At 38.2% G+C, this 72,089-nt stretch overlaps 2 protein-coding genes across 2 annotated transcripts; both read right to left on the reverse strand.

The window, feature by feature from the left end:
- Positions 1-1,866: 1,866 nt before the first annotated feature.
- On the reverse strand, positions 1,867-8,910 carry LOC139711328 (deoxyribonuclease-1-like). The gene is made up of 8 exons (XM_071623225.1): positions 8,758-8,910; positions 7,228-7,316; positions 6,570-6,653; positions 5,958-6,067; positions 5,337-5,449; positions 4,079-4,233; positions 3,718-3,808; positions 1,867-1,914 (listed from the first exon to the last, which is right to left on the reverse strand). Exons 1-8 carry the CDS (start codon positions 8,908-8,910, stop codon positions 1,867-1,869), a joined length of 843 nt encoding a protein of 280 aa, XP_071479326.1.
- Positions 8,911-20,319: 11,409 nt separating this feature from the next.
- On the reverse strand, positions 20,320-42,850 carry LOC139711329 (deoxyribonuclease-1-like). The gene is made up of 8 exons (XM_071623226.1): positions 42,707-42,850; positions 41,891-41,979; positions 40,821-40,904; positions 39,767-39,867; positions 23,238-23,350; positions 22,515-22,672; positions 21,744-21,834; positions 20,320-20,367 (listed from the first exon to the last, which is right to left on the reverse strand). The coding sequence occupies exons 1-8, from the start codon at positions 42,848-42,850 to the stop codon at positions 20,320-20,322; spliced, it is 828 nt and encodes a 275-aa protein (XP_071479327.1).
- Between the last annotated feature and the right edge of the window lie 29,239 nt (positions 42,851-72,089).

Genomic DNA, 72,089 nt, shown 5'->3' on the forward strand with positions numbered 1-72,089 from the left:
CAAAATCTGTGTGTAAGTCCCAGACAAATTAAAAAAAATTGTAAATTAGCAACAGATTTTACCGCGTAACTATGTCGACTCTTGGTTCATATCCAGCTCAGAGTTAACTATCTTGTTAACTCAGTCTGGCGCCTTTACAGCTTATAGGCATTTAAGACAACATCAAAATGTCGTTAAACAAGGACCAACGACTACAGTCAACGTAAAAGCAACATCAACAGATTTAAGCGGAGTGAAAACTGTGGCCTTGTCAAGTTCTCAAATTTATTTCATCTGACAGATCATTGGATTATTCGTGTTTTGACCCTCTGTGCGTCACATTATTTCTTGTTCATATTATTTGTGTGAACTTTGAGTACGTTGGTCTCTTTTGCACACAAAGGGTTGATAGATGGGAAACAAGAACATGAAGAAAACAAATGAGGCATGAATCCTTAAGATGATTCCATCTTTGTCAGCCAGGAGTTATTGCACCTTGTAGAGTACACTAGGAGAATGTTAAAAGGGATATTCACCATGGCCTATAATGTACTTTTAACACAGAAAGCATACTGCAATCAGCATTTCATTCACAGTTACATTAACAATTATCATATATCATCACAAATAGCGTGAGTACTTGCGCAGCTTCAAGTAATCATTACAACCAATAATTCCTTTGACTTTTCTCCCCATGGTAATCCACTATTGCCATCAGAGGAGACTTTGAATAAGAGAGAATACGCAGGCATTAATCATCAGTTGTGATCTTCATGCTTGAGTGACGACAAATCTGAAGTGAAACAAAAGGAAGAGCACTGAATGATAAAAACGTGAAGACACAAGAGATTAAGTGAAGGAGAGTTGAAAATGAGCAAAAGGTTCATCTAGGAAATTCTATCTTAGACAAACGTAATTGTAGGATTATTAAACCATGTGAATAATACAAACATAAACATACACACTGCATAATTATTTTTGTATGCGATGGAAGTATATCTTATAATAGGAAAATATTCATGCTATCAAAATGATCTGAAAATTTTCGTAGATGAATCTAGATTTCTCCATATTCTTTGAAAAAAATGACTTATCAGCAAGTAGCATCCTGGAAAATAATTCTAGATGTATACTTTTTGTGGCATTAGTAGCTCTTGCATTTTTTTCCAATATACTTATAGCTAACCTTGTCGATCTTGGTCTAGACAAGAACATTAGATTTGCACAGCTGTATGTCTTCGAAACATTATCATGATCGTTACAATCACGACTGGCACTGCAATGAAGTGGTTTTGAAGCTGTATTTTCATTTGGAGTTTTTGCTGTAAGCCCAAAAGATTTCAAACATTTTATAAACCAGCCATTCCACGAGCACCAAGATTAATTGCTGATATGGTATCGTCACACACACACACACACACACACACACACACATACACACACAAAGCAAGGATTTCTTCGTTTCAGTTGCCCTTAAAGATATTGTTCATCACTGGATAGTGATTTATAAAACGTTCGAGTAACCACATTTGATGCATATGTGTGAGTCAGTTGTATCACAAATTATATCTTACCATATAAGAATTTTGCAATAAAGCCTGAAAATAAGGAGTTATCACTATTTTTCTCAATAAACAATAACTATAGACGGTTTATTCTGGAACAAATTTTATTATAACTACTGTTCACATTTTTTTTTATTTAACAATACTTAACATTGATTATACTGATTAAAATTGTCACGTTGGTTGTTTCTATCCCTAACTCACATTTTAGAACTGTTTTGAAGCACTAATTTCATCCGCAAATGGTGAATGCATTTAATGTTTAATTTGCTTCAAAACGGCTAGTTCTTACCTTCTGACAGGTCACCCGTGTGTGGTAAAGTTACTTCAACTTGAAGTAGACAGGGTAGTGATCGCTGACATCTTCTGCCTGTATTGGAAATCGAACAATCCAATCCAACGAGAAAATGGTTAATTGTTAATATGATATAATTTTCATTGTAACTACTGTTACTTTTATTGGTATCATTATTATTGTCATCTTGTTGTTATCACCACCATTATTAGTCATCATTTTTATTATAATTCTTCTTCTTATCATTGTTAGTGCTCTCATTATTCAGGAACCTATTTCCCCTACTTTTAGTTTTGAAATAAAAGAAAAAAAAAGCAATGGATTTTTAAAGGAAAAAATACATCAAAAACACATGTCAAGCTTTCTTACAAATGCCATATTTCATGTGAAGTGAAAGGTCATAAAATGAAAGCTCAAATATGGAATTAAAGGTTCGGAAAAGCAGATACAGCGTATATACGTGTAAGGGAAACATTTGACGAACATGAAATAACTCTTACATTCAGGTTCGGTTACAAGTGATAGGCGGTATCAAACTGTGAATGTAGAGCACTGAGATTTCGACAATTTCGAATGCCGCACACATAATGCTCATGCCTAAAATTGTTGCCACGTGAGTTAGTGTCAATCACCTGATAAAAGAGGCAAACCTTTAAGGATGTGTCACATTATACAGTAGGATTTCCGTAGTTACCTGGCTTTAAAGTCGGCCTACGAAATGTCGAGCATTGTGCGAGTTAAACTCATCATTATTCTAAGTCACATAGAAATAGTCTCCTGAACGGAAAGAAATGATAACGACCGCCAAAGGATTTTATCTACATCCAGGTATTTAAGATGATGAGCGTTGTAAATGGTGCAAAAACATGTAAAATTAGTTCCTATACATCTGCACTCTTGTAATCGGTATGACCATGGTGAGCACTGGCACCGTTTGGGGGGGGGGGGGGAAGGGCCGTAAATTTGGCTTCGTATGTGTTTATTTTCAATCGGAGCTTTGTTAACCTAATCATATTTTTTCGCTTAATTTGATTTCATACAGATCGTTTATACGGCACTTGTTTTGCGCGGTCACAGGGAGGCAGAAATTGACAAATAATGTAAATCAGGGTATAAGTGTTTTGAGATAGTTGTTGTTGTCTTAATTTTGTTGGAGCGCTGCCAAGTGGGCGATTTGCTCCAGAAATACAGTTAATGATTACTTCAATAACGCAGGTTAACAAAACCTACAAATATCTTATCTATTAACTCACTTTTAGTTATGTTTTGAGTTTAATGTTTAAAAACCGAGTGATTACAGAAGTAAAGTGGATAGGTTTAAGGGAAAACAGGTGTAACTTGCTTACTCCTGTACCGGAGTACAGGGTTACGCCGTTTCCGTCGGCGGGCGGATTGAGGACCCTCCCGTCGACGCCATTGAAGTTTTGGTCTTTCCGGGGGACGGGCGCCTATAAGATCTTATTGGCCGAGAGTTAGTACTAGCCTAGTAGGCAGGGACATCATCGAGTCGAGAGGGTGATAAGAAGAGTAGCGGCAAGGCTGAAGACAGTAAAGGAGGGCAGGCAGCTAGGTTTTGAGAGTTTACTTGTCTACTATACTTGGATGCCAAACTTTGAATGAAAACGCTCATGCTATACTTTAGAGATATATCTATGTCAGGACTTGATAATAAAACAGATGTTGTTGCGAATGACACAGACGCATTATATTATTGATGAAATAAGCGATTTTGTCACACACTTGCTGCTTTTACTATGTGATGTCGTATATGACAAGCATGGCATGCAGTCTCTGCAAAGTGTCTTAACGTTGGGTATTTAGTATATTTCTTTGTCGCACAAAATCGAGAGTAAAAAGGTACATGACCCTCTAACTTACCAGATCGTCGCTGAGCCCGTACGCTGTTTGATAATCGAAGACACCGCCTCCATAGCCAGCAGACTTCATAGCACTACCAGCAAGCACGATCCTGTGGCAAGCAAAACATTTTAACAGCGTGGATAATCTAGCTCTATAATGGTAACAGAGGAAGTGTGTCATCATTCACTAGATTCAAAAGCTCCATTGCTAGGCAAGCCGACTAATTTTTCACAATACTTTATCTATTCGGATTAAAATGGAAAGATGGAATCGGCATCACTTTAAAAAGAAGTCTTCGGCGAGGTTTTACCTAACGGAGAACCAATCTGAGCCAAGATTATTCTATTCGCTTTGGAACAGAAAGACCAAGCAGAATCACCTATCGTAGGCACAGTCGGTGGATTTTACTGTGGTGTCAGCATAGTCGGAAATGAGCCACTCAAAGCTTGAGTCCGTCCTGATGCTGATGCTTGACCAGTCACTGGACCTCACGTAGTTGCAATCGGCGTTAAAGTCCCCCATCAGTATGGAGTTCTGTGTGGAGAAGGTAAGGACCAAAAAGAGAGTGCGCAGATGGGGAAGAGAGTAAAACAGAAGAGTTCCCAGTCGTAAATTTGGTAAGAGAAATAGAAATCATAAGAAGCTTCGGTGTTCCCTTAGATTTCCCCTTTATTGACGTAATCTTAGCAAGAACTTATAGTGTAACATAACAAATGTAGCCTGCCTGTCAATAACCACGAAAAAAAGAAAGAAAATGCTGTTAGAAACTGTCAACTTTTAGGACATTGTTATACATGTATTCTTAATATGCATGAGGATACATGATTAATGGAGAGAGAAATAGTACGTGAGCATGCTTGTTCACATGACTTTGTCGTTGCCTTGATCTTTGAGACTGTCACATTAAAAAAAAAGATGTTAAATGAATTGTCTTGATACTTCTAGAAACAGGCTTCGTTCTCGTAGACTTAAGGATTACACGAGACTATAGTCAAAAAGAGAAAATTTGGTATCGTTTCTCCCGAATACGTTTTTACGTTATAACAATCTTGGTCCTACGAGTAACTTCCAGTCGAGCCTCTATCACTTCTGAGAAGAAATTGGACGAATTATCATTATATAGTTGACCTAATCGTTTGCATTGATCTGTATAATATTGAATGTCAACCTGTTTTTTTTTCAGTATATTAATTTGTAGGTTTTTGTTTGTGTTTTTTTTTTGGTAACATGATTCCCTTTGTTTTGTTGTTGTGTGTTCGTTCGTTCGTTTGTTTGTTTGTTTGTTTTTTTTTTCTCGTTTCATATACATAGCAGGGTAATAACCCCCGGCTAAATACTGGTTAAGGATAAGGCTAGAGTAAAGATTAGGGCTAATGTTAGGTTTAGGGTTAGAGTTGGGGTTACGGTTGGGATAAGTTCCGTATTAGGATTAGAATTAGGGTCAGGGGAAAAGTCTGGGGTAATCGACCCGGGGGTAATTGCCCTAGACACTTCCTATTCTATGTAATAATGTATAATTTTTAATCTCACAGAAGAACAGCCATTCGCTGCAGTGGGTGAACCGTGATGAAATGAAATAAACTCAAACTCAAACTCAATTGGAAAGTGGACTTCAATCTATTTTTTTTTTAACGCACCTCGTTGCCGAATTTGGACTTGGCAGCCTCATATACGTTCATCATCTCGTCGAGCTCGTTGACGGCATCGTCAGGTTTTGAGTGAAGACCGATCACGGAAAAGTCATCAACTCCTGAAGACAGATATTTTAGTTAAAACGTGGAGCTGTACATAATTATGTATAACGTAGATCTCCTATCTTTACAAAATCGTGAGTAACGTTAGATCACCATGGCGCTGAGTAGCCATCTCAGCTCTGCTTGAACGGCGAATAAAAATGAGGAGTTTATGGGTGATAATGATGGAATTGATGATGATAAGATTATATAACTAGCTAATTACATTGTTTTAAATAACACATGCAAGAAGTATCATCATCGCGGCATTAAGTTATTCTTATAAATGGTTAGGAAATTTATTGTTTGAAGTCAACAGAATGTTATTTTTTGTCATCGCTATTGAAGCAGGACTCAAATTGATAAAGAATTAAAAAAAAAAGAAAGAATGATCCTTATGCACACTATTTCATTCATTGCAAGTCTAGGCTTGCAGAATAGGTAAAGATGGCGTTTAGTAATTGTTACAATGTCTGAACTATACTGCATTCTGTGACTTTGGTCTCTTCTGCCCTTTTCACGCACCTGTGACAGCCGATGTCTTGATACCGAAATGCACGACGTATGGCTCTCTCTCGAAGAGATCTCCCGGGTCTGAGTAGGTGAATGAATCCTTTACCCAGAACATGTCCGTTCTATCGGAATGAAGACAAGACGCATAAGAAATACAGCTTGTCATGATTTCCCATGCAAGTCTATAAAATATGTTTGCTATATATTTCACCATCCGACGAGACAGTAGCAAGATGGAAAAGCTCGTAGGCTGAAAAGGTAATTTCTGCAGATTCTTAACAACCGTTGAAAAGGGAAGCAAGTGCCGTATCTGTCTGTCTATCTGTCTATCTATCTATCTATTTTCTCTATCTATCTATCTAATCTATCTATCTATCTATCTATCTATCTCTCTTTCTATCTATCTATCTTTATCTATATATCTATCTTTATCTATCTATCTATCTATCTATCTATCTATACATAGAAAAACATATGGACATATGCATGATGATTACACATACTTTGAGCTTCATGTTATGTGTTGCAGTCATTCACTTGGTAGCTATGGAGGAAGAGTGCAAAGAGATGGAGAGAGCCAAATTCAAAGTTGAAAATTAAACCAAATGTATCGAAAATGCTCACCTGTAGAAATAAGCATACTGCTCTTTGCTCGATGTTCGCCCAACCCGGGGGCCGATGTCCATTGCGTAAGTATTACTTGAGTGGCTGTCGGTTTTCAGTGCACAGGAGAGTGGTCAAAGTATAACTCAAACATAACTGAGGAACAATGATTATTATTTTACAATAACATTTTGTCTTTTTTGCATAAAAAGGTAACAGAACGTATGTACCTGAACGTGTTCTACGCAACAAATGCGAAATAGTCATATTGACCACATGATATGGGGGGGGGGGGGGGGGTTGCTAGGCCCGCATTAAAAGCAAAGATTGTATTAGACCCCCGAAAATGCAACTCATAACAAAGTTTATAACACATTGGCTCGAATGAATATAACTAAAGCTGAATCTCATTTTAAACAGAATATTTTTGTAATCATTAATTCTTCATGAAAAGAATTGTGCAGCGTTTTTTTTTTAGTTATTTGAGAGTAGCATTAAAAGTAATAAGGGAATAATAACCCAACATAGCTGAATAAGCTATTTTTTCTCTTTCCCCCTCTCTCACACACATGACTACACATTTATACATTTGCTATATATGTAATTTTTCTTAATGTCTTTTCTTTCATTTTATGGCATCTTTCTTGATGTGATTTAGTATAATATTGGATAAACTTACTCATTTACTTTATCCAGTAGTTCTACAATGGCGGTTCCCGCACTGTCGCGAATCTCTTGAATCAAAACCAGATCATATCTTGAAATAATCTGGTTAAAAAAAGAAGATGACAAATGCCAGTGTTAAGTGCAAAATGTCGCGAAAAATTCGTCAACAGAATACGTTTGTTGAGAAAAAAAAGTACTTCTTATGTAATCACGAAAGTACTGTGAACCATCGTTTTGAAAAGGGTAAAATAAGATGCGATAAGTGCTAATTATGGTCTGATTCAACTTAATCCAAAAGAAGAAACACAACCCTAAATGTCTTTTAATTATTTCTCTACTCTGTCAACGTGTGTCTATGTATTGCTGATGTAAAAGGCATGATGAAATGAAATGATGGATATGATATACGTACGAGCACTTTTTGTGTCTGATTGTACTTAATACAGTTTAATAAGTTAAAACATTTGTATATAAAGAGTACCATATTGGTTGATTGATCTACTGTACGTGGCAAAGTAACGTTTAAAAAAGTAATCATTAATCTATTGATCTACTGCCCCCTCTTTTCATCGCCTTGTCTTGATACACTTCCATATCAATTGAATATGCATTTATGTAGAATTTCACTTAATTTCAGTTCATTTGTTTCATTTTCAAGGACAAAAGTGCAATGCAGTAGGCTTTTTGAATATAATAATGGCAGGGCCCTCTGGTAGAGCAGTAGCAACACTGAAGAGGCTACCCTGGATGAATAAGACATTATCATTATCATTGTTATTATTATCCTTACTTACACAAAATCAATACGACTTTGTAACGGGAGGAATTCAAATGAACGATAAAAACGTATATCAAAATTGTACTTCAGTTTATTGTAATTTTTCTCATTACATATTAAACACTGCAAAAAGTCCGGTGTTAAATAGTGAACACCGAGCTGGTGTTAAATTTTCGGTGCTCATTTATGGTGTTAAATCAACACCTCCGGGTGTCATTTCCAAATTTTAAACTGTTTTTTGAAGAGTTTCTTAGTAACTGCACTTCTTGTTGATTTTTTATTTAAACAAGACGATCAAGAATTTTACATCAAAATACTAGATATTTGAAAAAATGTGAAAATAAATTTACACCAAAGTAACACCAGCTGGTGTGGTCTCTTATTGAAGCTGGACGGGTGTTAAACCATCGATATTAACACCAACAAATATCAAATCAACACCATGTGGTGTCATTTTTTAATTAACACCAGTACAGTGTCAAAATAACACCAGGTACGGTGTCAAATTAACACCACGAAGTGTCAGGTGAACACTTTTCAACACCATCACAATGCATTTTTAACACCTGTGGGTGTGGTCCTCTATTGAAGTTTGGTCGGTGTTAGATTTAACACCCGTGGTGTTAAATCTAACACCGATGTTTTTACAGTGATTGATTTTGTGTAATTAAGTATATTTAGATATCTGTATTTTTGTATGTTGGAATTGAAATGAATGAAATGAAATGAAGGTGTCTTTGTAAATCATCTCAACCAATATCGAACCTTTTCCAGCTCGTCAACGACGTCGGGCTTGCCGATTTTGCTCTGGCCGAAGACCTGGATGTTGAAGGCCGCAATGTTAGCCACACCAAAGACAGACGACACCATTCCCAGAGTAACGAGAAATGCGAGAAGTACGGAGTGCCCCGTTGCCATGACGACGTGTCGAGGAAGTTCGGACTGTAACTGACTATAATGAGCACAGAAAGAGAATATTTCAGTTGAGATGAAAGGTAGTCTAGTGATATATGATTATCACTACTCTTGGTTTTTTTTTTCTAAAGATCAAATCAATTCAAAATCACCATGGAGTTTTAGTTGTGCATTTTCGTTTATTGTTTGAGGACTACCACCCCTAATAAATGTTTTTAGATTAGATACATGTATGTATACAAACAAAATATAAAGCAAACATCTCCTCTAAGAATGCTTATCATGAATATACATGATATTAATTTGTAAATGCGTAAATGCCTAATTGTTCACCAGATACATTTTGAGTTAACACTGTGATGGTCGAAAATGATAGATATGCGCGCCTGGCAGGATCCAAACACACAGGCTCTTCTGTTTAAACCCTTTCAATGCCAAGAATTTGGACGGTGTGTTCAAGGCTATGGGGTTTTCTGTGCCAATCGTCACTCAAGCACACAAAGGGGTAAGCGTCTAGACAGTCCTCGTCTACTATCTGAACAAAGCTGCACTGAGTAAACTTTTCACCAAAACATGGAATTGTTTTTCTCTTTTCAAAAGTCAATAACGCAGTGCTTTTTTAAGCCGAGTGTGCCATGAGGAAAAATTTGTATTGGTAATGTCAAGGTAAGGGGGAGTGGGTGAAGTGCAAGTTTAATTGTTGCGTCAGTAATAGTGTTACATTCAAAATATTTTTCCCCAACTTAACAGCTTATCCAACATATGAATAAGCTCATAAAGAATTTTGCATGCACTATACCGGAAAATTGATATGATGGAATAGCTGGTCATTATCCAGAAAGAACATATCTGTCAGTACAACGAACTAATGCCCATCAGCCAGCAAAATCATCTTGAGTTATTGTCGGAAAATAGTGACAGAGCGGATAGTATCAACCAGATCGATAAGGGATAGCATCAGGTGCTTAGTTAAACTAATTCGGACTTTGATATATGCTAACGGTTGCGAATACACCGATGATTTTCTGATTGTTGTCAGATGGTGATATTGTTTATAACCCACCCACCTCCCTCACCTCAACCCCAAATAAATAAAATGAATAATGCTGATTATTAGACATATTTTGGTTTTCTTTTGAGTGTTAATTTTGTCTTGAATTGTAGATCAGTGAATTAGTATTCTGATTTCAACATCTAATCCATGCTGAACAATAATTTTCGATACACTGCATAAACGCATATTATATGTGAATTTATTCCCTCCAAGAAATGCTGTTATTTCGAAGACCAAGGGATGTTCTTAAAAGCTAAGTGTTTCGTTATTGCTTTGTATTCGAAAAAAAAAATCTTCAGAGTACAGCACTTATCTTTAAGGACTATTGTCTTCTAGCGATCCACAGGTTCCCATGAATACCCTATCATCTGCAAAACTTGCTCCCCCTCCAAAAAGAGAAAACAGCTAATATAAGCAATTAGAAGTATCAGCGAGCATTGATTGAAAGTGACGCGTGACGTTTCCTGAGTTGGTAATATTAAAGATACCTTTTGGTATCTTTCTGCTAGGACTAGTAATGTTTTCAAAATAAACTCATGTATGACACAGCCACACTGGCTAACAAAAGCTTAAGGGTCTTGCATACTTCGATATATAATCTTGGGATTGCAAAGTATATACGCGTATAATCTGTTTATGTCTGATGAAGAAGAATACAAACGTTGTTACCATCCTGCTCTATACGAACTGCCTTTAACCTCACCATTTCATCACTTATATATTTCAGAGAGATTTGATTTGCTTACCATATAGAGGCGAGTTAGACACTAATGTCAGTATTCATGAAAGACAATAACACAATGAACAATATCAATAGTGCAGTTATAGAAACAAATCTAAGGAAGATGTTGACATACTGCACGTCGCGAACAGTAACTCTGTTTTAAAACTGAACAAAATTAGACCAGGGGGTTTAACGCTTACTTGAGTTCGGCAAGTTCACCTTTCACACAATTCTTGTCCACTAATAACTAGGATGAACATAAACAGCAAGGAGGGGGGTCATGGTCCCCATTCGAACAAATATGTATTCTATCATCCTACGCCATAAATGCCTGTCAAGTACGGTAAAAATGTAACTTTATGCGTTTTTCCAGAAGATAAAAATGGAAAAATATGGCTCTAATTTGCCACACCCGTTCCCTAGGTGCACTCTAAATTTACAATGAACAAACCTGAAACTACAGTCACCTATCTATGCTTACTTATAACATTAACTCTATTACGTCTGGTTCTAGAGAAGAAGATTCTGAAAAGTTCCATCATTCGGTGACTTAGGGTCCCCGGCGGTCATTTGAATAGATTAAGACCTTATCATCCTAGGGATGCTATGACCGTCAGGTTTAGTGAAAATTTGACCGTGCATTTTTAAGAGGCAGATGAAAATGTGATAATTAGGCCTTATTATTTGGTTTCCCAGAGAGCTCATCAGGACGGGGGTGGGGGGTATCCCCAGATCTGCCATGAACAAACTTGAAACTACAGTAACCGAACTTCTTACTCATAACATCATATTTAGATCTCTCACTTCTGTTTCTAGAGATGAAAATTTGCAGAGATTCCCTAATTTGCAACTTTGGCTCCCCCTCCCCTACTGAATGGTCGCAGTAGCTCACTTGGGTCTTTGGCTCAGGTGTCCTAGAAACAAAGAAAGGAAAAGCTAAGCCCTGATTTAGGGAGTAATCATACTCACCAAGAGCTGTAGAAGAGGAGACAGCTTCGTTCAATTGAAACGACAGGATCTGACGTCTGCAACGTGTCACAAACACTTTTGATAGCTCGTCTACATAGCTATATCTCTGAATATAGTTTATTGATTAACCAAGGCATTTGATAGCAGACAGGGCACTCACCCTGAGCAAAGTCTGTTGGCTTAACTCCTTCCTCCTCAATATTATTCTCACATGACCATACAATCTATTATTGCTAAATCATAAACTGCATCCTGGAGAAACCTTAACTGTATGGACTGCCTCTTTCATTGGACAACAATGACCAATTTTTGAAAACAAAAACAAACAGAAACAAAAACAAAATCTGATAGGTTTACTACATTTCTGATTGGAAGAGGTCAGTTCAAGGTAACACGCGAGATAGCTTTGGATATGGACTTATTGTGTAATGCTGGGAAAGACATTTTTAAAATAAGTTTGAGTCAGAATTAAGAGATGTTTATACATCCTGCACATGGATACCTGGTAACGTATCGAAAGAGAACAAATATGTATATATATATATATATATATATATATATATATATACGTATATATGCAAACATAATCATCTGCGTGAGCAACGCAAGCTAAAGATTGTGGTACTTATGGAGGAAAAGTGTAAAGTACTTATAGCAGTTTTAGTGTGGGTTTTTTTTTTTTGTCCTTTCACTGACGGAAATGCCGAAAGAGAATTAAGTCATGGTATATGGACAAAGATTCGCTGTTGCAACCGATTGACCAATTAAAGAGCAACACTGAATGATCGGTGCTTACTTACGTCGCTGAAAGGTAATTTGTCAATCAGTTGCAATAAAAACAACTCGACGCAGTAATTCATGAATTTGAATAAGATCCTATGTCTCTACACGAATACATTAACACCGAGGACCCATCGAAATTCAGCGATTTACTTATCTTTTTGTATGTTTGTCGATACTCTTGTTGCTAAAAGTAACCGTAACCCTTTAAGGTCATCGTGAATTCCAGTCTTCGTTTCATTAGGACTGAAATAAACTGTGAAATGATATGGAACCTGCATGAATCGAACGTAACTGATCGTTGAAGTGTGTAGGAAATGAAACTTATGGCTATGAAGAAACCACGACAAACAGGAAGAAATCACGTGCACTGCTGTACACTCCACCTCTCTCTCTTTCTCTCTCTCTATACCCATCTCCTCTCCATCTATATATCTTTCTAACACTCTATATCTCTTTCTATGATTATATGTAATATTATATATGTATATATATCACCAATTCTCTCAGAATAGGAAATGTAATCTTGAGTTATGTTTGCATGATTGATGATGATAATGATGATAATGGCTTCTTGTATACGGGAGGTATATCTGCCTTTGAAGGGCGTTCATGGCGCTTGATCTAAAATATCTCAACTTAATAAGAATGAAACAATACCAATCTACACGTTCTGATATATATATATATATATATATACGTCTATATGTGCAAGATTTGCTGTCAATAGATTCACTGTCCTTGCACCGCCCCGCCATGTTGTGTTTAAGTCCTTTGATGTCAGTATATATATATATATATATTTAACATCAATGGAATCTATACAAATATGTAGCTACTTTTTAATGGTAACGCTGATTAATATTGGCAACATTAAGACGGACTTTAGAAAGTAAAATGAAATCATGCAGGCATTTTGCAGAATTGACTACTGGTATTAAGTCCATCTAAATCCGACTAAATCCATCAAATATCCTGGACAAACTCTTTGTTATTGTGTTCGTCATGTGACAAAGCATGCTGAACACATGGGAAAAGCTTCTCTTTTCATCCTGCTCATTGGCAAAGAAAATAAGTTGGCAAGGTTGATCACGCACTGAAGGAGCTGATACCCCGACATTGTATTATTGATATTTTTTTTTCAACTTGCATCGAAAGAACACCTGTTTCAAACATCAACATTTCTCATAGTATGCTCTTCTCATAGTTTTAGATATAGGCCTCTGATAATAGGTGGCAATGATAGCGCTATATCCATATCTGGTTAAGTACCACTATTTGTCCTTGATTGCGATCGTACTAGCACGGGCTGGCATCAGCCTAGTTAAGTCGTATCTGCTCCCGTCACATGCGCGGCTAACACTGCATCACATGTCCCGCCACAGCATCTTACCCCATGCAACCTGACAGGACTTAACTTGTAAAAAAAAAGTTTGAATAATGCACCTCCTTTTGTATACTTAATATATCCTTGTGTGAGTTGCGTTGTTTTTGATGAATCATCGCTGGATATTTCGTGGATGCTTGCATATGATTTCTTAGTTTCACCTTTGAAAAGTATTTTGTTTCTGGGTCACAGTAAAATGTGTTCTGTTACATTACGTTCATTGATAGTAATATGGTAAATTATTATACATACAAGCCACTTTTTCGATATAATAAAACCATGTATCAATATTCCTGCAAGGGGTTTGCTTAGTGACATGCAATATTGTTAGCATAATACATGTCCTATGCATTTTACATTACCCACATCAATGGAGAAAAAGAGTACAATATTGTTTCCAATATTGTACTCTGCTGTCAATAACGCACTCAAATGTTTCTTTATATGCATGCGCAGTATCGCTTGCAAAGAAAGCAAAGTGCAGTGGCATTGCGCGATGAGGTTGAGAAATGTGCGATGAGGTTGAGGAATGCACGATGAGGTTGAGAAATGTCATAGGAGTACACGTAAATCGTCTGTGCGGCCCGGTCTGCGGCAGTCGCTCGCTGATAAGCTGTACCGTACTGTATTATACAACACCTCAGAATGATGTCGAATTGTGATTGGCCAAGAACATGTCACATGACATTCAATAGAAAATACCTATCAAACTCATTGAGAGTGACAGCCATGCAATAGGCCCCTGGCATGGGCCTATTGCACGGCTCGAAGGTACTATAGCACGGCTTCGCAGGGGGCTACTATTGCACGGCCGCTCACTGTAGAGTTCTGTGGCTCACACTAGCAAAGCTCCAGCAAACTACGTGCTGGCCGGCTGCGCTGCGCTGCCGGTAAGTCTCACAGACCAGGCGCGGCGCCGGCGGAGTACTGCAACGTTAACGTGTACGCGCAGCTACCTAGTACCTTCTACCTAGCTAGTTGCATGTATTGCGGCCTTACCTACTGCTGTGTTTTTACTTTTGACTCTGATCTGCTACGTGGACCACAGTGATCCCAAAATCAAGACTTCATTTCAAGTTAAGAAACCGTAATTTGATTATTTTTCTGTGTTTTTATACAAAATCATTTTCGGTAATAGACAAAGTCTAGACCTACTTCTAGATCTACCGACATCTCAGATCGGCCTAACAGTCAGGCCTAACTCGATCTAACGTTAGTGTAGAATGGGTATAGACCCTGCAGAGTTTGTGATTCCTGTGACTGTGTGGTCGAATCATGACGAGTGTTTGAAAGCAGTACACAGGGTGGTTTACAATTCTCGGCCTAATTGTTACATTTATTTTTGGGCCTTCATGAGTTGGCGGTCACTAATTTAGTACTGTGATTGTGGACAAGGTGTTGCATAAAACGAATAATTTATGATTTTGTTCGTGCATTGGGGCACGTAATATCGCACTCGGCGCAAGATTCGCCACTGGTCTATTCAACGCGGCGCTACGCGCCTTGTTGAATAGACCAGTGGCTTATCTCGCGCCTCGTGCGATATTCGTGCCCTGATGCACTCACAACTCATAAATTATTCGTATACTGTACCTCCGTATACAAGTTGAAAGGTTAGATTTTGTAAACAACAATGGCGCCCTCCACGGTTCGCGACTCTAGTCTCTGACGAATTCGAAAACATTCTGAAAGAAAAAGACGCGTTGAACCCACGAAAGGCAACAAAAAGTGCTCTAGATGTTTTTAGAGCATATTTAACAGAGAAGGAATTGACGTGGACGTTTTGATCACTTTCATGTCGAATGTGAGTGAAACCCTTTTTCATTTTTTTTTTTTGAAATTGAATGTGGTGTTGTCGTGGAAAGTGGTTTGTATGTATAATAATAATAATATTGGATTTCTTTCGTGGTGTATCAGATATATTGCATTCATCAACATGAATATTGCACTCGTCTTCGACTCGTGCAATATTCATGTTGATGAATGCAATATATCTGATATACCACTCAAGTGCATCCAATATTATATAAATATACATATAATATATTGTGCATATATATACAAGTGGAAGCTATAGGTAGATTTCACTGTATATAAATGTATAATATACATGTATTGTCGATATAGGCTAAGTATGATATGCATATATATATATATATATATATATATATATGGATATATATATGTGAGTGTCTATGTGTGTGTGTGCGTGTGCAATGTCTACCTAGTGTATCAAGCATATATCGATATATACATTATTATGTGTAATGATAGATAAATACACAGATAGATGGAATAAAATGTCTGTTTATCTATACTTTACATTTACTATAATTCACTATCACACTTGAGTCTTACGCATACTCGTACTGTATACGTTGCATTGTTATATGAGTATCTAATTTTTATTTCAAATCTCAAATGGCATGACAATTTCCAGCCTGAAGCAATCGTCATTATCACCCCTATTCCACAGAAACATTTAACAAGGTACATGAGTGAAAAGACTAACCATATACCTCTTTTCTTTGCCTTTTTATTATTACGGTTATGAATGACTTCACTGTATTATCAGAAAGGATGATATTAAGATCTGTGTTAAATAACTGTCTGTATAAATTGATGGCCAGAAAATTGTCAGCTAAAGGGTGAAAATCTTCTACAAAATTTATATCATTCTGCCCGTTCCTCTCCTCCTCTACAGCATTGAATAGTTTGTATCCCAAGTATAATAAAGCAGAATGTATTTCAAGTCAAAATTATTATAACAACAGGTGTATATCACGTGAACTTGGAATAGCCACATCTTGAGCTTAACGAAAGAAAACAATATCTCTGTCTGACTAGATTCTGCTGGATTCTCATGTTCAAAGGGTCTTACTTACTATCTAATCATTGTTAGGTCAAGGCCACTTCTTATTAATTACTACAATAAATTTCCTCTACCGAGGTATTAGTGCTATTTGCTTCTTACCCTCCCCCCCCCCCCATGAAAGACAAGAATATTGCGAGATGATACAGATTAAGTTTATGGCACCTCTGCCTAATGACTGATCCTTCTTTAGAAAGAACTGTCAGCCAATATTCGTTGAGTATGGAGTAGCACTACACCGTAATAAAAAAAAAAATGAATTCCGTTGGATTTCGAAAAAAGTCAATATCATTAATTGTCGACTGTCGAGACTTAAAACCAAGTTTTAGGGGGATTTCCTAGCAATGCAACGTTCACTGCAACTCCTCCAGCAAAAGATGGCGAAGCTGATTTACATTTTACATTTGCATCAAGAAGCCCCATCTCTTCATGACAATCATGAATCATGTAATCATTATTATTAAGAATAGTATCATTATGATCATCCTTCTTATGCTTTACGTATTTGACATAATTTATATTATGACCACATTTTGCTGTTAGGAGGTATGGTGTGAAAAAAAGCATGTCGACCACACGGCCAAGATTATCGCTTTGATCACTTTTCTTTGTAGTCGGGTGTCAGGTTGTGTCTCTCTGGTATTGAAAAGGTGTGTCTTTTTAACTTTTGCATGTTTCATCACATTTGACAGAAGATCAAAGGTCTGCATTATCCGTGCCGCCTGAGAGCATGGATAATGTAACGAGTTAGGTTTGAAACTATATGTATACATGCTTTTAATTCGTTAATTATCTTTATTTTTTCATCGTACAGTCGACTTTTGTGTACCAAAGAGCATTTGTAATTTTCATTTTTTTTTGTATACTAGTAATATGTTATAATTTTCTGTGGAAGAAAAAAGTGGAAGAAATTGATTAAACCCAGACAGTCAGGTTTCGAGACTTCAACAATGTAAGGTAACGTGTCTGAAGGATTATAACGCCTATATTACAATTCGAACGATGTTAGGTTACTAGTTCTAATTTTAGATATATTTTGCTCTATAACTATATTTACGACATCTATACGTATGGCATTTCATCGTCACATTTGTGTTCATATTTTTTCGAGGAAAAAAAGGGCAACCCCCCCCCAAAAAAAAAAAAAAAAACAAACAACCAACCAAACAAACAAACAAACAAACAAATCTGTCTGTGTCAGTGAAAGTGACGATGAATTAGAAAGGAGAACGGTCTTCCGTGCAAAGGTGCACGGGTTAAAGGGATGATATAGATTTGGTCGTGATGGGGATTCAGCTTTGAACTAAGATAATAAGAAACCACGTATAATAGTAAAGAGCATACGATTAAAGATAATATAAAGTTTTGGTACCTCAAAAGTTTCCCTGAGTTTCCTTGTCTTAGTTTGTGTTTCAGGTTAAAGCACCTTTCATATAACTAACACTGTGAGAATTACTCGCCCCAAAGTGCTCTCATGTCTTAGTAATCATGCAATAATGGTTTCGTACCAGAGCAGAGCGGGCTCTGAAAAATTCGAACGAGCCGTTAGTTTGACACGACGCGGTACCGCGACAATCAATATACACGTATTGTACGAAACCATTATTGCATGATTACTAGGACATGAGAGCACTTTGGGGCGAGTAAGTCTCACAGTGTTAGTTATATGAAAGGTACTTTAACCTGAAACACAAACTAAGACAAGGTAACTCAGGGAAACTTTTGAGGTACCAAAACTTTATATTATCTTTAAGAGGAACTCAAAGTTTATTTGATGAACACTGTTTTGAAGTGGCTCAGATACCAGCAAATCAAAACGATCCTAATGCCTTTTTTAAGGACCTCTTTGTTTTTGGCTATATCAGCCATCTCAAAACCGATTTTCATCAAATAAACTTTGAATTCCTCTTAGTATCGTATGCTCATTAATATGTCATACACGTGGTTTCTAATTATCTCGCAAAAAGTTAAAACCTGCATCCCAATCACAACCAAAATTACATCCCTTTAACTCCTGTGCGTGAATATTCCTCTTTTCAAGTTTCAAATTTCTCCATCCAAGGTATATAAGGATATAGAAGTGTTCATTTCTCCGTCACAGAACAACTCCTTAAGTTCTGATGAGATCCTTCACGAACACTAAAACTGGAGTTCCATTGGAAGAAAGCCAGATATCCATGATATTCATGAATGAACGGACGCCTTGTACCGCCGTAATGAAGTCATATTACCTGCGTGGTCTTGGTTGTGTAAGACAACTATGCAGATTATTAATGTGAAGTGGGTGCTAAAATTGTCAAGAGTTCGCCTGAGATTATCAAACTGCGATGCGGACTCATCTGAAATACAGGACAAAGTATATTATCATCTTTAAATAGGGCCTATACGGTACTATGCAATCATAACTATATGAAATTATAGCATCATATCGCCTTGCCAATGTCTTTAAATTCATTATTGAGTGTTAATTGATTGAGGGAATGATATTCATCGATTTAAGTATTTGTTAATTCATCAATTGATTTGGTTGTTTAGAAAAAAAAAGTACAAACCAAAGTGTGTATTATCTTTTCAACATTGGCTTGTATCGTGTTGATAGTGACATTTCATTCTGCATGAGTGATTTATCGTTAGTCTCGAAGTTGATTCAAACCAATATAACAGAACTCTGACACTCGGTATTGGTTCTCTTTATAATAAACATACACCAATACACTTACTCTGTCGGGAGGTCTGCGCTTACATGTTACTAGCACACACGGCAGCACAGACAAAATCACATACAAACTGGCATACATTCCAAAACACCAACGTAAAATGTTCATTGAATAACAGCAGCCAAATTACTGATTCGACAATTTATGCGTTTATTCAAAACGGGAAGCAATTGGCATGAAAAGACTCCTATTCTTTAAACAGACTTTTATTTTATGTTCCATTGTAGAATTATTTCATCAAAATGTCATACTGTAATGAAGCCGTCACACTTTGCCATTAGTCAGTATTATTTGTTTCGTCCGTTTCAAACTACCAAGACATAGTGTTTGTATAGGCAAGGAGGTGAGAAGATTTTTGTCTCACCTCCCTGGTATAAGGGAGCAGTTTAACTGTCTATATTTGTCTTATATTTCATTCAGCATGATAGGACATTGTGATCGCAAATCCCTCTCAAGATTTTGTCATGGCAGATTTTGTGTGCGTCATTATATAACAGTCAATATAGTCAATTTCTTGATATTTTCTTGACGCTACCAGTAAACACCATTTGAAACTCATGGTGAAAATAGCAAGATGTCAATCTACATTGGCCGTAGAAACGGAGTCTATAACCAGCTAGCAGAGTTCAAGCCGGTATAGCTGAGGACTGATTTCATATCAAGAATGCACATACAGTTCACTGCTTATGCTTGGCTTTGAACCGATGCTTTCTCGATTTTGTAGGTAGCTTTACTGAGTATGCAATCGTATGGACTGCACCTATTTAACGTATCTGCTGATTTCTAACGGCGATAGTTTGATATATTAGGTGTGATTCAGTTAGTCCCTTTAAATCGACTAATGCATTTATTCACCTACTGATTTACTGATTGATTCATTTTTGTTCACAATACTTCCCGTAGATATCTTTAATCTAGGTTCAATTCCACTGGATAGTGGTCGCTTACATCCTTTGCCTGTAATAAAAAAGAAAAGAAAATATGGGTCACAGAGACAAATCATAATGACAAACAAAATACGGATTAAGGACAACTAAGCGTGTTGATTAGCGAAAGTGCCCATTTCTCTGTCTCTGACAGCTAGTTAGCCGGGTGTGATTCACTTACTACACGTCATGCCTCCTTGAATGAGGTATACCATTCTCCTATGAAAAATGAGCAAGATGCGCTTCGTCTTGCTAAATGAAAAGTGGCTGTTACATGTGAAGAAGTATAGAGACTTCGCCTCGGACTCAAGGTACCAAAAAAAAGTTTTCAATCAAGAAAGATAATGTACATCGATTTTATCCCTAACGCTACACACTGCGTCTGCAAGATGTATGACTTTACAAGTTTGAACTCACAATAATTTCAATTATTCATTATTTTCAATTTCGTCTTTAGTTCATTGATATTGATATGAACGTAATAATGTGATATGTAATGTGTGTCATATGCAACAAGAACAACACCATAAGAAAACATACCTTACTTGCCATAACTTTTTAATCGACAGAAAAAGCCTTGTCATTTTAGACGTAGCGCCATAAAAAATACTAAACTTGATATAACTCAGTGAAAGAGAGGGTGGTTGAAACGTATTTTCGCCCCTGCGTATTCTTTACGAAACTGGACAATAAAAGAAGGGGTCAGACTGCGGAGTTATATGTTTTCGCTAACCTTAGTAAAATATGTACAGAGCCAATGATTCCTTTCTACAGATCACAACCAGTTCGGTTTGCTGTAAGAGAACTGCTTATATAGCTCAAAACAATAAGCCAATTCGGGGTTCCACTTTGAGCATGAGCAGAAAAAGGTATCAGCAGATCATGGCGGTATTCAAATTCACTGAGATAAGCATATTATGTGATGTAATGATAATTCAAGTGATCCTTCTCTTTCAAGTGGTGCTTGCCAGCACATCCACCTGACAATATCAATAGAAAGAGATTATTATTACATTCAATGCAAAATAATGAAATGGATGCTTTCCAAATGCCAATGGAAGGATCATTCTGGTCACCTGGTCTGCGCAAGTTTATCCTTTGTTTCAACATGACTGATGAATTCCATAAATCGTTAGGTTGGGCAAGCTTATGCCTTCTGTCGCTTGAAACTAGTGGAGTTCCTAATCAACTGAGAAAGAAGAAAGGCCACTTGTACTCATGTGCCCATGAGCTAACCCCGAACTGGCTTATTGAGCAGACATGAAGAAAAGAAAATTCAAACATCTAAGCTTCCAAGATTAAATGTTCCCAAATTGAATGCAGGAGAACAGGAGAGAATGACAAGCAACAGCCGATTAGAGTAGTGGACACTCATTCGTGTTATCAGTCAAAGGACAAAGAACTCACCGCGTAGTAGTCAAGATTATAGAAGTCGTCGAACTTGAAGACGGCGGGTTGGGAATAGGAGTTACAAAGTTGGGTTCCCGCTAACACGAACCTGGTGCATGAACAACAACAACAAAAAATGATAGTAATAACTTTCGATATACACGGGGACAAAGGCAGGCGTGCTAGAAATTCAATCGATCAAGACGAACAAATTCAAATGGGGGGAGGGAGATAGAGATAGAAAGGAAGTGCAGAAGAACAGCTAGCAAAGTAATCACTAACAGCAATGAAATAAACATATCAGTTCATTAAGAATTAATGACCGGTTACTGCAAACTGTGTCATGTGATATAAGTCGGCGCACTGCTTGTTAATGAGAATAAAAGATAGATTGATAAAGAGAGGCAGAGAGAGAGAGAGAGAGAAAGAGAGAGAGAGAGAGAATCTCTGTTATAGTTACGACTGAACGAGTTAGTATATGTCACCCTGCGTGAAATGTAATACTGCGAGAGTGAATCAGTGTTTATTCTACAGATATATGTCCACGCGGTTATACAAATCGGCTCCTATTGAACACCCCCCCCAAAAAAAAAAAAAATAAATAAATAAAAAAATAAATAAATAAATGAAAAAAAAAACACCAATAAACCCCCACAAAAAAATAAAAATAAAAACACCCCGAAATGCATAATAAAATGTAAAGCAAGAATAAAGATACATATTACATAACGTGCCTTAACGTCAAAAGGCAGCATGTACATGGAAGACAAGAAAGAGTGCACAACTGACCTGTCATACGCACAGTCGGTGTTCCCAGAGACTGTGGTATCAGCGTCGTCCGGTATAACCCACTCAAAGCGACTCTCGCTTCGCAATCGGATGTTTGTCCAGTCTTCGTCTCTGACGTAATCGCAATCAGCGTTCAGGTCTCCCATAATGACAACATCCTGAAAAAAAAAAGTCAAACGAACACAAACAAAGCAAATGACACAAGGTTGATATGAAGTTCAGTTACCTTTTCCCATCCCTAGTTATAGAATTTGGTGATATAAGCCTTCTTTCAGTCGTCCTGTGAATTTTAACAGTCTGTAACACAAACCGGCCAGTCATGAGGGTAACGTTATGGGTGAAATGATTTAGTCCTACTTACAGGGTCGGGCGAGTGAGCCTTTAATCACAAAAATACAAAACCAGATACTTTTAGTTGTCAACAGGTGAGAACTCAATATTCGGAACCTGAAGTTATATTGGAGACTATTTTCAGCGTATAAGGTCTATTATAGAACACCCCTTGTTCTCTTGTGTACACAATGTTCCCAGACACAAACAAAGTGTTCCAAGGGTGACAACATTACCTTAAGAATTTTAGCGAAAAATAAATAGATGAGAAATGATATTTAGTAGAATATTGACAATGGCGAGTAAAAAAAGTAAGGAAAGCCAAGTTCCATTGAAAAGGAGTGAAACACGAATCGCACGAAATCATAGGAATACATAGATTCAGAATCTTACGTTTATACCCCACTGACTGACAGTGTAGTCGTACACGTCAGTGGTTAAGTCGATTTCAGCCACGGCGTCATCTGGTTTTGCGTGCAGAGCCATCGCTGCGAACTGTCCAACGGCTGGGAAAGACACAAATTTAACATGATAGGGTGAAAGTCAGCAAGCATGAAATAAGTGAAAGTGAGCGAAAATGACAGGTGTAGATTTCACTAAAAACTTAAAAAGCCAACAGCTTGCATATACGTTTGTTATAGATTGAACATCAAATTGATATGTGAAAAACTGTTTCCCCAGCAGACCTTGTGCTCGACTGGCACTTACTAACCAAAGAAGGCGGGTAATATTTGTTGTTGTTATTTTGTATTGTTCTACGTTTTTTTATTGTTTTTTTATTATAGTCATATTTATGTATTGAATAAGACGCACAATACGTCTGGTATAGGTGTCTGTTATAAAATGCTTATCATTGCTTGCAGTATACATGGACTTTTATATACTGGCGATAACAACCGTGTGCAAAAAGTTGTTGAGAAACTGGTGTGTATCTGTCACCAAAACCATGGTTGTTTACATTACAGCGTACATTAATATGTCATTTCAAATGAAATTAAAACGAGACATGAAAACTCGTCACATTGAGGACGAGTTAGGTGATACGCTTGTGGTCATCAGATGACAGTCATCTGTGATCGACAAAGAAAAGAATGTGATATAGGCACCTTGAAGTTATATTGAGCGTGCATGCGAAACCGTTTCTGTAACCACTCGGCCACGGGTCATCCACGGAAATGGTAAGACAGAAAAACAACAACAATGTATAGATATAACGGGGGGAAAGTCAATGCCCACTCAACTAACGCGGCCGTGTGAACATCTATTGCATTGCTAGACGGAAAAGCGGCCTTGTAACGACTGAGGTCGCTATACCATTTCTGGCAACTTGGGAAAAATACGTCCCGCAGACATAAAACCTATAATCGGCTGGTTTTGATACCTTGCCTTTAATCACAATTTTCAGTGTAATGACGTCATCAAATTACAAAACAATGACATGGTCTTGAAAGAAAATTGTTCAAAGTACAACACCTCAGTCGTCGTCATTACATACTATGATCGGTTTGACAAAGTCAACCTGCAAAATTTTGCTGCAGTCGAAGCAATGTGGTCTCCAACACACAAAAAAGAGGGATATGGCGTGTGTGTGTGTCTGTGTGTGTGTATAGGTGCGTTTATATACGAACGTGATTTCTACATGGACGAATATGTAATACAAAATTGAAGAAAAAAAAACAGTAAAGTAGCTAAGTATTTTGTTTCGTGATCTTGTGAGGTTCGAACCCGCAACCTCACGTCTCTGAGACGTCGCCTTTAACCACTCGGCGACACGTCTCGACGGGAAAATATGGGGAACGTTATGGACTTGAAAGACAGTTGTTCAATATATAACACATTCATCATACGTTGTCAGTTTGCTATTGACATGACGATCTATCACATGAATATGAGGGAGGCATTAGTACCTGTATGAAATTATTATAGGCATGGTTATCAAATTGCCCTAAAATATCCTTATAATTGCCTTATTTTTACACACAGTTACGCTATCCCTTTAAACTCGTCACAGTTTAATTAGAATCATTAACATCATACATTAGTACCATATTCAGTTCCATAGCTGATCACGTTTGCTAATCAATTAAGAGTAATTGTCTAGAATGTGTCATATGGCCAACCTGTATACACACGTATATACACACACACAATGCTAAATGTATGTATCAAACATCTGTAATACAGCTTTGAACTAACTATAGGAATTATCGCTGCACTTATCATCCATACTTTTTATCACTATCTGAAACTCCACAAAAACCACTAATTGACAAATAATCATCAATACAGAAGACTGAATACCTTTTTTACAATGTATAGCTTGTTACATGTATAAATCAGCACAAAGTAACCACGACTACATTGTGTTACTGAATTGATATGAACAAATTTCATTTTGTTACAGTATACTGTATCAGTTTGAAAAGCCCAACCTGCAAAACTATAATTTTGCAGCAGACGAAGTAATGCAGTCTCCAACGCAAAACAAAGGTATACTGTGTGAGTGTGTGCGTATAGGTGTGTTTACATGCAAACGTGATTTCTACATGGACGAAGGTGTAGTACTCCATTGAAGAAAAAAAGTTTAAAAAAAATTATTATTTTCTTTCGTGCTCTTGTGAGGATCGAACCCGTACGTGTGCAACCTCACGTTTCTAAGACGACGCCTCTAACCACTCGGCCATACGTCTCGACGAGAAAATTAGAGGAACGTAAGCTTATGTACGTGAAAGATGAATCACGAATCGTTTGGTCCGCATTCCATTCTCATTTTCAGTTTTAAATTGCAAAATTGTCAACCTCATGAGGAGATTTCAAAGAATAAAATGCATGATTACTGCAGCTTATTGTCACATCTACAACATAAATAAGTTTCAGAGGAAATGAAGCAAAATCAGCTGAGATAAAGGTGCTTAAACGTTGTCAAGTCAATGCATGGTTTCTAAAAAAATCACCTCCCATAGACAATACACGTAAACTTGTCCGATTTTGCGTCTTTACCTTTAAACACAATTTAAAGCATGATGACGTCATCAAATTTCAAAACCATGACATGGACTTGAAAGGCAAATGTTCAAAGTACAACATATCTGAATTTGGGATAATATTGAGCTTAAACAACAGAGATACGAGCAAATGAATGTCAGAAACAGTACCTCAAAAAAATTAATTCCACTTTTTTGATTTCAGATGACGATATGATGACGTCATAATGTAATTATGGAAATAATGATACTTGAAACGTCAAGTCCAATTTATATGCTTTTGTAATATGCAATAAAAACATAGGGTCACCTGACGTTTTAAAGAGCTATGGCGAAATAAACAAAGACATGTTTTTTCACTATATTTGCACATAGACGCGCAGGCGAAATTTGAACTTTGACGCAAGTGCATTGCTTTGTTATTTGTAGGAATCGATTAGAAATCAATGGATATTGTTGCTCAAAGTATCAGGAATCCAAATCTGTCAAAAAAAGTGTATTTTCATGTTGCTGACGCGCTGTGCGCGCGAAAATGCGCGGACGGACGCGCACGCGCAAAATTGTTTGAAACGCATAAAATTGTCTGAAACTTCGAGATTTCCCATTGGAAAGTTGTTTTGAGCCTTTTAAAATTTTGACGCGCGCTTACGCGCACTTAATGATGTCCTAGGTAATTAGCATCAAAAGAAGTAAGATAGAACGTGACCTGAACTTTATGTCCACAAAAAATGATACAGAAATGACCTTTAGTTATGAAGTTATGATCGATCATGTAACATGGTCCAAAAATCACAAAATGGCGCCTAGACGACGTCATAGATATGTTACTGTCATGAAAACCTTATTGTGGCTAGATATTGTCATGAGACATGTTCCCTGAAAATGTCATGTTATTCCGTAATGTCATTCTTGAGATATTGATGACACAAAATTGTCCAGAAAGAAAGAAGAACGAGATATGAAACTCGTCACGCTGACGAGTTAGGTGATACGCTTGGGGTCATCAGATGTCGGTCATCTGTGATCGACAAAGAAAAGAATGTGATATAGGCACCTTGAAGTTATATTGAACGTGCATGCAAAACCGTTTCTCTAACCACTCGGCCACGGGACATCCACGGAAATGGTAAGGCAAAAAAGAAATGTATAGATATTACAGGGGGAAAAAGTTAATGCCCACTCAACAATCGTGGCCGCGTGAACATGTATTGCATTGCTAGACGGAAATGCGGCCTTGTAACGACTGATGTCGCTATGCCATTTCTGGGAACTTGGGAAAAATACGCGCCGTAGACATAAAACCTATAATCGGCTGGTTTTCATACCTTGCCTTTAATCACAATATTCAGTGTGATGACGTCATCAAAGTACAAAACAATGACATGGTCTTGAAAGACAATTGTTCAAAGTACAACATCTCCGTCGTCGTCATTACATACTATGATCGGTTTGACAAAGTCAACCTGCAAAATTTGCAGCAGTCGAAGCAACGTGGTCTCCAACACAAAAAAGAGGGATATGGCGTGTGTGTGTGTCTGTGTGTGTGTGTAGGTGCGTTTATATACGAACGTGATTTCTACATGGACGAACATGTAATACAAAATTGAAGAAAAAAAAGTAAAATAGCTAAGTATTTTCTTTCGTGATCTTGTGGGGTTCGAACCCGCAACCTCACGTCTCTGAGACGTCGCCTTTAACCACTCGGCCATACGTCTCGGCGAGAAAATATGAGGAACGTAAACTTATGTATGTGAAAGCTGAATCGGGAATCGTTTTGTCCACATTCCATTCTCATTTTCAGTTTTAAACTGCAAAATTGTCAACCTGATGATGAGATTTCAAAAAATAAAATGAATGATTACTGAAGGTTATTGTCTCAGCTACAACATACTTAAGTTTCAGAGGAAATGAAGCAAAATCAGCTGAGATAAAGGTGCTTAAACGTTGTCAAGTCAATGCATGGTTTTAAAAAAAATCACCTCCCATAGACATAACACGTAAACTTGTCCGGTTTTGCATCTTTACCTTTAATCACAATTTAAGGTATGATGACGTCATCAAATTTCAAAACCATGACTTGGACTTGAAAGGCAAATGTTCAAAGTACAACATATCTGAATTTGGGATAATATTGAGCTTAAACAACAGAGATACGAGCAAATGAATGTCAGAAAGAGTACCTCAAAAAAATTAATTCCACTTTTTTGATTTCAGATGATGATATGATGACGTCATAATGTATTTAGGGAAATATTGATACTTGAAACGTTATTTTCAATTCATATGCTTTTGTAATATGCGATAAAAACATAGGGTCACCTGACGTTTTAAAGAGCTATGGCGACATAAACAAAGACATGTTTTTCGCTATATTTCCACATAGACGCGCACACGAAATTTCAACTTTGACGCCAGCGCATTCCTTTGTTATAGGTCGAAATTGATCGAAAATCAATGGATATTGTTACTTAATGTATCAGGAATCCAAATCTGTCAAAAAATGTGCATTTTCATGTTGCTTACGCGCACTGCGCGCGGGAATGCGCGGACGGACGCGAACGCGCGGAACGCTTAAAATTGTCTGAAACTTCGAGATTTCCCATTGGGAAGTCGTTTTAAGCATTTAAAAACTTTGACGCGCGCTAATGCGCGCGTAATGATGTCCTAGGTAATTAGCATTAAAAAGTAAGATAGAGCGTGACCTGAACTTTATGTCCAACGAAAATGATACAGAAATGACCTTTAGTTATGAAGTTATGATCGATCATGTAACATGGTCCGAAAATCACAAAATGGCGCCTAGATGACGTCATAGATATGTTACTGTCATGAAAACCTTATTGTGGCTAGATATTGTCATGAGACATGTTGACTGAAAATGTCATGTTATTCCGTCATGTCAATGTTGAGATATTCACGACACAAAATGTGCCAGAAAGAAAGAAGACGAGACATGAAAACTCGTCACATTGAGGACGAGTTAGGTGATACGCTTGTGGTCATCAGATGACAGTCATCTGTGATCGACAAAGAAAAGAATGTGATATAGGCACCTTGAAGTTATATTGAGCGTGCATGCGAAACCGTTTCTGTAACCACTCGGCCACGGGTCATCCACGGAAATGGTAAGACAAAAAAACAACAATGTATTGATATAACGGGGGGAAAGTCAATGCCCACTCAACTAACGTGGCCGTGTGAACATCTATTGCATTGCTAGACGGAAAAGCGGCCTTGTAACGACTGAGGTCGCTATGCCATTTCTGGCAACTTGGGAAAAATACGTCCCGCAGACATAAAACCTATAATCGGCTGGTTTTGATACCTTGCCTTTAATCACAATTTTCAGTGTAATGACGTCATCAAATTACAAAACAATGACATGGTCTTGAAAGAAAATTGTTCAAAGTACAACACCTCAGTCGTCGTCATTACATACTATGATCGGTTTGACAAAGTCAACCTGCAAAATTTTGCTGCAGTCGAAGCAATGTGGTCTCCAACACACAAAAAAGAGGGATATGGCGTGTGTGTGTGTCTGTGTGTGTGTATAGGTGCGTTTATATACGAATGTGATTTCTACATGGACGAATATGTAATACAAAATTGAAGAAAAAAAACAGTAAAGTAGCTAAGTATTTTGTTTCGTGATCTTGTGGGGTTCGAACCCGCAACCTCAAGTCTCTGAGACGTCGCCTTTAACCACTCGGCGACACGTCTCGACGGGAAAATATGGGGAACGTTATGGACTTGATAGACAGTTGTTCAGTATATAACACATTCATCGTACGTTGTCAGTTTGCTATTGACATGACGATCTACCACATGAATATGAGGCAGGCATTAGTACCTGTATGAAATTATTATAGGCATGGTTATCAAATTGCCCTAAAATATCCTTATAATTGCCTTATTTTTACACACAGTTACGCTATCCCTTTAAACTCGTCACAGTTTAATTAGAATCATTAACATCATACATTAGTACCATATTCAGTTCCATAGCTGATCACGTTTGCTAATCAATTAAGAGTAATTGTCTAGAATGTGTCATATGGCCAACCTGTATACACACGTATATACACACACACAATGCTAAATGTATGTATCAAACATCTGTAATACAGCTTTGAACTAACTATAGGAATTATCGCTGCACTTATCATCCATACTTTTTATCACTATCTGAAACTCCACAAAAACCACTAATTGACAAATAATCATCAATACAGAAGACTGAATACCTTTTTTACAATGTATAGCTTGTTACATGTATAAATCAGCACAAAGTAACCACGACTACATTGTGTTACTGAATTGATATGAACAAATTTCATTTTGTTACAGTATACTATATCAGTTTGAAAAGCCCAACCTGCAAAACTATAATTTTGCAGCAGTTGAAGTAATGCAGTCTCCAACGCAAAACAAAGGTATACTGTGTGAGTGTGTGCGTATAGGTGTGTTTACTTGCAAACGTGATTTCTACATGGACGAAGGTGTAGTACTCCATTGAAGAAAAAAAGTTTAAAAAAAATTATTATTTTCTTTCGTGCTCTTGTGAGGATCGAACCCGTACGTGTGCAACCTCACGTTTCTAAGACGACGCCTCTAACCACTCGGCCATACGTCTCGACGAGAAAATTAGAGGAACGTAAGCTTATGTACGTGAAAGATGAATCAGGAATCGTTTGGTCCGCATTCCATTCTCATTTTCAGTTTTAAATTGCAAAATTGTCAACCTCATGAGGAGATTTCAAAGAATAAAATGCATGATTACTGCAGCTTATTGTCACAGCTACAACATAAATAAGTTTCAGAGGAAATGAAGCAAAATCAGCTGAGATAAAGGTGCTTAAACGTTGTCAAGTCAATGCATGGTTTCTAAAAAAATCACCTCCCATAGACATAACACGTAAACTTGTCCGATTTTGCGTCTTTACCTTTAAACACAATTTAAAGCATGATGACGTCATCAAATTTCAAAACCATGACATGGACTTGAAAGGCAAATGTTCAAAGTACAACATATCTGAATTTGGGATAATATTGAGCTTAAACAACAGAGATACGAGCAAATGAATGTCAGAAACAGTACCTCAAAAAAATTAATTCCACTTTTTTGATTTCAGATGACGATATGATGACGTCATAATGTAATTATGGAAATAATGATACTTGAAACGTCATGTCCAATTTATATGCTTTTGTAATATGCAATAAAAACATAGGGTCACCTGACGTTTTAAAGAGCTATGGCGAAATAAACAAAGACATGTTTTTTCACTATATTTGCACATAGACGCGCACGCGAAATTTGAACTTTGACGCAAGTGCATTGCTTTGTTATTTGTAGGAATCGATTAGAAATCAATGGATATTGTTGCTCAAAGTATCAGGAATCCAAATCTGTCAAAAAAAGTGTATTTTCATGTTGCTGACGCGCTGTGCGCGCGAAAATGCGCGGACGGACGCGCACGCGCAAAATTGTTTGAAACGCATAAAATTGTCTGAAACTTCGAGATTTCCCATTGGAAAGTTGTTTTGAGCCTTTTAAAATTTTGACGCGCGCTTACGCGCACTTAATGATGTCCTAGGTAATTAGCATCAAAAGAAGTAAGATAGAACGTGACCTGAACTTTATGTCCACAAAAAATGATACAGAAATGACCTTTAGTTATGAAGTTATGATCGATCATGTAACATGGTCCAAAAATCACAAAATGGCGCCTAGACGACGTCATAGATATGTTACTGTCATGAAAACCTTATTGTGGCTAGATATTGTCATGAGACATGTTCCCTGAAAATGTCATGTTATTCCGTAATGTCATTCTTGAGATATTGATGACACAAAATTGTCCAGAAAGAAAGAAGAATAAAAAGAAACGAGACATGAAAACTCGTCACATTGAGGACGAGTTAGGTGATACGCTTGTGGTCATCAGATGACAGTCATCTGTGATCGACAAAGAAAAGAATGTGATATAGGCACCTTGAAGTTATATTGAGCGTGCATGCGAAACCGTTTCTGTAACCACTCGGCCACGGGTCATCCACGGAAATGGTAAGACAGAAAAACAACAACAATGTATAGATATAACGGGGGGAAAGTCAATGCCCACTCAACTAACGCGGCCGTGTGAACATCTATTGCATTGCTAGACGGAAAAGCGGCCTTGTAACGACTGAGGTCGCTATACCATTTCTGGCAACTTGGGAAAAATACGTCCCGCAGACATAAAACCTATAATCGGCTGGTTTTGATACCTTGCCTTTAATCACAATTTTCAGTGTAATGACGTCATCAAATTACAAAACAATGACATGGTCTTGAAAGAAAATTGTTCAAAGTACAACACCTCAGTCGTCGTCATTACATACTATGATCGGTTTGACAAAGTCAACCTGCAAAATTTTGCTGCAGTCGAAGCAATGTGGTCTCCAACACACAAAAAAGAGGGATATGGCGTGTGTGTGTGTCTGTGTGTGTGTATAGGTGCGTTTATATACGAACGTGATTTCTACATGGACGAATATGTAATACAAAATTGAAGAAAAAAAAACAGTAAAGTAGCTAAGTATTTTGTTTCGTGATCTTGTGAGGTTCGAACCCGCAACCTCACGTCTCTGAGACGTCGCCTTTAACCACTCGGCGACACGTCTCGACGGGAAAATATGGGGAACGTTATGGACTTGAAAGACAGTTGTTCAATATATAACACGTTCATCATACGTTGTCAGTTTGCTATTGACATGACGATCTATCACATGAATATGAGGGAGGCATTAGTACCTGTATGAAATTATTATAGGCATGGTTATCAAATTGCCCTAAAATATCCTTATAATTGCCTTATTTTTACACACAGTTACGCTATCCCTTTAAACTCGTCACAGTTTAATTAGAATCATTAACATCATACATTAGTACCATATTCAGTTCCATAGCTGATCACGTTTGCTAATCAATTAAGAGTAATTGTCTAGAATGTGTCATATGGCCAACCTGTATACACACGTATATACACACACACAATGCTAAATGTATGTATCAAACATCTGTAACACAGCTTTGAACTAACTATAGGAATTATCGCTGCACTTATCATCCATACTTTTTATCACTATCTGAAACTCCACAAAAACCACTAATTGACAAATAATCATCAATACAGAAGACTGAATACCTTTTTTACAATGTATAGCTTGTTACATGTATAAATCAGCACAAAGTAACCACGACTACATTGTGTTACTGAATTGATATGAACAAATTTCATTTTGTTACAGTATACTGTATCAGTTTGAAAAGCCCAACCTGCAAAACTATAATTTTGCAGCAGACGAAGTAATGCAGTCTCCAACGCAAAACAAAGGTATACTGTGTGAGTGTGTGCGTATAGGTGTGTTTACATGCAAACGTGATTTCTACATGGACGAAGGTGTAGTACTCCATTGAAGAAAAAAAGTTAAAAAAAAAATTATTATTTTCTTTCGTGCTCTTGTGAGGATCGAACCCGTACGTGTGCAACCTCACGTTTCTAAGACGACGCCTCTAACCACTCGGCCATACGTCTCGACGAGAAAATTAGAGGAACGTAAGCTTATGTACGTGAAAGATGAATCACGAATCGTTTGGTCCGCATTCCATTCTCATTTTCAGTTTTAAATTGCAAAATTGTCAACCTCATGAGGAGATTTCAAAGAATAAAATGCATGATTACTGCAGCTTATTGTCACATCTACAACATAAATAAGTTTCAGAGGAAATGAAGCAAAATCAGCTGAGATAAAGGTGCTTAAACGTTGTCAAGTCAATGCATGGTTTCTAAAAAAATCACCTCCCATAGACAATACACGTAAACTTGTCCGATTTTGCGTCTTTACCTTTAAACACAATTTAAAGCATGATGACGTCATCAAATTTCAAAACCATGACATGGACTTGAAAGGCAAATGTTCAAAGTACAACATATCTGAATTTGGGATAATATTGAGCTTAAACAACAGAGATACGAGCAAATGAATGTCAGAAACAGTACCTCAAAAAAATTAATTCCACTTTTTTGATTTCAGATGACGATATGATGACGTCATAATGTAATTATGGAAATAATGATACTTGAAACGTCAAGTCCAATTTATATGCTTTTGTAATATGCAATAAAAACATAGGGTCACCTGACGTTTTAAAGAGCTATGGCGAAATAAACAAAGACATGTTTTTTCACTATATTTGCACATAGACGCGCAGGCGAAATTTGAACTTTGACGCAAGTGCATTGCTTTGTTATTTGTAGGAATCGATTAGAAATCAATGGATATTGTTGCTCAAAGTATCAGGAATCCAAATCTGTCAAAAAAAGTGTATTTTCATGTTGCTGACGCGCTGTGCGCGCGAAAATGCGCGGACGGACGCGCACGCGCAAAATTGTTTGAAACGCATAAAATTGTCTGAAACTTCGAGATTTCCCATTGGAAAGTTGTTTTGAGCCTTTTAAAATTTTGACGCGCGCTTACGCGCACTTAATGATGTCCTAGGTAATTAGCATCAAAAGAAGTAAGATAGAACGTGACCTGAACTTTATGTCCACAAAAAATGATACAGAAATGACCTTTAGTTATGAAGTTATGATCGATCATGTAACATGGTCCAAAAATCACAAAATGGCGCCTAGACGACGTCATAGATATGTTACTGTCATGAAAACCTTATTGTGGCTAGATATTGTCATGAGACATGTTCCCTGAAAATGTCATGTTATTCCGTAATGTCATTCTTGAGATATTGATGACACAAAATTGTCCAGAAAGAAAGAAGAATAAAAAGAAACGAGATATGAAACTCGTCACGCTGACGAGTTAGGTGATACGCTTGGGGTCATCAGGTGTCGGTCATCTGTGATCGACAAAGAAAAGAATGTGATAAAGGCACCTTGAAGTTATATTGAGCGTGCATGCAAAACCGTTTCTCTAACCAATCGGCCACGGGACATCCACGGAAATGGTAAGGCAAAAAAGAAATGTATCGATATTACAGGGGGAAGAAGTCAATGCCCACTCAACAATCGTGGCCGCGTGAACATGTATTGCATTGCTAGACGGAAATGTGGCCTTGTAACGACTGATGTCGCTATGCCATTTCTGGCAACTTGGGAAAAATACGCGCCGTAGACATAAAGCCTATAATCGGCTGGTTTTGATACCTTGCCTTTAATCACAATTTTCAGTGTGATAACGTCATCAAAGTACAAAACAATGACATGGTCTTGAAAGACAAATGTTCAAAGTACAACACCTCAGTCGTCGTCATTACATACTATGATCGGTTTGACAAAGTCAACCTGCAAAATGTTGCTGCAGTCGAAGCAATGTGGTCTCCAACACACAAAAAAGAGGGATATGGCGTGTGTGTGTGTGTCTGTGTGTGTGTATAGGTGCGTTTATATACGAACGTGATTTCTACATGGACGAATATGTAATACAAAATTGAAGAAAAAAAGTAAAATAGCTAAGTATTTTGTTTCGTGATCTCGTGGGGTTCGAACCCGCAACCTCACGTCTCTGAGACGTCGCCTTTAACCACTCGGCCATACGTCTCGGCGAGAAAATATGAGGAACGTAAACTTATGTATGTGAAAGCTGAATCGGGAATCGTTTTGTCCACATTCCATTCTCATTTTCAGTTTTAAACTGCAAAATTGTCAACCTGATGATGAGATTTCAAAAAATAAAATGCATGATTACTGAAGCTTATTGTCTCAGCTACAACATACTTAAGTTTCAGAGGAAATGAAGCAAAATCAGCTGAGATAAAGGTGCTTAAACGTTGTCAAGTCAATGCATGGTTTTAAAAAAAATCACCTCCCATAGACATAACACGTAAACTTGTCCGATTTTGCATCTTTACCTTTAATCACAATTTAAGGTATGATGACGTCATCAAATTTCAAAACCATGACTTGGACTTAAAAGGCAAATGTTCAAAGTACAACATATCTGAATTTGGGATAATATTGAGCTTAAACAACAGAGATATGAGCAAATGAATGTCAGAAACAGTACCTCAAAAAAATTAATTCCACTTTTTTGATTTCAGATGATGATATGATGACGTCATAATGTATTTAGGGAAATATTGATACTTGAAACGTTATTTTCAATTCATATGCTTTTGTAATATGCAATAAAAACATAGGGTCACCTGACGTTTTAAAGAGCTATGGCAAAATAAACAAAGACATGTTTTTCGCTATATTTCCACATAGACGCGAACACGAAATTTCAACTTTGACGCCAGCGCATTCCTTTGTTATAGGTCAAAATTGATCGGAAATCAATGGATATTGTTACTTAATGTATCAGGAATCCAAATCTGTCAAAAAATGTGCATTTTCAGTTTGCTTACGCGCACTACGCGCGAAAATGTGCGGACGGACGCGAACGCGCGAAACGCTTAAAATTGTCTGAAACTTCGAGATTTCCCATTGGTAAGTTGTTTTGAGCCTTTTAAAAGTTTGACGCGCGCGTACGCGCGCGTAATAATGTCTTAGGTAATTAGCATTAAAATGTATGATAGAGCGTGACCTGAACTTAATGTCCGCCGAAAATGATACAGACATGACCTTTAGATATGAAGTTATGATCGATCATGTAACATGGTCCGAAAATCACAAAATGGCGCCTAGATGACGTCATAGATATGTTACTGTCATGAAAACCTTATTGTGGCTAGATTTTGTCATGAGACATGTTCCCTGAAAATGTCATGTTATTCCGTAATGTCATTCTTGAGATATTGATGACACAAAATTGTCCAGAAAGAAAGAAGAATAAAAAGAAACGAGACATGAAAACTCGTCACATTGAGGACGAGTTAGGTGATACGCTTGTGGTCATCAGATGACAGTCATCTGTGATCGACAAAGAAAAGAATGTGATATAGGCACCTTGAAGTTATATTGAGCGTGCATGCGAAACCGTTTCTGTAACCACTCGGCCACGGGTCATCCACGGAAATGGTAAGACAGAAAAACAACAACAATGTATAGATATAACGGGGGGAAAGTCAATGCCCACTCAACTAACGCGGCCGTGTGAACATCTATTGCATTGCTAGACGGAAAAGCGGCCTTGTAACGACTGAGGTCGCTATACCATTTCTGGCAACTTGGGAAAAATACGTCCCGCAGACATAAAACCTATAATCGGCTGGTTTTGATACCTTGCCTTTAATCACAATTTTCAGTGTAATGACGTCATCAAATTACAAAACAATGACATGGTCTTGAAAGAAAATTGTTCAAAGTACAACACCTCCGTCGTCGTCATTACATACTATGATCGGTTTGACAAAGTCAGCCTGCAGAATTTTGCAGCAGTCGAAGCAATGTGGTCTCCAACACAAAAAAAAGAGGGATATGGTGTGTGTCTGTGTGTCTGTGTGTGTGTATAGGTGCGTTTATATACGAACGTGATTTCTACATGGACGAATATGTAATACAAAATTGAAGAAAAAAAGTAAAATAGCTAAGTATTTTGTTTCGTGATCTTGTGGGGTTCGAACCCGCAACTTCACGTCTCTGAGACGTCGCCTTTAACCACTCGGCCATACGTCTCGGCGAGAAAATATGAGGAACGTAAACTTATGTATGTGAAAGATGAATCGGGAATCGTTATGTCCACATTCCATTCTCATTTTCAGTTTTAAACTGCAAAATTGTCAACCTGATGATGAGATTTCAAAAAATAAAATGCATGATTACTGAAGCTTATTGTCTCAGCTACAACATACTTAAGTTTCAGAGGAAATGAAGCAAAATCAGCTGAGATAAAGGTGCTTAAACGTTGTCAAGTCAATGCATGGTTTAAAAAAAATCACCTCCCATAGACATAACACGTAAACTTGTCCGATTTTGCATCTTTACCTTTAATCACAATTTAAGGTATTATGACGTCATCAAATTTCAAAACCATGACTTGGACTTAAAAGGCAAATGTTCAAAGTACAACATATCTGAATTTGGGATGATATTGAGCTTAAACAACAGAGATACGAGCAAATGAATGTCAGAAACAGTACCTCAAAAAATTAATTCCACTTTTTTGATTTCAGATGATGATATGATGACGTCATAATGTATTTACTGAAATATTGATACTTGAAACGTTATTTTCAATTCATATGCTTTTGTAATATGCAATAAAAACATAGGGTCACCTGACGTTTTAAAGAGCTATGGCGAAATAAACAAAGACATGTTTTTCGCTATATTTCCATATAGACGCGCACACGAAATTTCAACTTTGACGCCAGCGCATTCCTTTGTTATAGGTCGAAATTGATCGGAAATCAATGGATATTAATACTTAATGTATCAGGAATCCAAATCTGTCAAAAAATGTGCATTTTCATGTTGCTTACGCGCACTGCGCGCGGAAATGCGCGGACGGACGCGAACGCGCGGAACGCTTAAAATTGTCTGAAACTTCGAGATTTCCCATTGGGAAGTCGTTTTAAGCATTTAAAAACTTTGACGCGCGCTAATGCGCGCGTAATGATGTCCTAGGTAATTAGCATTAAAATGTAATATAGAACGTGACCTGAACTTTACGTCCAACGAAAATGATACAGAAATGACCTTTAGTTATGAAGTTATGATCGATCATGTAACATGGTCCGAAAATCACAAAATGGCGCCTAGATGACGTCATAGATATGTTACTGTCATGAAAACCTTATTGTGACTAGATATTGTCATGAGACATGTTGACTGAAAATGTCATGTTATTCCGTCATGTCAATGTTGAGATATTCACGACACAAAATGTGCCAGAAAGAAAGAAGAATAAAAAGAAAGAAAGGAAGATTTTGACAAACACAATAGGTGATACGCTAAAAGCGTATCACCTAATAAAGAGAGATTTTGACAATCACAATAGGTGATACGCTGATAGCGTATCACCTAATAAAAAGAAATAAAGAGAGATTTTGACAATCACAATAGGTGATACGCTGATAGCGTATCACCTAATAATCATGTGTATACGATATGCTGTATGCAAAAGAGACGGGTGCGGAAGGCATTGCGCACTCTAGAATTGTGCATGGTGAGTTTCATGTGTGTCATGAAAAAGCATTTTGTCACACTGGCGTCTCACAGGTGTGTCAATAAACAATGAACTCATATCTGTTTCTATTGTTACTGATAGTCATATCTACTCTATTATTCTTGCAGTAGTTACTATTATCATTATATTAGTAGAGCACCAAAGTGATCGGTAAGAACATCGTGTTTTCATATTTATTAATACAATCATGGTTATTCTATGAATTATCATCTAATCACTGTTACTCTGTTTCATTAATTTTTATTGGATTGTCTTTGTTGCTATTGCAGTGGTACAATCACCAATTTAAAATCATCTTGATATCAGTTGTGTATAGCGGGTGTTGGAAGAGAAACAATGATAAAACGGTATCAACCACGTTACTGGATTATGGATGTATAGTCGCTTGCGAGGATGCTATTCTTCGCCTTGGTGTTGTTAGAACCGTTCATTATTTCTTTTTAACGAACGAGAGCTGGAAAACGATTTTGTTTGTCTACATCCGAGTTACGATTATTCGCCTCCTATTTAATTATGGTTTGCAATCGGTATAGTAAGGTATGCAAAACGTCAATGGCAAACAAGCTGTACGGATGTTAAAGATCAGTTTATTTGTGTATTTAATTTCGCTTTACGTATACTTGTTGCTACTAAATGCCATTTCATATTAAGAATAAAGAGCTTGGGACAGAGCTAGAAATGTTGATCAAGTTCGCAGGTGCTCATGGCAATATATTGGGGTGTGATAGTTGGGTGGAAAATAATACAGCTTGCCTATGTAGTCAGTTGATTAAAACAGAATGAAAAAACATGAAACGTGCTTACCTGTAGAAGGCGCATCAAACAACACCACGAATGGTTCCCGCTCAAACTTATCCCCGTCGTCAGGGTACTCGAACGAGTCTACGACAGTCATATTGTCTGTTCTGCGAGAGCAACAGAGAAAGTGATAATGTTCTAAAGTTCTAATGTTTTACCATCAGCACAAATATCGCAAATATCTTTGTGACATAATGATGATGTTTTCTGGTATGTTTAAATCTAATGATTAGTCACAACACACGAAACAGTAAAAAATATAATTTTATTTAAAGTAGATAAGATGTATAATACTCACACTCAGACATACTGGACACTCATTATGGAATTCTTTACCAGATACAGTTACAAGTTCTCCAACTACAAATAATTCTTAAGGAGAATCTTAAAAGATATTTCCTATGGTTAAAGTTGCTATTGTGGAATACACGATGATTATAGATAATTGTGTGATTTTTGTTTTCTAGGGGTATATATGACTTATCACCATTACTTAATTTTATAACGAAAATGTATTTTTTGTGTCTGTTTTTGTAATGTTTTGATCATAAAGTAATATTATTTCCTCTTATTCTCTTTGTTGGGGACTACCCCGACAAGACCCTGGTCTTTTGCAGTTTCCATGTTTCATTTGTAGTTATCATTATAGTTATGTTATGTATTGCATGTTTATGTACTCGTTCCCTGTCCTTAGTTTGTTATTGTACAAATTATATGTTTTTTTTAATGAAACAGAATAAATTTCAAGTTCACGTTCAAGTACAAGCTATCAATACACATTATTCATGGCATCTACCCGCATTTCCATAATGAGTATTTCAATCTCAAGAGAAGGGGGGGGGGGATGGTACCAAACTGTTGATGGGCCTTTCAGATGTATTCTTCAGGAAGACATGTCCTAGTCGTTTGAAATTATACTTTTCCATCAATGTTCATTGCTGTGTTTATACTTTGCGCATACGATGAATTAAACCGGTAATGGAATCATTATTAATTAACAATGTGCCTATGGTCATAAAAGAGTTGATTTTCTTGCAAAGTAAAGGACTACGGTACTTACTTGAAGAAAAATGCATATTGCTCCTTGTATGAGCTTCGACCGGCTCGTGTGGACATCCTTATGTCATATTGCTGGGATGAAACACTGTGTATTGAGCAATGTTGATGGGATATTAAGCAACAGTTTTTAAGTTATGCACATCAATCAAAGAGCATGGTTAAAAGTATTACAAAGCAATGTCCATAGGACCATTTCTGAGATCACATGTTGGTGGATAATTTCTATTTACAGTCTAGGACTGACAGACACATCCTATGGCATAATTTGTTTATGAATTCAGAAAACCTCAATACATATCACTTCAGGCCTGTGAAGTTGCATTGAACACAAAGCACGGCAAATGTCATGCATGAAGAAGACCGAACTTATCACGGCCACTGAGTAAACTGATGTCTGTAATCATTCATGTTTTGTTACTTCGATCATGGAAGGTATTCTTTAAATAATTTCATAAAGTCAGTCTGTAAGAGAGTGACTAATTATAGATTAGTGTATAAAACCTAACCCTATATGATTTCCTGAAGATAATCAGTTTTTGATATGTGCAAAGAACAAAAGGTTCATTCAATTAATATTCCTTAATACTGGGTCTATGTATTCTTGAATTACAGGAAACAAAGATAAATAAGTGAAAAGAACAATACGAGGTATTTGCTACAGACAGATGTCTTGGAAGGCGGTAAAGTGACATGCATACCATCACAAGTCATTGTTAGGGCCGGTGTTTAGATGAAATAAATAAAGATAAAAAACAAGGATGTATGTTTGAGTCCAAGACCTTTCCAAAATATACCAAAAGCTTTGATCCAATATAAATAATTAATAGTTACTTGAAAAGATAGCAAGCTTGCTGGTGACGCGGAATCATAAACGATAACAATAAAAAAGACTCGTTTTCATAAAAAATTCTTCAATTTGTTCACTATGCATGATTCCAGCAATAACAGTCTTATCGTGTACTGAAGAGCACCGACTTTACAGCGTTACTAGAAATGCTTGTAAGAGGAGCAACAAGGATTACATCAAGAACAACAACAACAACAAACAGGTTTGATGACATTATATTCTACCTGTTAACCTCGTCCAGCAGTTCATAGATAGCCACTTGGGAACTATCTCTTATCTCTTGGATGAGAATCATGTCGTATTTGAGGATTATCTGCATCATATGAAAGCACGAGAAAGGGTGGCAAAGAAATGGCAGATCAAATGATTGTAAAGAACTCGAGAATGTGACGTAGACTGCTGTGTTGAAAATGTCACAATGGATCAGCCCCATACAGGAAGTACCAGGGGAAAAAAATCTTCGACATTCGTCTACGAGAAACATAAATCTTTCCTCCTATATCGTCTATGTCAAATTAAAACAGTGATATCGCTTATTTAAAGATCCCACTTCATTCATTCATCACAAAGAGGAGGGTGCCAACCCGGTGAAGGGTCCCCCTACCCACCCTCACAAGAAAACGGGCGAATGATGCCGACCCCTCGTGGTTCACCCCAGGTGACTTGTAATAGTCAGCAAAAGGTATCAACCGGGCACACTCTGTGCCATACGCTTGAATGAATGAATGCTTATTTAGGACTTATGTAATTTATGTCATGTAGCGGAAGCCTCACTGTTTTTTACCCATACTGAGCCCTACTTCACAAGAGAAGACGTCTTATGATAATGCTTCACGTTTTTGCGATACGAAAGTAGTTGAAGGTGTTTAGACTTAAACGTGAAATCTAATTTTGAGAAAAATACGTTACAAAACCGTGAAAAGAATCGTTTACTACGAGATTTACAAAAAACAAAAAACTCTTCAGGGCCTTTGCAGTGGTTCCAACTAAATGGAGCATGAACAGATACATTTTTACGAAAGTAGCTGAAGGTGACATACGTCCGTCAGAATAGTGACCACTTCAGGTTTGTCCATTTTAGCCTTTCCCATGGTCTGGACGTTGAAGGCAGAAATCTTCAAGGAAGATGCCGGAGACCAGCACACCGTCCCCAGGAGGGCCATTAATAGAAGGATCCTGGCCATTTTCATAGAAAATGTTGGTCTCTGAAGCAGTCAAGACTGGAACAAGAAGCCTCACAGTAGGTCCGATTCCGGCAGGAGAAAGATTTCTTTTCTGACCCAGCATAAGCCAGCGATGGCAGATATAGATGCGCTTTTCCGAATGTTCATACTAATCTTTGGAAACATATGGCGTTTTCTCATTGGTAAAGGTATGTCATATTGACACTAGGCTGTTGTGGCTGAACCCCGTGCAGATCGTTCCGCAAACACGTGTGCGACCATAAACTGTCCACACCAACTGTGTCTCATATCGTACTCCTCTCAAACAATGATAAACCACCGGTAACGAAGTTGAAACTTCATCTTTTTTTCTTTGTTATTCATGAAATGTAACTTTATATTCATAAAGTTAGATTGTAAAGGGCCTTTATGTAAAACAGCATTCACCTGCTAATCTGTTACCCTGCCAAAATGTATTGAAAACAATAGATTTGTGAATTAAAAAAATAGCTTTCCAAAGATGTTTGTGTCTAGTCATGAAATATCCAATCTGTTGGCTATTGTTGCTGTTTATCGTTTAGATCGCTGTGTATACTCACAGTTTCCTGTGGTCGGATTTCCTCCTAAACGTCCTATGTATGATAAACCTCTCTCTCTCTCTATCTATCTCTCTCCTTCTCTCTCTCTCTCTCCCGTACTTATTATATATATATATATATATATATATATATATATATATATATATATATATATATATATATATATACAGTATGAGTATACAATCCCATGTACATAATGCACACACATAATCCTGTTTATTTTCATTTTTATTCATTTAGTGAGTCCTTCACACTATATGCGGCATGATAGTGCAATTCCATACCAAATTAAAGTTATACAAGGAGTAAAAGCAGACATTGTGGACAGTCCATTGGAACACTTGCGAGACAATAACATAGGTACGTCTACTAGTTTAGGAAGTATATATACACTTAATATAGTTGTGACTTATATCAGCGAAGTTTGAAAACATAAGTTATTTTAAATTCCACTAATTTTTAGATGTCATTATAATCAAAACCTGTACCAGTATTGTTCGTCTGACAGAGCTTTATTTGTTCTCAACGTGATCATGGTGTGAAATATGATTTCTCGGCCACGACTGATCAGGTGGTTACGTTCAACTTCAGAATAATCTCCCTCCTTTGCTCCTAGGGATTCATGGTCATCCCACGAGCTCTTTGCACCCATGCACGACTCATACGGCCGATCTATAAAAAAAAAAAATCCATGAGTCATACAACCCACGAGCGTATGAACTAGACATCAAGTGAAATTGGCCTACGAGCTAGACACGAGGCAATTAAGGCCCACGAACTCGACATTGGGCAAAAAAAAAAAAAATCCACGAGCATGTCATTACGTATATTATGCCTCGTGGTGTACTGCCAAGCTCGTGGGTCTTTTTTGGTTAGTGTTGAGCTCGTTGGCCTTTTTTTGCCTAGTATAGTATCGAGCACATGGACATTTTAGCTTAATATCCAACTCGTAGACCGTATAGCTCAATATCCAACTCGTAGACCGTATAGCTCGTGGGCCTACTAGTATTTTAGTTGATGTCGAGTTCGTGTGCCTTGTTCACTAGCTCGTGGGCTGTATGATTACTGGTTATTGAGCTCCTAACATGCACTCGGGATTCTTGGAGGCATTGTCACTGATTGTGTGCGGAGTTCACGAGGAAAGTCGTTCTGGTATAGATAATAATGTAGAGTGTACGTTGCCTGTCTGGCATCAGACTGTAATGTAGAGTGTACGTTGCATATCTGGCATCAGACTGCGCGGGAAGGGCTTGACGGAAGGCGCTACGACACTTTCCAACCAAGTTACGGGATATATAATTTCCAATCTCTTATTATGCAAACATTCTCCAAATTCTGTAATCATCAAACAACTATGAGTAACTCAACATATGTTTTTGCAGATTGTCATTAGTAACACAAGGGATAGGATTGAGTGTAGTCGTGTATTCATACATGTGTTTAAAGTTTGGATGTGATACTTATTCTTCCGATGCACTCACTTGAGAAGATGGATTATGTAAACAACCACAAATGGTCCTTTCCGTCTTCCTCTTCATCCTCTACTGCTCAGCACATAACCATGGCTTTTAAACACTGTTTGGCTTCATACAAACTCACAGATGTTTTACTAAAGTGCATAATAAGCACTTCAAATTCAGTAGGCACCAGCATGGCGTCCAGGGGTGATAAAGATGGCGCAGCACCAATTAAAACACTTCTTCTGAGCAGCTTTCAAGTCCCGACAAACGCCACACACGAAAAGTTGAACAACAGTAAAACGATTCTAACTGCTTGACAACAACGTTAAGATCTGTTGTAAGAACAACGACGAATTCAATAACAACAATAACAACTATATTAAATCTGGTTGAAATAGAGATTACGACAAGTCGTTGCCTTGGAAATGTCCATGAAGAGAACTGTTAGCCGTCTTCTGTCATAATCGGCTTGCATATCCGCAGTCACATACATTGCATCATTTTGTGACGTCAAGTTATGGAATTATGCGTCTTGTTTCGATGAAATACGACAATGTACACAGCACTGTTCTGATAATGCGTACGCATAATAAACAGAAGTGTTTGCGTTAGGCAATTTAATAAGTTAGACGTTAAGAGTTTTCAAAGAATAATCGGCCATTAATACGGATGTAATCATCCTATAAAGATAGCCTTACCTTGAATGGGAAATGAAGGATGGGGTTTGCAACCTTTTTCACTTTTTGAAGCCATATAACAGTGGACTGTGATAAGCCACGTATAGTGTCCAGAACGACAATTCATCCAATCTTTTCATCCACCCTTACAAAATATGTTTAATACAACTTTACAGCAACTGTCAAAGTGTGATGCTTATTTGTCCCCCCCCCCCCACCTTTACACACATACACACAAAAAACAACCCTAAAACTAACGAACATAATCATCTGGTATAGAACCAGTCATTGTGTTTTATCTCGTTGTCCTGGTTTCAGTTGTCAACATAATAACCAGCAGCAGTTTAAATCCATAATGTGAAAAAAAATGCAAGGGTGTCATGTTAGACTCAGAGTCAGATACCTGGTTTATCTCTCAGCCCTATAAATGTAACATAATAGAGAATGGCGTCAAGCATTAGCATGCAAACCCCATGCTATGTGACACTCCCTGTCACAAGTAATGCCCAGAGCCTTCAACGTGATGAAAATCGTGCAGTAAAGTTGTTGTTGTTTTTTCTTTCCTCTCTTTCGTCATGTTCGTCAATTACACTCTCCCCGTGCAAAAGCGAATCAATTACAACATGATATCAGTCACCGATGTCTCCAGAATTGTGCTCCAACTTACCTCCAGAAACTTATCTCACGCCATCAGTCTGAAAGACAAGAAATGCAGTCTGGCCAAGAAACAACCCTGTTATCTGTCCCAAGGACTCATACTCGTACAGGAGACAAAATCCCACTCAGCTGCTACCTCACGCCTTTAGAATCAGCTCACCTTTATAGAGTATCTTGGAATTACCAATCTCTGGCAGTTTTCCAAAGGTCCTTGGAGACTTCTCTCTTTAATCATTAATCTGTCAATCATAATATACAATTTTGTTCCTTTCCATATGTAATTTCTCCTCCTTAATTCAAATTTGATTTAGCACCCTAATTTTGTGAAGCGCTGTGATACATATTCACTCGTTGTAAAAGCGGTATAAGTACCTCATTATTTCTATTGTATTGTTGATATGGTCGGGAAGGTAAAAGCATTATCAACAAGCATAAAGTTTGTTATGAAATCATCCAGACGAAATGATGTTATGTTTTAAGTGCACTAGTATGCACCTCATAAATTGCTGTTGTTTAAGATTTAACGTTGACATGGTCGGGATGTAGGAAAAATCTTTAAGACGGCGGAAACTGCACTGCTGTTCATACGTAATCTGTCAACAGTCTCGAGGCGAAACATCAATGATAGACAAATACTCACGAAAAAAAGAGTGAGAGTATGTTGTCCAGCAAATGCCAGTAATCCATAGGTATTGTGTGGGTTTTTTTTTATGGACTGGTGCGGAATCAATAAATGAAATGGAGAGAAAAAAAAAAGAAGTTGCAGCAAAACGCAAGACTTGGGTCATCATTCCAAATAGCTTCTTCAACGATTGATTTCGCAAATATGTATTTGCGGCAAATGTTTGAATACCAGGAACAAAAATAGAACGCAGGTGCGTGAGACCACTAAAAACATCTCCCTCCCCCCTCAAAAAAAAAAAAGACAGAGAAAAGAGAGAGAGAATTGAGTTTTGGTACTGTGACTGACTGGATCGATGTATGTATGTTTTCAAACATTAATAAATACTAATCTTGTAGAAAAGCCGTTGCTCCAAGCATTCTCACCAGGTCTGCCCGCAACTAGTCCAATACAGCGACAACTAATGCACGAAAGCTGATTTATTTACTGTGTAAAATGTATTAATTTAGTTGGAATAAATGTGACTTGGATGACTAGTTTCTAGATCGTCAAGGGGAAACATTCCTGAATTCGAAAGCGTCCGTAAACCAAGCTATTGAAATAGGACAGTCCCCATCGTTAGGCACAGCATGTTGACTCATCTAATGCTCACTAATGTAGTCCTTATATACATATATAATTATATACACTTGTATTTGTAAGACAAAGGAGGTTATGACTGTACTTTCACATTACTTGAAACATTCATCCAAGAGACTGGTCTATGAAATAAATTTATGAACGCTTTCGCCGAGTATTCAGAGTAAACATGCATCTTGTTTTTCATAGCAGAATTTAATAGGAATTACACCAGTGACGTTGTATGTTAAAAGTCGTGTTTTAGGCTGATGTCAAACGAAACTAACAAATTCTGAGATGTGATTTCATGTGATTGAATATGCTTCAGCTACTGTATATCTTCCATCTCTTAACACACAGTATCATGCGAAGACACGTAGGCCTGTACAATTGTTTACGCATACAAACAGACTAACAGATACACACATGCCATGCTTCACTGGAGCAGCGGGCAAGGGCAAGAACGTTATTGCGTGCGTGTCTCTGTGTATTTTTATATCAAAGAGATCTTACAGGCACCTGTACAAATCACTTTGGTAAATGTGAGCGCTAGCGTACACGTGTGTGTGGGTGGATGATGGGATGGAATTTGACGGTGAAGGACAGACTTTATCTTGAATATTAATTTCATTCTTTAGAAATAATTCTTGTCTGAGGAGGTATGTAAATTTGTTTTAGAACGATCGGTGGTTGTGCTCAAAGCTTTCATTTGCCTGTCTTATATACAATTAGGTCAAGGCTTATGATTTATTTCATTGCAAATTGTGTTGAATGAGATCGAATTGAAACTTAATTAAAGCCGATATATGTCCATGAGCTGAAGGAGATGATGGGGAGGATTTTGCCGGGACATATTATATCATTACTTTCATCGTTGATTTCATGCTTTAGAAATGATTTTTTTTTCTATCATGGGATATCATGATTGATGATCGTACTTCAATTAATATTATGTCAGTTTTCATTCACCTGTTTTTGACGTCATGAGCCAAGTTTAAAGGAAAATGTCATTAGAAATTTGGCAAGGAAACATTTTTGTATTGTGTGGTAAGAGAGGATAAAATTAAACATATATTTATGAATATTACTGAAACGGCAAGGCTGAAATATCGCAAGGTAAGAAGGTTGCTCAAATTTAGTTTTGTATATTTCTTTTCCTCAACTAAGTCATGTAAGTAGGACGAGTTTAAGGCAAACAATGACGTTATTTTGTGTAAAGAGTAGAATTGATTCAAAATATATTGATCTTTGTCAATGTTTGTACAGAGATGCCCACACATGCACGCTTATACACGCAAATAGTAACTGTTTATACATGCAAACAGTTTATTTTGGGTTCTTGAACGCCAATGAACAAAAAAGTGTGAAATTGCTCTAAAGCTCTTGAAATAATTGGCATCTATATAGTCACATTTAACTTCTGGTAAGATTTCTTCCATTCCTTACCATGCGTAGAGTGTGAGAATTAGTTACCGCTATGCTATTGCATCTACGTACATGCACATTAACTTGATAGTACATAAGAATTATGCTATTAAAGCTACCCAGGGGAGTCACCAGCTTTTTTTCAAGGGGGGTGCGTTTTGACACTAAATGTAACGAGATTTTTTGGACAGACATTTGGAATAGGAAGCTCTCAATCCCTAGACTTTTACTGCTTTTTGAGGGAAACCTAGCGGGGAAAGGGCACCGGCGTAGCTAGGATTTCATCTTGGGTGGGGGGGGGGGGGGGGGGTAGTGTTAGTATGTGAGGGAGCGAGCAAGGGGGGGGGGGGTGGTGGAAGTGCCTATTCCTCCCCCCCCCCCTCCTCCTCCCACGGTGAGAACTTTTTGCATTTTGATGTTGTAAATGGTGCAATTTGATGCAGGCTTTTTGCGTGTTTTTATCGACTTGAAATAGTCCCACTTGTTTAAGGTAGCAGTACATTTTGATGGAAATCGTTGTTGAACAATGTGCCTATAAACCATATCATTTCAAGAAACTTCTTGTATTAGTTCTTACACTGATGTCATGAACGCGACCGAGCCCGAGCAAGCGAAGCGAGCGAGGGGGGATGAGGGTGTGGGAGGGGGCCAAACCCCTCCCACGGTTAGAACTGAAATTGCATTTTGATGTTGTAAATGGTGCAATTTGATGCAGGCTTTTTGCGTGTTTTTATCGACTTGAAATAGTCCCACTTGTTTAAGGTAGCAGTACATTTTGATGGAAATTGTTGTTGAACAATGTGCCTATAAACCATATCATTTCAAGAAACTTCTTGTATTAGTTCTTACACTGATGTCATGAACGCGGCCAAGCAAAAGCGAGAGGAGTGAGCGAGGGGGAGGATGTGGGAGTGAGTGTCCCCCTCCCACAGTGAGCACTTTTTAGGTGATCCGAGTATCCTTCGGATCACCTTCTGTATCTGTACGGATCCTTTCTTCTTCTTCTTTTTCTTCTTTCTCCTCAAAAGTTGTGCAGCGGTTAGCTCAGAAAGTCCTCTTCCTATCAATTTTAAAATTATACCATATATGTATCATGTCCCAAAGACGACAGATCTAATAAAATCATAGTGATCAGTCGACCGTGACGTCACTATGACGTCATTATATGAAAACACATTCTCATTCACAACTCATTAATGGAATGGAATTTCTCAATGAAATTTACGTCACATATCAAATCAAGCTGATTCTAGTTGCGTTTTGATGTTGTAAATAGTGCAATTTGATGCAAGTTTTTTGCGTGTTTTATCGACTTGAAACAGTCCCACCTGTTTAAGGTACAATGTATCAGTACATTTTGAAGTAAATTGTTGTTGAACAATTTGCCTATAAATGGTATAATTTAAATAAACTGTTAGTAATAATTCTTGCGCTGATGTCATGAACGCGACCGAGTCCGAGCAAGCGGAACGAGCAAGGGGGGGGGGGGGGGAGGTTGTGGGAGGGGGTTGTCCCCCCTATAAATGGATTATGGAATGACGGTGTGAAACGACAAATTACTGGCAGCAATACCAGGAGAATGGCATAACGACTACATGCGAGCGAGCGGAGTGAGTGAGCTTGAAATTTTTGACATTTTACAGCCCAAAAACTGCAGTTTGTACCCATATATTTTTGCTTTGGAAATTAAGGGGGGGGGGGCGCACCGGGTGCAACTGCTGCCAATTACTGGCAGCCAATTACTGGCAGCAACATCAGGTGAATGGCATAACAATTAAATGCGAGCGAGCGAATATAGAGTGAGCTTGAAAATTTTGACATTTTACAGTCGAAAAACTGCCATTTGGAGCCATATTTTTATCGCTTTGAAAATAAAGGGGGGGGGGGGGGGCACCGGGCGCAACTGCCGGCAATTACTGGCAGCAACATCAAGAGTTGCATAACAATTAAATGCGAGCGAGCGAGCTTGAAAATTTCGACATTTTACAGCAAAACAAACCCTGCCGTTTGTAGGTACCCATATTTTTTTTTTTTTTTTTTTTTTTTGCTTTGGAAATTAAGGGGGGCGCACCGGGCGCAACTGCTGCCAATTACTGGCTGGAAGATCAGGTGAATGGCATAACAATTAAATGCGAGCGAACGAATAGAGCGAGCTAGAAAATGTTGACATTTTACAGTCCAAAAACTGTCATCTGGAGCCATATTTTTTCGCTTTGATAATAAAGGGGGGCGCACCGGGCGCAACTGGCGGCAATTACTGGCAGCAACATCAGGAGAATAGCATAACAATTAAATGCGAGTGAGCGGAGCGAGCGAGATTGAAAATTTTGACATTTTACAGTAAAAAAACAAACAAACTGCCGTTTGTAGCTATATTTTTTCGCTTTGGAATTTAAGGGGGGCGCATCAGGCGCAACTGCTGGCAAATATACTGGCAGCAATATCAGGAGAGCATAACGATCACACGCGAGCGAGCGGAACGAGCGAGCTTGAAAATTTTACATTTTGCAGTAAAAAAAAACTGCCGTTCTTAGCCATATTTTTTCGCTTTGGAAATTAAGGGGGGGGGGGGGTGTCGCACCGGGTGCAACTGCTGGCAATTACTGGCAGCAACTTCAGGAGAATGGCATTACGACTAAATGCGAGCGAGCGAAGAGAGCGTGCTTGAAAATTTTGACATTTTACAGTCCCAAAACTGCCATTTGGAGCCATATTTTTTCGCTTTGAAAATAAAGGGGGGGGGGGGGGGGTGTCGCACCGGGCGCAACTGCCAGCAATTACTGGCAGCAACTTCAGGAGAATGGCATTACGACTAAATGCGAGCGAGCGGAGAGAGCGAGCTTGAAAATTTTGACATTTTACAGTCCAAAAACTGCCGTTTGAAGTTCTAGTTTTTCCCTTTGGAAATTAAGAGGGGGGTGGGGGCGCCCGGTGCGCCCTTCCCCCTGGATCCGCCACTTGTAGTCAAGGGTATCGGTTTATGTTCATGACTGGAAGAGGTATGACCAGCGAGGTGGCGTCGAAGTGACCAAGCGGGGGAAGGATGTCCAAAATCTGCACTACAGAGAGCATCCCCTATAAATTGTGCGTGTTTGTTTGTGTGTGTGTGTATTATATACATGGAAAGGTTAGGAATTAGACAAGGTCAATTCTTTTTATTGGCAATGCAAGACATTTTTATATAGACTAGTATGTACAGATAAAGCAACACTGCAAAATCAATGATCTAGCTTTGATATAACGAAGCGTAAGGTACAAATGTGTACATTCTACATCACACTGCGCAACATTGTAGCAACTCTTTTTGCCGTTCGGATGTTCTGAGTACACTGCGCACATCCTGCATATATGCAGAATGCCAACCAGGAATCACGCTGAATCACAATCTTTTGTCGGGTCCGGGCTTTTTGAACAATGTTTCACACTATGTACCTATTTAATTATGGGTAAAAGAAATCATAGAAAAATATCTTATTTCTTGATCACCCTTTCATTCAAAAGCAGTTTACTAACCCTTGAATTCCTATTTTGGTAAGTCTTTTTTTTGTCACCAGCGGATGGGGGGGGGGGGGGGGGCACCCCCTACCCCTCCGTAGTTACGCCACTGCTTTTGGGTGAGATAATTGGACAGATTTCTAACAAAAATGCAAGAAAATCTTTTCATCGCGGGAATTATGATTATGTGGGGTGGGGCAAATGGTGCGCTTACCTTCCAATATTTTTCTTGACAAAAGCAAGAAAATCTTCTCATTTCGGGAATGATTATGGGGGGGGGGGGGCAAAATCAAAATATGCTTGCCCCTCCAATATTGTTATGGGGGTAACTTTTTGTTTTTCTGTCACGAAAAAAGGTGAGAAAATCTTCTCGTCTCTGGAATTATGGAGGGGGGGGGCGGGCAAAATGATATGCTTGCCCCTCCATTTTTTTTTATGAGGCTAGGGCTCGCTCTTGGGCTGGCTATATGGATTGGTCAGAAGTAACGTACATAGACCCTACATACTTTTAAGTAGCACACCTACATGCAAACGTGTACGTGCTCCTTATCGTTCGGATGTACAGTACGGTCGATAAATAGTAAACACTGTATAGAATACTAGTAAATATGTATAAAATCAGTGCTGCCAGAACCAAGAGTGCGAATTGTATATGCCCACGATTTTTTTTTTGTCCCTGGTGCAAAATATAAACAAAAAAATAGAAAAGAACAATTATTTAGCGTCCAGCGTTGAGGTCGCTCGCAGATTGAAGTTTTTTTTTTTTTTTTTTTTTTTGCGATCTGAAAGGGGGTGCGTTCGCACCCAACGCACCCCCCCTGGTGACGCCCATGCCTACCCCTTATTTGCATTGTTACTTCTGGGCCCCGTTGCAAGAAAGTTGCAATCAATTGCAAATAATAGCTAATTTTGAAACAACCATTCTGATTGGCTCAGGGTCTGCCCTATTAAGAAGACATGCATGCAACAATGATTTTGATTGGCCAGTGACAATCAGTTGCAAGTTGCGTTTAAACGCAAAGTTTCTAGCAACGGGGCCCTGGACCTATATTTATTAATAGAAGGGTTCTTGTTTAACGTATCTTACACCATTATGATTTGATTTAACCATAAGGATTATGGTTAAATTAACGTGTCTGGTAAAAAAAACCCAAAACATAAGGATATGGAGCATTTTGGGTTGGACATCATCATCAAAATCCACTGAAAAAAAAATATCACAAGCAGCAACATCAACACCAACAGCCAAATCTCACTCGAGTATCTCTGACGTACGGACAGTGTGGACTAACGACTTGTTATCTCATTAAAACTCGGATCACGCGGATCACTCTGGCGCTCTTTCACATTATTTCATTCTTTGGCATTTCATACTATTGATTTTGTCACGATGATTTTATGTAAGTGGAAAAATAATAATAATAACAACAACAACAACAACAACAACAAACAAACAAACAACAACAACAACAACAAATTTCCCTAAGCGGTAGCAAAAAAAAAAGAAAGAAAGATAAAAGACAGACAGGGTAACACACACATACATGCACACGTACGGACGCACATTAACAAACACATGGCGGCTCTTTTTTTTTTTTTCCTTACAAGGAACGTACGTGTGCATGTATGTGTGTGTTACCCTGTCTGTCTTTTTTTTCTCTTTTTTTTTTTGCTACCGCTTAGGGAAATTTGTTGTTGTTGTTGTTTTTTGCAATTATTTTTTTTCTCTATGAGGGGACTGCATTCTACAAGCTCTGCTTTTTAGCAGTCCCCTCCATTTCCAGCAATATTGTTTATGCATTTACCACAGTGACGTAACAGTTATTTGTATCTCTGTTGATAATAATTTACCTGTATCTCTTTTACAATGTTATTCTGTTCATCGCATTGTGGTACTGATTTCATGACGTCTGTGTATATGAGCGTTTCTTTGTATTTCTTATTATTTGTTTGTTGGAAGTGAAATAAATCAACTTGAACTTGAACTTGAAATAAAACAAAGTGAACAAAAAGAAACTGAAACTGCAATTTTTAAACAGTCTTTATATATAATCATCTCTCTTCTTTCTTATCTACTCCCTTCTTACTATCTTTATTTCTTCTTTTGTCTCCTATCAGAATTGTCGTCAATATGGCCATATAGTAACGCTACTACTACTACTACTACTGCTACCACTTATGCTACATTTTGTATCATCTTATCGATATAACTATCATCATGTTAATTATCATAACTACTGTTGACCTTTATTCAGCATATCATCTAGTAACGTAATCTCATTAGTGTCCACGAAAGTTGTTCATCATCCCTCATTAAACTAATATTCACCGTTCATGATTTAATGAAGAATGCATGATGTATTACAACAAAACAACGATATACAAATATTATCGTGTGAAATGACCAGCCGCAAATCTAAGCTCGTTTTAATATGATTTAAATCTAATTATAATTTCACGTTTTCAAAACACTTTCTGACCACACCTCTCTTTGTCGTCTCTTTCTCAGCCTTTTCTGCTTATTTCTTTTTCCCTTATCTTCGATAATGGTCTAAAGTGACAAACAACAAACAAAAAACATATACATTGATTTGATCATTTCAATAATGCCCGCTAAGTACACCTATGTCAGCAGTAAAAACGTTGAATAACGGATTCGAAAGGGAGGCCAAAGAATGAGCACCAAAACTTTTGTAAACATGATACAAAAGTTGTAGTTATTGTCATTTTTGGATTGTCTTAACGTTTTTTTACAAATCAGTTGTTATCGATACGTCCTTCGTTGAAATATGTGTAACCACTCAATCACTCTTTATGACAATCTCCATAATCTTTAGGTAACTTTGTGAATGTGTCACAAATTGGGCAAATGACTTCTTATGATACAAGTATTAGTAAAACTATTTCACGTGAATAGACGTGTGTATTTGTTCTATAACAGTGATGTTCGGAAATTTATATTTCCTCCCTTGTCGTTTTCTGGTACAGGGTCATGTTAAATAGTTGCTGCGTCCACTATGAAATCTTAATGTTAGAAACTATTTTCTTTGCAAATTGCAATATAGGCTCCAACAAATAATGATGATAAAGTTTTCTTTTTTTAAGCCCGCAGCAGTGGATTAGGGCAAGACATTTTGAATAACATGAATGGACAGTAAAGAAAAATGTTACAGTACAGTATGAAAGCAGTGTGATCTATTGACGTTTTCTGCATCTTTAGGTTCAAAGATACCGAAATTTGGTACAATGGGAGTTACATAGATTCTGCTTTTCCTAGCGTTAGAGCTATATATATTCGGGGGGGGGGGTGGGACTTAATAACCTGTGTCAGACATAGCGATCAGTATATGAATCTCTGGCATAGTCGCTTTCATCATCTTCTAACATGAAGACAGGATTTCGTTTCGACCCATTGATGACGTAGGCGTGATTGAAGTCGTCTTCCTGGGCGTACCAAGCTAGCTTCAGTGTCCTTTGGAATGAGTTTCCTACGAGTTCTTCCGGCTGAGGGCTCTTCAGACGCCTCTGTGATACCTCCGTCTTGCTCTTCTCGAGGCTAATCATGGTGAGAATAACAAGACAGATTGATAACTCATAAAAGTACAGATTATCAGTCTCCCTTCACGGATCTAGGTCAATGTAGGACAGTGAAGACAAAATATTGTAATGAAGCAGATGTAACAAGATAAACATCTTGAGACGGAGAGTGGAAGATTCCGACGATATAACCACAGAAACGTTCTATAAATGAAGGAAATATAGAAAAGAGAAAGACCGTGGTTCGTTTTCGTTTGACTATCGTAATTATTATAACCACTTGTTGATTTTAACATTGGTACCTTTTACCATTTTCTTTTAACATAGTCAACTCTATAACGACTTTATATTGGCACGCTTGTATACGTTCTTGGGAGCCGAGATCCAATTGAACGATCTTGAAGAGTATCTGAGATAGCAAATCAATAATTGATTGCAAATTTTATCATCGCCCCCTAAGTTGGAATCTCTGTCACCATGGCAGTGACCCGGCAGATGCGTGTTTAGCGAGCAGTGTACTTATTAGAAATGTTGGGTAGGACTATGATACTGTGGTTGAATTAGATTTTGTGATAGTTTGTGCGTAATTCAGCGTGCCTTCATCATACTAGTACTCCATGAATGTATCCTGAAATGGATGGGTCCATTTTTAATATCGCTCAGGTTTTGCTGCAAAATATAGGCAGCAGGCTTTGTCACGTCATTGGAACATTCTGCTATCTCGAAGTGTGCATCACAACGGGAGTGCTGGGGGATATTTCATGAAGCGTTTTGTCCGACAAATTTGTCGGACAAACTTGCTCTCACCCAATCAGATGCAAGGATTTCGGTAGCTAATAACGGTTTTCCAGGAAAAAAAAACCCTTACAAAATGCTTCATGAAATCTCCAAGTGTGTATAAACCATGCTTTGTGGTAAGCATGGTGTGTACCCATGACAGAGATTAACAGCAGCCGTTGGATTATAGTCATTTTGTTTTGCAGTCTTCCACAACAAGAACTCAGTAAACTGCAACGTCTTCAGAGCTGTGCCACGAGATTACTTTACCTTCACGAAGAAAACAACACATATTACCCCAATACGTCGGTCCCTACACTGGCTCTCTGTCGGAAAAACGTATTAACTTCAAGATTCTTCTTTTTGTCTGCTGTACATTACACAAATTTGCCCCTGCCTACCTTCAAGATACTCTTCATCTTCACGAACCACCACGAAATCTCATCAAACTCCCAAAAAATTGCAGATACCTCAAAAGAGGTATAGTAGGGGGTTGTGCTTTCTCAATGTCATGGACCCAAAACTTGGGAACGACCTTCCAATATCTCTACGACAAGCACATCTTCTACTGATGCTTTCAAAAAGAACCTTAAAACGTATCTTTTTCATTTAAATTGACAATGTTATTGTTTTCACATGTCTATATGTACGTATATTGTTTTAATTATTCTTGTATCTTCTATATCTTTTATGATATTCTTCAGTTATAACGTACACTGTTCCACAGAGTCATAAGTATCTTTTATAGGTAGAACGGGCGCTTTAGAGTCTCTTTATAATCATTTCGAATTTCCAATTGTGGTCGAAGATATGCCTCGAGAACTGTTTGCCATTTGTAATGGCATGCTACAGTATGTTCAGCGTAAAGCACACACATATTCCTTGGTTGTCATGGGACCACCTACCTGTAATTTGCGCAGGCCTGGGCCACGGCCAGAGTGAGCGCCATCAGTAGGCAGATACTGAGCAGTCCTGCAATGACGGCCACGTACCAGTACTGCTCTAACCATGTCTACAGAAGAGAAAATAACACGAGCGCATATAATTAAATTCTCATAATGCTGAATGTTCATGCCATGTACAATCTCGTCTGAGTTTCTGCCTCTCTGTCTAGATGTATCTGTTCAATGGAATAACGTAAATACGAGAGAAAGTAATATGAAATAGAGAAGATCGAAAACAGGGGCGGATCCAGGAATTCCGTAGAGGGGCGCGTTTACAAAATTAAAGGGGGCGCACGCACCCCTCCTCTCATTGTTTCTTGTTATTTCTTTTGTTTCAACAAAAAAATAAAGGGGGGGGGGGCGGGCGTGCGCCGGTTGCGGTCCTCGATGGATCGGCCACTGGAAAACGTTACATTCTTCATTCTTCAGGCCTTCTAAACACAGTAAGCAGATTAATAACTCTGTCATTTATTCACTTTTGTCGATATAACATGGCACGATTTAGGCACTGCTTATTATTACATCCATAGTCCATACATCCAATGTGAAAGGACAAAAATGTCGAGTAGAGATGACACTGCAAACTATTCAATGATGCATTGTTCGCCGTAAATTCATAATTGATTTCGTTAAGATAGATCAGTCCGTCGAGTCTTGTACTGGTGAAATCACATTTATGGACATGTTTCATCCAAGTGGTACGCATTAAATACTTGTAAATTATTGCTATGTCAGGCAATGCTAAGGCAAATATCAAGCAAACTTTCTAGTTGTTAAAACATTGAGTGCGTTAGATTATGATATGCACCAAATATCTGTTCGCCAATATGTCAGTTTAATAACTTATTCAGGGACAGGGCATGAACCCTGAAATACCTCGGCCCTAGCTGGGTTTTGCTCGACGACTTCCCCATAGTAAAACTCAAACGTAGTCTCGCCCTCCAAATCGTCCTCTATTGAGCTGGGCACTTCGTTTAGATCCTCCGACGTCAGGGCTGTTCCATTGACGTATACGACGAAGGTGACGCCACTTACTTCTTCACTAATAATGACAATAATATAATTGCAAAGTAAATTAGATCGGTCTGTCAACGGTTTTGTATATATATATATATATATATATATATATATATATATATATGTATATGTATTCATTTATTTATTTATTTATTCATTTATTTATAAGATAAAGTTGGCTCCGCCTCGTACGTGATTGATGCTGCATTTTAGTAAGTTGTGACGGAGGAAGAATGGCTGCTGGCAGACGTCCTTGCAGTGTTATGCATGATCACTTTCATTAAACTTTAATGTTCATTAAAAGACAAAGTGAAAATACTGCAACGTTTGCCAGCAGCCATTCTTTCTCCGTCAAACACACAGACATACACACACACACACACATATATACATATATATATATATATATATATATATATATACACTCAGCAAAAAAAGAAAGTAAACTCTTTTTCAAGTTTAGATTTCTCATTAATTTGGCTGAAAGCTAATGTATTATAATACGATATTGAAGGTAATCTAACTGGCTATCTACCTGGTAGGTCAACAAAAAGGGAAACTTTACGCATGAGTGAACTCCTTTGTTTTTCTCTTCCAGGGCACAAAAGTAAAAATTGCAAAACTGAACAAGTTGTCATTCATGCGTATGTGCTCTTCCATAGAACAATAACAACAAACAACAAATTTCACACAAAAAGAAACATGAATTAAGTTGCAAAAAATAAACCTTTGATCTGTATGATATCTCTAAAGCCCAAAAGATAAATGAAAGCTAAAAATGATTGAGGAAAATAAAGCATCTCATGTCAAATCTAAATTCAAATAAAATAAGAGAAGAAGTAAAAATTAACAAAAATGGTATAGATTTGAGGGTTTTTTTTTTCAAATTAGAAAATTGTAAATAATGTTTGGTTCTTGAAATTGTCACATGGATTTTCAATTACTAGATTAAAAGAAACAAATAAAGAAATTATGCTCATTTAATCATCTTTATGCTTATCATCCCTTTGTCATCTGAAGTTTGACTTGACAGAAAATTCTTATTTTTCCACTTTAGTTTCCCACTTTGTTTCTCTTAGGGGTTATAAAGAGACAAAGAGAACAAAAACTTATTTTCCTATGTCATCCATGTCTCTCAATGTGTTCAACTGGTCTTTTGTTGTCAATGCTATCGTGAAGGGCATTTGCAAATGAAAGAGGACATGTCACTTTTTGCAATTTTTAATTTTGTGCCTTGGAGGACAAAAACGAATGTGCTCACTCATGCGTAAAGTTTTGTATTTAATCAACCTATTAACTTAATAGCCAATTAAATTACCTTTAATATGGTATATAGTAAACTGATTTTCATAAAAATCTTCTATGAAAAATATGACCTCGAAAAAGTGTTTTTTTTTTGCTGAGTGTATATGTATATATATATATATATATATATATGCATAACATATACATACATATATCTGAGAAAGAAGTCCTCAAGGACACTACCAGTTCTTTCATAATTTCTTTACTCTAACAAATCAAACTTATTACAGTCAATACCTAAAATAGATACTAGCTAGTTTGAAGAGCAATGTCCTGTTGGGATAATTGTTTTCGTCCAAAAAAAAAAACCCACAAAAAACACACTTTTACTGCACATTCTGAAAACAATTGCTTCAGATTCTATTATGTTTTGTAACCACTTGCAATTTGCAGAATTGCAAAGGCAAGACTACAATTTTTTGTAATACATAAGATATTAATTTAGTTCTCGTATTCAGATTGGCAATATCACGCTGTAAATAGAGTTAGATTGTCAATGTTATATGACTATTATTTTTTCTAACTGCAATGCAGGAAATATTCACTTTTATTCGTATATATTTCTCTAGTGTTATGTATATGTCTAAAGATTTCACTTGAATTTAGAAATGGGGGGGGGGGGTAAGTTTGATCTGAAGCAATGACAATGTCAGTAAAAGCTTACCCTGTATCTGGAGTGAAATAATCCGATGTTTGAGCAACCATAACTTCGACGTCCTCCCCATACACGTCAGCTAAAACATCTTCCATTTCCTCCTCAAATTTGTCCTGATCGATGTCGGAGCCAAACACAAACAAACTGATGGAATTTCCTTCAAGATCTGTGATTGGATTCAGACATGATGACAAGTCAGAGGTGTGGTTTGATTCACTTTAAGAAAATCACTCAATTGACCTGGATTTTTGTTTATCATGACCTTATTTAGGAGATGTGATGAGCCCTATTGATGTATAACGTAGACGGATATCAGCTCAGAGTTTCAAGCTGTATTTTGAAAATAAACATTGACAATGTAATTACAAGAAATAGATCACGACTGGACTGTACCAATATTGGAGGTGGAATCCCGAATGATTTGCCGAGCCTGTACATATGAACCACATTCAATTTATTTTCTTTCACAATAGTAAATTCGACATGGTCGACATTCACTCTAATATTACAAAGTGATGCTAACGACAATAGGGGGGAGGGGGGAATGACATGTGATCCTTTTCGACGTATGCACAACGATGGGAAAATCCGTCATAAGTTAAAACCACATTATCGTTTCTATAACTAAATGTTCAAACTGTCTTCCGGTACTCTACAGTATGTCTCCCCCCCCCCCCCCCCGAAAAAAAAATACAATCAAATTTTTGCATTGATAACTATCAATATGATCAAACTGTCTCAATGCTACTTCAGGGTCTTAAAATATAATATTTTAGCTATATTTTACAGAAAACCTCGTTCAATTTGGTTAAGTGGTTGCAGAGAAATGAGGATTGTTGTAAAGCATGTCATGGGCCAGATTCTTCCAAGTTTAGCACTTGGATGCTCTTGGAACTGCATAATGTGTGAAGACAATTAACGGAACTTGGAGGGAAGGGATTCCTGACATGCTCTACAAAATCCCCCATTTCTTTTTGACCACTGAAGCAAATCGAATGGGGTTTTCTGTAAGATGTGTGTAATGAGTTATTGTTTCATACCCTGAAATTGTATTTGGATTGATTTTCTGTCTTTAAACTTATCATTGCAAAGGTTGCCGTTGTATTTTTTTGTTTTTTTTTTTTTTTGGGGGGGGGGGGGGGGGGGGGGGAGGACATACGGTATAATACATTCATGCCAGCAACGTGCTTACCGAGTTCACACACAAAACCACCATAGTTGTCGACGCAGCGGCACTGCCAAGTTCCGGAGAGGTCGCTTTCGCACTCCCCGCCATTCTGGCATGGGTTAGACAAGCAGGGATCGGCTACTGCGCAAGTCTCTCCAATATATCCGGCGAAGCATTGGCATCTAAGATTTTCAAAGGTGTAAGATTTGTGAAAATATCTATAAACACACACAAATACACACAAAGTCACACATGCATACACCAATATGGGTGATTATGTATGATCTCATAGTACATATGTATATATGATTGTATTTATGTATGTGTATGTATGAGTTTCAGGGAATACCGTAAATGAAAGTACATATACCCTAGCTACGGTTGTCAGCCGTCAGACACATATCACAGAATCAAGTAGAATTCCGACCTTTCAACAACAACAACAACAACAACAACAACAACAACAACAACAAAGAGTTTACTCAACCTGGAGGTTATTCCTATTTACTTGTGCAACAATGTGCATTAGTCATACACTATGGAAATGGTGAGGTGACATGAAACAATTACAACCGTTAAAAGTTGTTACCTTTTACTTTCGATATCATCGATTTTTACTGAACAATTCAATTGCATCCTTACTTTAATCTTTATAAATTTTTCATTACCTTCCAAGCCTAATCAATGAACTTCTCATTTTGTTCTATGTTAAAAATGCACTAATGATTAATGATTAGCTGTATAAGAATTATGGATGTCATTCTATTCGATGAGGAAGGCCCTAAAAATGTTTGTGACATTACGTCTACTGATTACATGTTTATATTGACTGACTTCATTCAACACACCTGAATGCATCTGTTCCGATGGCATCACAATCCCCGTTTTCACATGGTGACGAAACGCAGGGATTTGTAACGACCTCGCAGTTAGTCCCAGCAAACCCGTCAAGACAGGTGCATTCGTACGACCCGTCGGTGTTCAAGCAGACTGCGTTAGCTGGACAGGACTCTTCCAGGTCGCACTCGTCGATGTCATTCGAACAGTCAATTCCAGAACGCCCAGACGGACAACTGCAGCTGTACTCATCCAGCAAATCGATGCAAGTTCCACCATTGGTACAGGGACTGCTCAAACACTCGTCGATGTCGACCTCGCAGCGTTCTCCTTCAAATCCCACCGGACATTTGCAAAAATACCCATCAGTTGCATCAAGACACGTTGCTCCATTAAAACAGGGATTACTCAAACAATTCGAAACTTTTTTTTCGCAAACGGTACCCTCGAAACCATCAGCACAAACACAAGAGAACACGCCTATGGAATCGACACAGGTAGCACCGTTCAAACAAGGCGCACTTGCACATTCTAAGATTTCAAGTTCACAAGCACTTCCTTCGAACCCGATCGAGCAGTTGCAAATATAGTATCCAATCAAGTCAATACAGGTAGCCCCATTCTGACAAGGATTACTACTGCATTCGAAAATCTCACTTTCACAGTTTACTCCTTCATACCCAGGCGAACAGACACAAGAATAGAAGTCAACAAGATCGATGCAAGTAGCCCCATTTTGACAAGGATTACTACTGCATTCCAAAGTCTCATTTTCACAGTTTACTCCTTCATACCCAGCCGAACAGATACAAGAATATGAGTCGACGAGATCCATGCAAGTAGCCCCATTTTGACAAGGATTACTACTGCATTCCAAAGTCTCATTTTCACAGTTCCCCCCTTCATACCCTGTCAAACAGACACAAGAATATGAGTTAATCAGGTCAATGCAAGTAGCCCCATTTCGACAAGGATTACTACTGCATTCCAAAGTCTCATTTTCACAGTTTACTCCTTCATACCCTGTCAAACAGACACAAGAATATGAGTTAATCAGGTCAATGCAAGTAGCCCCATTTTGACAAGGATTACTACTGCATTCCAAAGTCTCATTTTCACAGTTTACTCCTTCATACCCTGTCAAACAGACACAAGAATATGAGTTAATCAGGTCAATGCAAGTAGCCCCATTTTGACAAGGATTACTACTGCATTCTAAAGTCTCATTTTCACAGTTTACTCCTTCATACCCTGCCACACAGTGACAAGAATATGAGTCGACGAGATCAATGCAAGTAGCCCCATTTTGACATGGACTACTACTGCATTCCAAAGTTTCATTTTCACAGTTTACTCCTTCATACCCTGCCACACAGACACAAGAATATGAGTCGACCAGATCAATGCAAGTAGCCCCATTTTGACAAGGATTACTACTGCATTCCAAAGTCTCATTTTCACAGTTTACTCCTTCAAACCCTACCACACAGACACAAGAATATGAGTCGACCAGATCAATGCAAGTAGCCCCATTTTGACATGGATTACTACTGCATTCCAAAGTCTCATTTTCACAGTTTACTCCTTCATACCCTGCCACACAGTCACAAGAATATGAGTCGATCAGATCAATGCAAGTAGCCCCATTTTGGCATGGATTACTACTGCATTCTAAAGTCTCATTTTCACAGTTTACTCCTTCATACCCTGCCGAACAAACACAAGAATATGAGTCGACCAGATCAATGCAAGTAGCCCCATTTTGACATGGATTACTACTGCATTCCAAAGTCTCATTTTCACAGTTTACTCCTTCAAACCCCGCCGAACAAACACAAGAATATGAGTCGACAAGATCAATACAAGTAGCCCCATGTTGACAAGGATTACTACTGCATTCCAAAGTCTCATTTTCACAGTTTACTCCTTCATACCCTGTCAAACAGACACAAGATTATGAGTTAATCAGGTCAATGCAAGTAGCCCCATTTTGACAAGGATTACTACTGCATTCCAAAGTCTCATTTTCACAGTTTACTCCTTCATACCCTGTCAAACAGACACAAGAATATGAGTTAATCAGGTCAATGCAAGTAGCCCCATTTCGACAAGGATTACTACTGCATTCCAAAGTCTCATTTTCACAGTTTACTCCTTCATACCCTGCCGAACAAACACAAGAATATGAGTCGACCAGATCAATGCAAGTAGCCCCATTTTGACATGGACTACTACTGCATTCCAAAGTTTCATTTTCACAGTTTACTCCTTCATACCCTGCCACACAGACACAAGAATATGAGTCGACCAGATCAATGCAAGTAGCCCCATTTTGACAAGGATTACTACTGCATTCCAAAGTCTCATTTTCACAGTTTACTCCTTCAAACCCTACCACACAGACACAAGAATATGAGTCGACCAGATCAATGCAAGTAGCCCCATTTTGACATGGATTACTACTGCATTCCAAAGTCTCATTTTCACAGTTTACTCCTTCATACCCTGCCACACAGTCACAAGAATATGAGTCGATCAGATCAATGCAAGTAGCCCCATTTTGGCATGGATTACTACTGCATTCTAAAGTCTCATTTTCACAGTTTACTCCTTCATACCCTGCCACACAGTCACAAGAATATGAGTCGACCAGATCAATGCAAGTAGCCCCATTTTGACAAGGATTACTACTGCATTCCAAAGTCTCATTTTCACAATTTACTCCTTCATACCCTGCCACACAGACACAAGAATATGAGTCGACGAGATCCATGCAAGTAGCCCCATTTTGACAAGGATTACTACTGCATTCCAAAGTCTCATTTTCACAGTTTACTCCTTCAAACCCCGCCGAACAAACACAAGAATATGAGTCGACAAGATCAATACAAGTAGCCCCATGTTGACAAGGATTACTACTGCATTCCAAAGTCTCATTTTCACAGTTTACTCCTTCATACCCTGCCACACAGACACAAGAATATGAGTCGACCAGATCAATGCAAGTAGCCCCATTTTGGCATGGATTACTACTGCATTCCAAAGTCTCATTTTCACAGTTTACTCCTTCATAACCTGCCGAACAAACACAAGAATATGAGTCGACAAGATCAATACAAGTAGCCCCATGTTGACAAGGATTACTACTGCATTCCATAGTCTCATTTTCACAATTTACCCCTTCATACCCTGGTGAACAGACACAAGAATACGAATCAATTAGATCCATGCAAGTAGCCCCATTTTGACAAGGATTACTACTGCATTCCAAAGTCTCGTTTTCACAGTTTACTCCTTCAAACCCTGCGACACAGACACAAGTATATGAGTTAATCAGGTCAATGCAAGTAGCTCCATTTTGACAAGGATTACTACCGCATTCCAAAGTCTCATTTTCACAATTTACTCCTTCATACCCTGCCGAACAGACACAAGAATATGAGTCGACCAGGTCAATGCAAGTAGCCCCATTTTGACATGGATTACTACTGCATTCCAAAGTCTCATTTTCACAGTTTACTCCTTCAAACCCCGCCGAACAAACACAAGAATATGAGTCAACAAGATCAATGCAATTAGCCCCATTTTGACAAGGATGACTATTGCATTCCAAAGTCTCATTATCACAATTTACTCCTTCGTAGCCTGCCACACAGACACAAGAATATGAGTCAACCAGATCAATGCAAGTAGCCCCATTTTGGCATGGATTACTACTGCATTCCAAAGTCTCATTTTCACAATTTACCCCTTCATACCCGGCCGGACAGACACAAGAATATGAGTCGACCAGGTCAATGCAAGTAGCCCCATTTTGACATGGATTACTACTGCATTCCAAAGTCTCATTTTCACAGTTTACTCCTTCATACCCCGCCGAACAAACACAAGAATATGAGTCGACAAGATCAATACAAGTAGCCCCATATTGACAAGGATTACTACTGCATTCCAAAGTCTCATTTTCACAATTTACCCCTTCATACCCTGGTGAACAGACACAAGAATACGAATCAATTAGATCCATGCAAGTAGCCCCATTCTGACAAGGATTACTACTGCATTCCAAAGTCTCATTTTCACAATTTACCCCTTCATACCCTGGTGAACAGACACAAGAATACGAATCAATTAGATCCATGCAAGTAGCCCCATTTTGACATGGATTACTACTGCATTCCAAAGTCTCATTTTCACAGTTTACTCCTTCATACCCTGCCACACAGACACAAGAATATGAGTCGACCAGATCAATGCAAGTAGCCCCATTTTGGCATGGATTACTACTGCATTCCAAAGTCTCATTTTCACAGTTTACTCCTTCATACCCTGCCGAACAAACACAAGAATATGAGTCGACCAGATCAATGCAAGTAGCCCCATTTTGACAAGGATTACTACTGCATTCCAAAGTCTCAATTTCACAGTTTACTCCTTCAAACCCCGCCGAACAAACACAAGAATATGAGTCGACAAGATCAATACAAGTAGCCCCATATTGACAAGGATTACTACTGCATTCCAAAGTCTCATTTTCACAATTTACTCCTTCATACCCTGCCACACAGACACAAGAATATGAGTCGACAAGATCAATACAAGTAGCCCCATTTTGACAAGGATTACTACTGCATTCCAAAGTCTCATTTTCACAATTTACCCCTTCATACCCTGGTGAACAGACACAAGAATACGAATCAATTAGATCCATGCAAGTAGCCCCATTCTGACAAGGATTACTACTGCATTCCATAGTCTCATTTTCACAATTTACCCCTTCATACCCTGGTGAACAGACACAAGAATACGAATCAATTAGATCCATGCAAGTAGCCCCATTCTGACAAGGATTACTACTGCATTCCAAAGTCTCATTTTCACAGTTTACTCCTTCATACCCTTCCGAACAGACACAAGAATACGAATCAATTAGATCCATGCAAGTAGCCCCATTCTGACAAGGATTACTACTGCATTCCATAGTCTCATTTTCACAATTTACCCCTTCATACCCTGGTGAACAGACACAAGAATACGAATCAATTAGATCCATGCAAGTAGCCCCATTTTGACATGGATTACTACTGCATTCCAAAGTCTCATTTTCACAGTTTACTCCTTCATACCCTGCCGAACAGACACAAGAATATGAGTCGACCAGGTCAATGCAAGTAGCCCCATTTTGACATGGATTACTACTGCATTCCAAAGTCTCATTTTCACAGTTTACTCCTTCATAACCTGCCGAACAGACACAAGAATATGAGTCGACCAGGTCAATGCAAGTAGCCCCATTTTGACATGGATTACTACTGCATTCCAAAGTCTCATTTTCACAGTTTACTCCTTCATACCCTGCCGAACAGACACAAGAATATGAGTCGACCAGGTCAATGCAAGTAGCCCCATTTTGACATGGATTACTACTGCATTCCAAAGTCTCATTTTCACAGTTTACTCCTTCAAACCCCGCCGAACAAACACAAGAATACGAGTCGACAAGATCAATACAAGTAGCCCCATTTTGACAAGGATTACTACTGCATTCCAAAGTCTCATTTTCACAATTTACCCCTTCATACCCTGGTGAACAGACACAAGAATACGAATCAATTAGATCCATGCAAGTAGCCCCATTTTGACAAGGATTACTACTGCATTCCAAAGTCTCATTTTCACAATTTACCCCTTCATACCCTGGTGAACAGACACAAGAATACGAATCAATTAGATCCATGCAAGTAGCCCCATTTTGACAAGGATTACTACTGCATTCCACAGTCTCATTTTCACAATTTACCCCTTCATACCCTGGTGAACAGACACAAGAATACGAATCAATTAGATCCATGCAAGTAGCCCCATTCTGACAAGGATTACTACTGCATTCCAAAGTCTCGTTTTCACAGTTTACTCCTTCAAACCCTGCGACACAGACACAAGAATATGAGTTAATCAGGTCAATGCAAGTAGCTCCATTTTGACAAGGATCACTACCGCATTCCAAAGTCTCATTTTCACAGTTTACTCCTTCATACCCTGCGACACAGACACAAGAATATGAGTTAATCAGGTCAATGCAAGTAGCCCCATTTTGACAAGGATTACTACTGCATTCCAAAGTCTCATTTTCACAATTTACCCCTTCATACCCAGGTGAACAGACACAAGAATACGAATCAATTAGATCCATGCAAGTAGCCCCATTCTGACAAGGATTACTACTGCATTCCAAAGTCTCATTTTCACAATTTACCCCTTCATACCCTGGTGAACAGACACAAGAATACGAATCAATTAGATCCATGCAAGTAGCCCCATTCTGACAAGGATTACTACTGCATTCCAAAGTCTCATTTTCACAGTTTACTCCTTCAAACCCTGCGACACAGACACAAGAATATGAGTTAATCAGGTCAATGCAAGTAGCCCCATTTTGACAAGGATTACTACTGCATTCCAAAGTCTCATTTTCACAATTTACCCCTTCATACCCTGGTGAACAGACACAAGAATACGAATCAATTAGATCCATGCAAGTGGCCCCATTCTGACAAGGATTACTACTGCACTCCAAAGTCTCATTTTCACAGTTTACTCCTTCAAACCCTGCCGAACAGACACAAGAATATGAGTCGACGAGATCAATGCAAGTAGCCCCATTTCGACAAGGATTACTACTGCATTCCAAAGTCTCATTTTCACAGTTTACTCCTTCATAACCTGCCAAACAGACACAAAAATATGAGCCGACAATATCTATGCAAGTAGCCCCATTTTGACAAGGATTACTACTGCATTCCAAAGTCTCATTTTCACAATTTACTCCTTCATACCCAGGCGAACAGACACAAGAATATGAGTCGACAAGATCAATGCAAGTAGCCCCATTTTGACATGGATTACTACTGCATTCCAAAGTCTCATTTTCACAATTTACCCCTTCATACCCTGCCGAACAGACACAAGAATATGAGTCGACGAGATCCATGCAAGTAGCCCCATTTTGACAAGGATTACTACTGCATTCCAAAGTCTCATTTTCACAATTTACTCCTTCATACCCTGCCACACAGACACAAGAATATGAGTCGACGAGATCCATGCAAGTAGCCCCATTTTGACAAGGATTACTACTGCATTCCAAAGTCTCATTTTCACAATTTACTCCTTCATACCCTGCCGAACAGACACAAGAATATGAGTCGACGAGATCCATGCAAGTAGCCCCATTTTGACAAGGATTACTACTGCATTCCAAAGTCTCATTTTCACAGTTTACTCCTTCATACCCTGCCGAACAGACACAAGAATATGAGTCGACCAGATCAATGCAAGTAGCCCCATTTTGACAAGGATTACTACTGCATTCCAAAGTCTCATTTTCACAGTTTCCCCCTTCATACCCGGCCGGACAGACACAAGAATATGAGTTAATCAGGTCAACGCAAGTAGCCCCATTTTGACAAGGATTACTACTGCATTCTGCTATTTCTTTTTCGCATAATTGCCCCTCAAATCCGTCTGTACATTGGCAAGATACAGATGCTTCTAGATCGATGCATGTCGCTCCGTTTTGACAGGGTGAACTCCAGCATTCATCAATCTCTACTTCGCAAAAAGTTCCATTGTAGCCGTTACTGCAATTGCACAGAAAATTGTCGAAGAAGTCCTGACAGACACCGCCATTTTGACACGTCACGCCATCACAGTTATCTATTAGAATGTCACAGTCACTCCCTTCGTATTCTGGATAGCAGATCTTCTGGCCCGTTGTCTCATTGCAGGAGTAATGTCCTGATTCATCGTTCCGTGATTGACAGAAGACTAGACATTCCTCACCGTAGAAATATTGGCTGCAGTACACGGTGTACAAAATGTTCAGACTTGGTGCGACATGACGTGAAAAGGAAAGAGAAAACGATATGTATTGTTTCTGCATCAAATTACGTGTGATCAGATAATTTTCGTGACATCGCTATCCAATTCATCTTGACTATTATAAAGAACTGTTCTTAGCACAGTGATGATCAATCTTCTCTACATGATCTGCTGTATACTACGCGGGCGTTGGTTCCATTGTGAGTATACTTTCTATCTTCTGGACTGACTGAAGTTGACTCGTGCTAAGAGGAGGAATGTTCGTATTGACTCGATCTTAACCCGAAATCCACCTCCCTGCTTTGACGGTGTTCAATGCACATGTGATGCATGACGAGGTTACACCAAAAACTGAGCAAAAACTACAGGATAAAAGCTGCGTTTACAGCGTGTTCCCGGCCACGGCAGCCCTATTTGCCCGAAACGTAGTGCGCCGTGGGTATAGATGAGGCATTCTCCTTTTTTGCCCTTTTCGTATTCTATTCTTGTTCGTTCCAGTCCTCTCCCCAGTGAACATATAGCTAGCAGGCGCTGTTCTCACGGCGTCTGGTCAGGCTAGAGTATCAATATTTTGATGCCGTCGTGCCGTCGTGTATTGTTGCGCTCACCCCGTTTTATTACGGCATACAATGTTCGTCATTAGCATTGGGACTGCCGTGGTATTTTCTTTTGACACTTTAAAGATCTGACACGACACCGACGGCGATCACGGCCTGTTACGTTTGCTTATCCCGTCTCACCGCGTTGTCCACGGTGGCCTGAAACGTGCATGACTGCCGTGGCCGCCAGGAACATGGTGTGAACGCAGCATGTAAGAGGTTTGGTGTAAGAGATTGTGCGGAACTCACGTGGTGGGAGACAAAAATTGACCAGTCCTCAAGCCTTGCAGGTTTTCAGCGGTCGGGACACTTGGCTTCTCAGATATTAAGTGATCATATGTATCTATCAATTCCGAGTCAATCAGGGCGTCGTCACTGTCAACAACCTGGATGTCAAGTCTAATACCGGGTGTCTACATCAACGGAAGAATTATCAATACAAAAATCTTCATGTGAATGACTAAAGATTTCCAAACATATTATCATCAACCAATCATTTCGTTCAAAACAACACCTTTCAAATGACCGTTTTATCTGCTTGAGTAAGAATACATACGCAGGGGCGGATCCAGGAATTCCGTAAAGAGGAGGCGCCTTTACAAAATTAAAGGGGGCACATACGCCCCTCCCCCAATTTTATCTTTTTATTTCTTTTGTTTTCAGAAAAAAAAAATAAAGAGGGGGCGCAAGCCCGGTGCCTCCCCCCCCCCCTCTCTCTCTCTCTCTGGTTCCGCCACTGCATCCGCAACTATTAAAGATATTTTGAAAAGGTAGCACTGTGCATGTTGTGTGCATAGTGCACAAGATGATAATGCAAACGATAAGGGAAAAGTAACATGAAAAAAGCAGTTGGTTTCAAATTAATGAAATTCTTGCGTCGAGATGATATTCTATGCAACTGATTAACAATTTGCCCCTATATTGACTTAAATGAGTGCGGAAGTAATCAGTGTTTAGTAGTACCCATGATAAAGAAATCATGGACAC

Source organism: Diadema antillarum, unplaced genomic scaffold (genome assembly GCF_040938485.1).
Source record: "Diadema antillarum isolate AM-2024a unplaced genomic scaffold, OU_Dant_1.0 seq00001648_RagTag, whole genome shotgun sequence".
Classification (NCBI taxonomy): Eukaryota; Metazoa; Echinodermata; class Echinoidea; order Diadematoida; family Diadematidae; genus Diadema; species Diadema antillarum.

Excerpts from the sequence above, each read along its gene's own strand:
- LOC139711329 (XM_071623226.1), bottom strand. The coding sequence starts at position 42,850 with ATGGCCAGGATCCTTCTATTAATGGCCCTCCTGGGGACGGTGTGCTGG. Across the intron at positions 39,868-40,820 it reads CAATATGCATTTTTCTTCAA|AACAGACAATATGACTGTCG; the intron begins GTAAGTACCGTA and ends TTGCTCTCGCAG. Across the intron at positions 20,368-21,743 it reads ATAATCTTGACTACTACGCG|GCAAAGGATGTAAGCGACCA; the intron begins GTGAGTTCTTTG and ends TTTTTATTACAG.
- LOC139711328 (XM_071623225.1), bottom strand. The coding sequence starts at position 8,910 with ATGGCAACGGGGCACTCCGTACTTCTCGCATTTCTCGTTACTCTGGGA. Across the intron at positions 7,317-8,757 it reads TCGTTGACGAGCTGGAAAAG|ATTATTTCAAGATATGATCT; the intron begins GTTCGATATTGG and ends TTTTTTAACCAG. Across the intron at positions 4,234-5,336 it reads AGTCCAAATTCGGCAACGAG|AACTCCATACTGATGGGGGA; the intron begins GTGCGTTAAAAA and ends TTCTCCACACAG.